This window comes from Anser cygnoides, chromosome 1 (assembly GCF_040182565.1).
Source record: "Anser cygnoides isolate HZ-2024a breed goose chromosome 1, Taihu_goose_T2T_genome, whole genome shotgun sequence".
NCBI lineage: Eukaryota > Metazoa > Chordata > Aves > Anseriformes > Anatidae > Anser > Anser cygnoides.
Window position 1 is genome coordinate 164515344 of NC_089873.1, and position 72089 is coordinate 164587432.

At 35.8% G+C, this 72089-nt stretch overlaps 1 long non-coding RNA gene across 1 annotated transcript; it reads right to left on the reverse strand.

Annotated features, from left to right (window-relative positions):
* Nucleotides 1-24841: 24841 nt before the first annotated feature.
* Nucleotides 24842-33658, reverse strand: LOC125180751 (uncharacterized). The gene is made up of 4 exons (XR_007159608.2): nt 33352-33658; nt 27119-27284; nt 25803-25885; nt 24842-25114 (listed from the first exon to the last, which is right to left on the reverse strand). It is a non-coding gene; the product is annotated as an uncharacterized lncRNA (long non-coding RNA).
* Between the last annotated feature and the right edge of the window lie 38431 nt (nt 33659-72089).

Sequence of the window (72089 nt, forward strand, 5' to 3'; positions counted from 1 at the left end):
TTAATCATAGGTGGCTAAAGCTCAAATTGGAACTGGAAATACAGTAACACGGAGGAGGCTTACAGAGCTGTATGACTGTCAGTAATTACAACCTGTTGGTCCACTCAGGACCCTGAATGCACATGAGTTACAATTAGAAAACTGCAATCCAGAAGCCTTTAAAAAGTCTAATTAGACTTCAACTGGAGTTTCACCCTTTTTTTTTTTTTTTAAACTCAAACTCTTTTTCCATTTCATTTTTCTGCTTGTATCTAACTAAGATTCTTTTTCTTTAGGGTACTACACCTTGAGCACTGAGTTACTGAGTTCAACTCTGGGACCCCCAACAATAAGGACATGAACCTGTTGAAGCAAGTCCAGAGGAGGGCCATGAGGATGATAAGAGGCCTGGAACACCTCTGCTATGAAGACAGGCTTAGAGAGCTGTATCTGTTCAGCCTAGAGACAAGAAGGCTACAGGAGACCTTATTGCACCTTTTCAGTACCTAAAGAGGTCTACAAAAAAGCAGGAGAGGGATTCCTTGTAAGGGAGTGTAGTAAGAGGACAAGGAGTAAGGGCTGGGGCACCTCTCCTACAAGGATAGGCTGAGGAATTTGGGATTGTTCAGCCTGTAGAGGGGAATATCTCTCCTCTTGGGAGACCTTATAGGAGCCTTCCAATACGTAAAGGGGGCCTACAGGAAAGTAGGAGAGGGACTCTTTATCAGGGAATGTATTGATAGGACACAGAGTAATGGTTTTAAACTAAAAAAGGGTAGGTTTAGATCAGATATAAGGAGGAAATTCTTTACTGTGAGAGTGGTGTAGCACTGCAACAGGTTGCCCAGAGAAGTTGTGGATGCCCCATCCCTGGAAGCATTCAAGGCCAGTTTGGATGGAAAACCTGGTCTAGTGGAAGGTGTCCCTACTCATGGCAGGGGGGTTGGAACCAGATGATCATTAAGGTTCCTTTAAGGTCCCCTTCCAATCTAAACCACCTAAACCATGAGTCTATAATACTTTTATGAGTCTATGATACTGCTGCTCCTCTTACTATTTTTTTCCTTAATGCCTGTCAAAGAGCTTGAATACCAAATCACTAAAAATAAATATTTTATAATTTGTGGATCAGCCTGTTACATGAGTATTCAGACTAAATTTTTATATTTAATAAGTGACAATATATGCTGCCAGGAACAAGAAATCATATATGAAATGAAGGTATTTTCAATTGCATCTGAAATGCATATATGGAGTTCATCTAAGACATAATTTTAATATTTTAGTATATTTCACCTGTCATTGGTCTGCCCTGCCAAGGTTATGTCGGTAGTCCAGACATCTAAGTAAAAAAGCAGGACAAATTATCTTCATTTTTTTCTAGGTATGATGGACAAAGCTGACAGTTTCAAGTAATTACTTAAAACTTCAGCTTCCATGTTGTAAACATGGCAGTGGATGTTGCAAACCTACCTTCCTTTCAAGGGTTGCACCCTTTCCTCCAAATTACCTGTATGTTTATTTTAACATCTTCTTAATTAGAATGATGTCTAGTAGATTATTTTTTTCTTACTATGCATATATGTTTACTTTAGCTGCTTCCAGTAAACATCAAGATAAATTTTGAATTAATTTTAAACAGTCAATTTTTCAGCAGTTTCAGGAATAAGGACTGCCACATAGAATCAGAGCAGAGCTCTATCAGGCTCATTATTAGCCTTCAGGAACAGGAATGTCAGCCTATATAATTTCTCATAGGGAATTAATTCATTATGTTTATTACACATTTCTTCTTCTCTGATTCTGGGATACCCTTTTTAAAGTGGGATGACTCTAACAGAAATCAAAATGTAGATGCATTTGCTATACTTTCTGTTTTGTTCTCAATTCTCTTCCAACTGTTTTCTAACACTTTTCCCTTCTAATAGCTATTGAGTTAGTTGTTTAATAATAATAATAATAATAATAAACCACACCAAAACCACTTTCTTGAATTACATTGGATCACTTGAAACTCAGCACTACTTAAATATAATGAAGGTTATTTTTCCATGTGTAAATTATCAAACATCACAAAATTGCACAGAATTTTCATCAGTTTTCTTTACCTGTCATTAACCATGAGTTTTCTGAAATTCTTGGCAGATATGGATTTAACTATATTGAATAAGTGTGAAACACTTGCTTTTTATTATTATTTTTATTTTATTGTTAATTTCTTTTCTAAATCTTAAGTAGATATGCTATCACCTTCCAACACAGGTCCTTCAGAGAGTTTGCTTGTGATACTGGGTGCATATATGGAAGTGTTGCATGAGAAGTGTAAATTCTTAGCAGTGCCTTACAACTGCATCTATATCATTCCATTGGTCTTATTAATAGCCTAGTTCCTGACTACCCTGAGAAAATTCACACATCCTGATGAGTCTATCCACTCGGTTTCTTCATAGAGTTTGTTTTTAATAATAACACTACAAAAATAACCCAGAATATGGCAGCTAACAAATATATTGCTTATGGCTTAAGGATTCTGCTATTAATATTCACTTCTTACCACAGACCAGAGGAAAAAAAGACCTATATCTGCTACATCAACTCTTTAAGAATCCGAACATTTCCCAGTATATAGCCCATGGCTGTTAAAATAAAACTTCCTTTTTCATCCCCTGTTCAGATCATGTAGGTCAGTTGTTAGCATTAGGTATTAATTTTTGTAAACAGCTACATAAATTGGACCTTTTTCAGAACTTTTTTGTTGTTGGTGGTGGTTGAACACTTGGAGAGATTAAGCACACATTATATTTCTGTTCTTATTATGAGAGTCAGAAATGCTATGAAAGCATTAGGATTAGTACATCTTGATAGATCCTTGATGTGGTGGTGACCTCTTCATTACAAGTCATTTCCTAAAATAATAATAATAACAAAAAAAATATTTTAGATGAATTTCCACAGAAGTTGATTAGATCAATCTTTATAATTTCACTTTTCATTTCTATGCTACCTGCTTCCTTGAGCTTCTAAATAATTTTATAATTTCATCAATATATGGTTAATGCCTTGTTTGCCATAAGATTACCACAAGATACTTAGATTTTTAAGCTTGCTTAAAAGTTGTTTTGTTTGTTTGTTTGTTTGTCTTTTACATGGAAATAACAATTTTGGTGATTTGCTTTTACCTATGATTTACATGTCAGAAAGCTCAGGTCCTTTTATAACTTTAAACTTTAATGGCTGTTACCTGCCACAAAATTGTGTAGAACAAAAAATGTCTAAAATGCTTCATTTTGCTCAGAGATTTTTAACAGCTGCACACAATACTAAAGATTCTTTAATTTTGTGTACATATTCTGCAACAGTATTTGGAAGATGGTTTGCTTCTAACATCTGTGCTTCAAGACATTTTTTAAATCTGCTGAAGTACTAAAACAAGTACTATAGCTACCTTTTACTAAAACTCATGTAATGCCTGCTGTGTAAATTCCTTTGCTCCCTATCACTGTCTTCAAAATTGCTCGATCAACATTTTTTTCCCAGCACTGAATGGCGTTTTTCAGCATCAAGAGTATAAAGACAGGTGTCTCTAGTACTTAAAAGACAGCTAATAGTTGACATTTATAACATATATAATAAATTGTTCCATAGGCCTTCCAGAATATATTCCTGTATTGGTTTCTGCTTTCTGAGAAAACAAACAAAAATTACCAAATCTATTAATTCTTTTCACAGTTAGATGTAGACCTTTGGTGACAAATTCTGTCACCAGGCTAACAGATTTTATTCCCCTGATGCATTTTCTTTTCCTTGTTTGTTTGTTTATTTGTTTTCTGCCAAAGAGCACATTTTGAATTCTTTTAATATATTTAATACTTATTTATTCAAAATTTGAGCTTAGAAATAACTAAAAAACTTTTTTTTTTCAGTTGTGTAACAGAAGTTTACAATGTTTTGCATTTATCTCACATTTACATTTGCCATAAAAATACTTTAACACAGATATAAATTTAGAAAAGTAGAATAATAAATGCAAAGTAAAGCTGTTACAAAAGGTATTTTCAGGTGTGATTATGAGTGATTTTTCATGTGAGTATACAAAATACGTGATTCTAAACTGCAAAAATAATTTCTATAACATGCTCCTACATATGCAATAAAATGCATTTTAAAACTTTTCACACATGGCTTTTTTTGTATAAAGGCAAACGAGAACAACATTTATCTTCCATATTTATTCTGAAATCAATGCATTATTTTTCAGACCTTCACCACTATATTCTAATCCTGCTATCTGTGAAGCAAACCTCTGCAAATGGAATGGAACGGAATGGAACGGAATGGAACGGAACGGAATGGAATGGAATGGAATGGAATAGAACAGAACAGAACAGAACAGAACAGAACAGAACAGAATAGAATAGAATAGAATAGAATAGAATAGTTCAATTGAAAGAGACCTACAAAGATCATCAAGTCCATCAGTGTCTGACCACTTCAGGGGCTTATCAAAAGTTAAAACATATTATTAAGGCTATTATCCAAATGCCTCTTGAACAGCTGTGAATTGACAGCTGTGGAGCATTCACCACCTCTCTAGGAATCCTGATCCAGTGTTTGACCATCTTCAGAGCAAAGAAATTTTTCTTTATATGTATGAGCTTCTCCTGAACCTCTGAAATATGTGGTTTGCCCTCTTGGCTACCAGTGCACACTGCTGACTCATTTTGAGCCTGCTTTCAATGAGCAGCTGTCAACCCCCACATCCCTTTCTGCTGATCTACTCTCTAGCCACTTGTCTCCCAGTAGGTGCCTGTGTCTGGCATTACTCCATCCCAAGTACAGAACCCTGCATACTCTCTTGTGGAATTTCATGCCAATGATTGGCATTGTGCTCCAATCTGTCTAGATACCTCTGCAAGTCCTCTCATCCCTCCAGAGAGTAAACAGGATCTCCCAGTTTACTATCATCAGCAAACGTGGCATAGTTAACTGATAACAGTTTCAAAAGAGTGTTTCATTCTCTTAAAAGGTGGTGGTGCACATTTGACATAATTTCTAATATGCTCCTGGCCCTGTGTGAAGATTAATAGGCTTTTTCTTTGCAGAAATTTTACATGGATGCTGTTAGTGAAAGCAAAGAAAAGAGCACACTTTAACATACCTACTGGTCCAAACAGCTTAATATTTTCTCTCTTTTTCTTTTTTTCTTACCCTTCATCATTAATATCTGCTGTGTTACGATTTATGATTTTTTTTCTCATTTTGTTTCTTATCAGATGTTTCATTTTTCTGGGGAACTTTGAGTAATCTAGTCATTCCATGAAGTTTATTCTTCTTATTAAAGAAATATATATATATTTAATTAATAATATTTTGCAGCTTTAGAAATAAAATAATGACACTATCTGCCTCTTTCATAACTTAACTGGCCCATCTTGACAGAAGTCTAAAGTGTGATCAGCTAAAAATACTTGGCTGCCCACATCTATACTGTTTTTGTAGGAATCTTGAAGTGGAGCTGTTTGCAACTTTCGGCTGCTTGAGAAGCGGGTGACATCAGTGACACTGTAGAAAAGACAGAGGAAATAGCTTGTCTGACCATATTCAGTTCATGATGTCTCACAAAACTAAGTGATTCTAATGGATATGACTAGGTCAGGCACAGAATATTGAAACATGTCTGCACTTTAAAATACAGATGGCAGTTCACCTGAATATAATCTGCTCAGCACTGAACTCCTCTAAAGCAATTACTAGCAGATTTGACCTTGAAGTAGATATTAAATGACAATGAAAGGCCAGTCAATATAAAGGTAAAAGTATATCTATGTGGATTTCAATTTCTGTTGTTGTTGCATGCACCTATAAATTTGTAGTCTATATTTTTGCTTTGCTTTGCTTTGGTTTATTCTCTCAGCAAAATATTGGGCCAGCTAGGTAATTTTCTAGCACTGGATTGCATAAGAAAGAAAGCACATTATATCACCATGGGATGTTTAGAGAGTTAAGCTCATGTGTCAAGCACTTCTCCCCATTTAGAAATGGCTGATTTAGCCATAACTTCATAACTTGCATTTAAAAAACCAAAGGCAGGCAAAACTGATTTGTGTGTGTGTGTGTTTTCCTTAATGAGTTTTTAAAAAACCAGCTGCACTTTTTAGATGTTTCAGACATCTGAGTTTTCATCTGGCCATGGGTCTCACTATGGAGACACATTTGAGCATCATCTCATTCTACATGCCTATACAGAGAGCTTTTAAAGAGAGTGATAGTCTTCTTGCAGTAAGGCAGACTTTTGAAACAGATCAGATGAATTTCACTCTAGATGTGCCTACTTCTTCTCTCCCTTGTGCATAAAGGGAGTCTGTGATAACGATTTCAAACACAGATATTTAAGTGAGAAAAATTCCAGATCTCAGAATTTTAAGTCTATTTAAGCCTATTTAAGTCTGGTTTTGTACATGTGCACAAATATCTAAATAACCCTTCTTCCACTTACAATCACAAAACTGCTAAATGGGAAGACACTGCATTGTATTTAATGATGTACTTGCTTTTGTGCTGTGATCAACTTTACATATATATATTTATGTTACGTATTATTCCAAAATTAAAACATATTCAAACAAAATTGAACAATTATGAAACAAGAACCCATTAAGGAATATGACTTGTGATATACGTAAAATATTTCTGACATTAATTGTACCTAGTAGCAACTTTCAAGATCAAGCATATATTGATATTCACAGAGCACATTCACTGCAGTCACAGAGCCTTCACAGAAGCTCATCGAGTAAGAAAAATAGAAATGGATAATAATGACTTTCCTGAATTAACAAGACAATATATATGGAACATCTTTCTTTCATACATCAACATACTGACACATCTTTAAATATAATCATCCATCTGACTCCCAGTGGTAGAAAAATTATAGAAATAATTGCTGTTTTTCCTCTTTGGAGGAGTTCAAATGCCAGGACAATAATATTCCCTGTATTAGTATATTGTTTTTTTTTTTTTTTTTTTCCATCTTTCAGAATTGAAATGTGCTTGATATTTTGGTTCTCTTGAGTATCTGAAAATGACTGAAACATCCTGGGAGTAAGGTATTTTTAAGCTGTAAGTCCATCCAGTAGAAAAAGTATATATTGCTAATATATTCCTTTAAATTCTTCTTTGTATAAATAATGAGAGTTGACAACGTTTTAAGTTTTTGAAGGCAAGGCACAATAGAAGTCTTCAGAAACTTTCTTGCTTATCTTTACCAGTGTTTTGAAACTGGGCAGAAAGAGCTCATGTTTATTTGGAACAAAATGTGCAGTAGATGTTTGAAAATTTCAGCCCAGTAACTAGGTAAAAAGAAGGTTGTAGTTAAAAAGGAAAAATCAGTAAGTTAATATACTGAATTTTGTTCCTGTTATATTTTATTGATCAAATTTATATTTAAGTAACTTCAATTTTAAACATTTTATTGACTTACTACATACTTTATCTTTTGATCTTAAGATAAATAGTTCAAGTCATTATTTCTCAAGGAAAAAAAATAAAAATGATAAAACCAAAACCTACTCTTCTAAATTAAAAGAAAATAAATGGCTTTTTAAATGAAAGCTATTTGATATGGTTGAAGTTACATTTTCAGAAATTTATTTTTTACCTTTATTTGTGAGTTATTTATATACTCATATTAAATATAAATATTGATATTGAAAGTTAAGATCTCAAAGGCTTAAAGGGAATAAAATCTAATTTTTTCATATTACATTGAGCTGATATAAAATATTTTTATATGGTATTTATAAATCTAGTATTTCCTAATGCTAAAAGTCAGCAAGGGGACAGAGATAGGCTCTTCACATTGGTGCATGGTGAGAAGATGAGATGTAACAGGCATAAACAGCAATAAAAACAATTTTAACTAGACCTACTTTACTTTGAATGCAGTCAAGTGATGAAGGAGGTTGCCAAGAGTAGTTGCAAAAACCCCTGCTTTAGGTAGGAGGTTGGCCTAGAAACCTCCTGAAGTATCTTCCCAGATGAATTGTTCTCTGAACTTACAGTATTAAGGAAAAGAGCTTGGACTAACTTTCTAACTCAAAGTTTGTTAGGGAAAGATATATTAAAGAGAATTTTTGGTTTGCTTTTCCTGTGTAATCACAATCAACGTGTCTGTACACCCAAGCAACATATGTGAAATTAATACATTTTCAAGGATTTTGTTGCCTAAAAACTCTCAAAATTCTGTTTTAAAGACTTGATGGGATAACGTTGTTCATGAACTTTCTCTTAGTTATCTCTTAGATTTTCATACTGAATATCAGTCTGCGCGTGTGTAAGATTTCCAACAATCAAAGCATGCATATACTGCTCAAAAAGTTTAATTTATTACAGAGAATTCTTCAGACTTTGAAGGAACGTCAGCCTCTTATTTTTATTTTATTTTTTTTTACAATATTGTCTGAAGAAATTGCTTACCTCTTCAAAAACTTATTTCAGCTGCATTTTTTATTTACTTTTTATTTGATTTGATTTACTTTTATTTTATTTTATTTTATTTTATTATTTTATTTTATTTTATTTTATTTTATTTTATTTTATTTATTTTATTTTATTTTATTTATTTATTTTATTTTTATTTATTTTATTCATTTTACTTTATTTATCTATCTTATTTTTTATTTTATTTTAATCTATCTTATATTTTATTTTATTTTAGAATTTGCTACTATTAGATATGAACTAGTGGATGGAGCTCAGAACTCCAGAGGTGGTAAACCTCTTAAAACAATAAGAATGCATTTTTGTTTGTTTGTTTGTTTGTTTGTGTTTCTTTTTGTTTTTGTTTTTGCTTGTTTTGTTTTGTTTGCTTGTTTCCTTGTTTTTGTTTTCAAAAAAAAAAAAAAAAACAGGCTTTTCCTGTACAGAACAGAACTGTCACATTATCGGTCTTTTTTTCAGCTTCATAAAAATTATTACAAGAAAGTGTTCTTAAAAGTTTTAAATAGTCTTTATTTTCAGAAGCCAAAATACAATAGGACATTATTTTTAATCATTACATTGCCATGTAATTTTTTTAACAGAATCTTGATCTTCTCAAAAGTACAATATTTATGTAATAAAAAAGGATATCTATATTTGCCTCCTTACTTTTCCCAATAAATATAACATTAATTACCTTGAAGCAAAGTGGTGTGTGTTTTCACAAGTGCTAGTGCTTGTCTACTTTTGGATGACGTTGGGGAAAAAAAATAAAAAAAAAAAAAGACAAAGCAACTTTCACAGGTTTTTATCTGAACCAGCAGTTATTTCATTACATTTTGACTTCCTTCTAAAAGGAGGATACATTCATAAGACCAGTCTGAAGCATTTAGATGGAACTAGGAATACATCTGAGCTGGAAATAAATACATGATAATGGAGATGTCACTTGAGTGTCTGTTTAGGTGAAAATTATGGAAGTACTAAATAGCTATATAATAAGTAACATATTAAGACTTGGAAAGGCTTAAAACTTTCATTCACAAGGAAGACAAAGTACAACAGACTGTGACTAAACAGCGGTTGACTTATTTGTTCTGATTGACTTTTCTAGATCTTAGATAAAACTATAATGTGATTAAGAATTCAAGTATAGATTTTGAAGACTGTCTTTTACATGGGTGGATAGACAAGAAGGAAAACTTTTAAACTAACGGAGAGTAGATTTAGATTAGATGTTAGGAGGAAATTTGTCACTCTGTGAGTGGTGAAGCACTGGAATGTGTTGCCAAGAGAAGTTGTGGATGCCCAGTCCCTGGAGGTGTTCAATGCCAGGTTGGGTAAGGTGGACCCTTAGCAATGTGATCTGGTGGGGCAGGTTGGATGGAACTACATGATCTTTTAGGTTCCTATCAAACCAAGCCATTTTATGATGATGTGGTTTTAAAAAGCATCAGATGGATTGATGTGGTTTCACACTGATGGCTAGCTAAAAACTACTACACCCGCTCTGTCACTCCCCTTCCTCAAAGGAAGAGAGGGAGAAAATACAATGAAAAAAGGCTCAAGGGCTGAGATAAGGTCAGGAGATCACTCCTCAATTACTGTCATGGGTAAAACAGACTTAAAGTAAGGGAGAGTAATATAATTTGTTGTCTACTGATAACAGACCAGAGCAGTGAGAAACTAAAAGCAAAATAAAAACATCTCCCCTCCCCTCGCCTCGCCTCCCCTCGTCTCGCCTCCCCTCGCCTCGCCTCCCCTCGCCTCGCCTCCCCTCCCCCCCTTCCATACACCTTATTCTACCTCCTCCCCCTCCACGGTGCAGGGGAACGGGGAACAGGGAATGGGGGCTGCGGTCAGTCCCTAACAGTTTGCCACTACTTCATGATCACTGTTTTCCCCTGCTCCAATTTGGGGTCGCACCTACAGGATGCAGTTCTTCCCAAACTGATCCTGCGTGTCTCATGGACGGCAGTTCATCAGAACCCAGTATGGTCCATAACACAGGGTCTGTCCTTCAGGAGTGGACTGCTCCAACATGGTCTGCTGCAAGGAACAGCTCACGACAGATCACCTGCTCCTGCATAATGTATGAACCTACCTCAATATCTTGAAATTTTTATGAGATATGAAATTTTATAGTAAGTTACTGAAGTAGGAGTGAAAATTTTAAGAGTAAATGTTACAGAGCAGAATACGTATGTAAGAATAAAAAAGAATATGACAAACTTAAAGCCAAATGTAAAACAAACAAAAAACAACAACAAAAAAAAACAGTTGTGTAACTATCATTAAACTAAAAATGGTGTGATGTAAAACAAATTTCCAAAGATAGCTGAGAGCTATCTCCTAATATCTCTCTATTCTTAGTAATCTGAGTAATTAAGCACTAGATCAGCAACATAAACTACATAACCAAAATAAAGGAATCACCATTATTCCCCTCATCCTCCCCTTCCTTCACAAAACCCTACTATGTAGCCTTGTTAATGTCATTAAACACCAGACTGCAAGAAGTACACACACTTTAAAGAGTAATGCCAATGACATATTAATATCTTATTAACTATAACATTATTTATCACATTATCACACTATTAGGTGTTATATGTATATGCTTTAGAATATTTGTTTGAGCAGTTAAGTATGTATTAACAGTAAAACATACTGGACTGAAAACACATTTGCCAGAGATATTGTTATATTATACTTCAACTTGTTAATGTTAAGAATTTTCCGATCTATTTCAAATCAATACAGAGAAAAAAAATAGAAAAGAAAAATCTACCTTTTTTTTTTTGTTGTTACTGAGGTGTCAGCTTGTTTGAATGGATCCAGTTCAATTTCTTGTAATCTGTTACAGTCTTCTCCTATTTTATTGTGGCTCTTCCTTTATCTGGTGTTGTAGCTCATAAGAAGTCTGACTGTGTTATCACAGTCTCAGGTGAACATGGCTGGCTGTTGTTTTGATAACATATTGATTTCTAAATTTTGCTACTCACTTTTGACTGTTTGAAGTCAAACAATAGCACTGAACAATAGATCTAATTTCACGTTATCAACCAGATCGTTCCCTCTGGTCTGCTTTCTAAAATCAATTGACTGCTGTTAAAACTAAGCTATCTACTTCTGATGGCAGATTTTAGTTTTAAATTTTTATTTTTGAACTCTGTGTTGCTACATCAGGAAAAGGTTGTTTCATAGATCCTGAAAACAATGCATCTTGCTCATGACTTTTATCTTTTCAAAGACTATTAAAAAAATAACCCTGAAATGTGCTATCATATGCGTGTTTATGCCTATGGTACACATTTATAAATATATAGAACATTCTTAAATCTGTTGGTGAAATATGTTGAAATAAAAATGTTATTTTAATTTGCTGTATCCATCGTGCTTATCACATAGTCTGTATTGTTATTTGGGCACATTTCTTTACTCTTTCAGTCTCTTCAGAAAGACTTGCACAATCTCTACCTGATTACTGAGATGGGGGAGCTTATACTCTAACCTCAAACAAACAAAGCACAAAAGATCATGCCTAACATTAACCCTGAGATTAGTTCAACACTGAGATAATTCAACCCGCTGCTACGTTACTGCTTATATTCTTGGACTCAATTCATCCTCCTCAACATGGCAGAACTACCACCATTTTTTCTTCCTAAGAAGCTAGCACTTTTCTCTCCATATCCACAACAAAACTTACCACATTGAATTATGTGTCATGGCACAGTCCCAAAGAGCTAAAAATATAAATATGAATTCTGAATATGAATTGCTGGAGGAGATTTAGAATAACAAAAATCCAAAATATGTTCTGCAAAGGGAAGCCCAGAGTCAGGAAACAGAAGAACTGTAGCTGCAATGAGGTTATAATCTATAACAATATAACATAAAAATTTTTGTTGGCAAATTAATCCAAAGTCAAATATTATTAAAAGGCATAAGTAAGAAAAATTTCCTTCAAATATATAGGAAATGAAAACAGCAAACTGAGGAATAAAACCTTCCATATTCAGCCTTGAGTGTATTTATCCATTTCAACGTACAAATAACTTTAATGACTAGCACCCCCAAGTCTTTTTCTGCTGGATAACTTTCCAGCCACTCTTCCCCAAGCCTGTAGTGCTGCCTAGGGTTGTTATGACCCAAGTGTAGGACCCAGCACTTGCCCATGTTGAATGTCATGTGACTGGACCCAGCCCATTGATCCAGCCTGGCCAGATCCCTCTGCAAAGCCTTCCTAACCCTCAAGTAGATGGACAGTCCCACCTAACTTGGTATCATCTTCAGACTTAATGAGGGTGCAGTCAAACTCCTCATCCAGACCACTGATAAAAATGTTAGACAAAACTGGACCTAGTACTAAGCCCTTGGGAACACTAGTGGTGGCTTGCTGCCAAACGGATTGGGCTCCATTCATTATGGCTTTGAGCCTGGCCATCCATCCAGTTCTTTACCCAGAGAACTGTACACTTGTCCAAGTCATGAGCAGCCAGTTCCTCTAGGATAATACTGTGGAGAATGGAGTCAAATTGTGCAGCACAAAGGAATACCAGACACTCCATCCAGTAAGTCTTCAGGGGCCAGTATGGGGACCCATCCTCTTTAATATCTTTATTGATTATTTGGATGAGGGAATCAACTCAGTAAGTTTGCAGATGACACCAAGCTGGGGGGAAGTGTTGATCTGCCAGAGGGTAGGAAGGCCCTGCAGAGGGACCTGGACAGGTTGGATTGAGGGGCAGAGGCCAATGGGATGAGGTTCAACATGGCCAAGTGCTGGGTCCTGCACTTTGGCCACAACAACCCCATGCAACGCTACAGGCTTGGGGTAGGGTGACTGGAAAGCTGTGCAGAGGAAAAGGATTTGGGGGTGCTGATTGATGCTTGCCTGAACATGAGCTGGCAGTGTGCAAAGGTGACCAAGAAGGCCAACAGCTTCTTGGCTTGTTTCAGGAACAGTGTAGCCATCAGGAACAGGGAGGTGATCGTCCCCCTGTACTCAGCTCTGATGAGGTTGCACCTCAAGTACTCTGTTCAGTTTTTGGGCCCCTCACTAAAAGAAGGACTTCGAGGCCCTGGAGCATGTCCAGAGAAGGGCTACAGAGCTGGTGAAGGGTCTGGGACAGAAGTCCTATGAGGAGCGTCTCAGGAAACTGGGGTTGTTTAGCCTGGGAAGAGGAGGCTCAGGGGAGACCTTCTTGCTCTCTACAGCTGCCTGAAAGGAATTTGTGGGGAGCTGAGGATGGTCCTCTTCTCACAGATAACTAGCAGTAGAACAAGAGGGAACGGCCTCAAGTGGTTAGGCAGTGGAATGGGTTGCCCAGGGAGGTGGTGGAGTCACCGTCCCTTGAGGGTTTTTAAGGAAAGGTTGAACGTGATACTTAGGGACGTGGTTTAGTGGGTGATATCGGTGGTAGGGAGATGGTTGTACCAGATAAACTTGGAGTTCTTTTCCAACCTTAATGACTATATGATTCTATGATTCTATATGCCAGTTTCATTATGGGCCCAACTTAAACACATCTACAGTAATGCATGTGACATGGGAAATAAGCAGGGGGAACTGGAATTTTTACCCAGTCTTGGGGCTATGAGAGAAAGTTCCAGGACTTGAAGATTAGCAAGGAAATGTCTACAAGACACCATTATGGAGAAATCCCCCAAACACTTTATAGGAACATGACACACTGGGGTTCCCCTAGGAAGTGCCTGCATACTAATACATGCAGCACAGGGAATATACAAGATGAGTTAGAGATGCATGCACTTACAAAATTATTATCCCCATCATGCAGATGTGCTGGAACGGCTCCTATGACTGGAGCACTGGAATGAAAGGATACAGGTTCCTTAGGAGGGACAGAGAGGGGAGATGAGAAGGGTGCTGTTGCCCTCTATGTCAGTGAGCAGTTGAAGTTCGTGGAGCTCTGTCTGGGGATGGATGAGGAGCCAACTGAGAGTTTATGGGATAGGATTAAAGGGATGACAGGTGTAGGAGACATTATAGTGGGAGTCTACTACAGGCCACCTGACCTGGAAGACCAAGTTGATGAGGCTCTCTACAGAGAGATAGGAGCAGCCTCACATTCACAAGCCCCGGTCTTCATGGACCCACCCTGATATCTGTTGGAGGGCAGAGGCAATCGAGAAGGTTCTCAGTATACATTGATGATAACTTCCTTTTCCAAGGGATAGAAAAGCCAATGAGGCAAGATGCTGTGCTGGACCCTTTTTTCACCATCAAGGAGGAGCTTCTGGGAAAGGTGAAGGTCAAAGGCAGCCTTAGCTGCAGCAACCATGAGATGATTGGTTTAGGATTCTGAGGGTAGGAAGTAGGGCATGCAGCAAGCTCACAACCCTGGGGTTCAGGAATGCAGACTTTGGCCTTTTCAAGAATCCACTCGGTAGAGTGCCATTGTACTAAGCCCTGGAGGGAAGAAGGGCCCAAGAAAGCTATTTAATATTTAAGGATCACCTCCAAACTCAGGAGCAATGCATCCCAAGAAAGAGGAAGTCAGGTGAAAATGTCAGGATGCATGCATAGATGAACAAGGAGTTCCTGGCCAAACTCAAACACAAAAAACGAAATCTACAGAGGGTAGAAGCAAGGACAGGTAACCTGAGAGGAATGCAGAGACATCATTCAAACAGCTGGGGATCAAGTTAGGAAAACTAAGGCCCTGACAGCATCATATCAGGTCAGGGATGTCAAGGGCAATGAGAAGAGATTCTGTAAGTACACTGGTGACAAAAGGAAGACTAGGGAAATTGTGGGCCCATTGCTGAGTGAGACACATTCAGGTTTGGATATACAGGAAAGGGAAAAGGATAAGGCACAGAATGCCTTCTTTTCCTCATTCTTTAATAGCAATACTTTTTGTCTTATCCAGCACCCCAAATACTTCACAGCAAGTTGGAATAAATCCAATAAAATATTTTACAGTTGTGGGTTTTTTTTGTTTTTCTTTTCCTATTGTTTGTTAAAAAAAGAAAAAAAAAAAAAAAGATAATGTGGAATGAGAGAAGGAAAGATACCAATATTTAAAATGGTGGAGCTCATGATAGATGACAGCCCTGTAGAGATGTAAAGTATTAGAACTGTCCAACTCTGAAAATATATTGCCATTAATATTTTTGTCTTCTGAACACAGACCTTCTACTTCCTTCTAATTAGACCAAATTATTCCAGATCACTCTGCCAAGTACTTTTTCATACAATTTTGTAATTAATAGAAAAATAATATATAATTTTTATATTTTTATATATTTTTTTATTATTGAATTTAGTTTCTTTCATAGTTCCATTACCTTTGAAATGCACAACCTGAAGCTTACATAGACTTTTTTTTTAAGTGTTTGTTATTGTAGACAAGCATTTACAATAAGAGGTCAGCCATATTCCCAAATGGAAATGCTCTTTGCTTTTGTGTTGCCAAAAAAAAAAAAAAAAAAAAAAAAAAAAAGCTTTCAAAATTACAGTAAAAATTAGATACTTTCTCACTTTTATTGTTTGTTTGTTTGCTTCATTGGTTTGGTTTGGTTTAGCTGGGTTTGGTTTGGTCATTTTTGTTTGTTTGTTTGTTTTTCACATGAAGAGCTCATTTGCTCTGCTTCTGAGACCTTGCTTTAGTCAAAAGCAAAAAATTTCTAATTTTAATGTTAACATCTGGGGTTTTTTTGCTTGTTTCTTTGTTTTTCTTCTTTCTTTGTCTGCTTATTCTTACTAGAAGGAGTGGTATTTTTCCATATTCGGAGTTATCTCTTAATTTTCATTTACTCTTAATAAACTGTATATATTCATACCCGTGAATTTTCCATTTTGGAATATCTATAGTGGGTGTAGAGACTAAAATAATACGATTATTTATTTTTGATAAGTAATTGAGATCTACTAAATGCACCATATCAGATACAGTGTTAGTTAGAATACTCAGAAATCCTGCCTTGAAAAACTTGCACTCCTTTTCATTTTTATGAACTCTAGATTTTTTATCTTTTTTTTCCTACTTTGGAGATTAAGTTTGCAGGTCATAGAAAGTGTAACTAATACTGAAAGGAAGCAGAACATTAAACAAGGAAGGAAACTACACAGGAGGGCAACTAAGATGGTAAAGGGTCTAGAGGGAAGACATATGAGGAACGGCTGAAGTCACTTGGATTGTTTAGCCTGGAGAAGAGGAGACTGAGGGGAGACCTCATCACAGTCTACAATTTCTTTGCAATGGGAGCTGAGAAGCAGGCACTGATCTATTCTCTCTGGTGATAACTGATAGGACCTGGGGGAATGGCTTGAAGCTCTGATGGGGGATGTTCATGCTGGATATCAGGACAAGGTTTTTCACCAAGAGGGTTTTTGGGCACTGGAACAGGCTCCCCAGGGCAGTGGTCATGGCACCAAGCTTGCTGAAGTCCAAGAAGCATTTGGACAACACTCTCAGATACATGATCTGATTTATTTATTTATTTATTTATGCGGTGGTCCTTTGGGGATGCATGAATTAGACTTGATGATCCTTGTGGGTCCCTTTCAACTCAGATATTCTACAAAAAGGAAGAATGTTAACAGCAGGTCAAGGGAGATGGTTGTGGAATAATTGCCTAAAGTGACTTGAAAATTAAACTGATAATCACATTTTAAAGAAAAGGTACAGCATTGAAGAAGCTTCCAGGATGGAGTGTAGTTGCACTACATAAAAGTTTCCTAGGCCTCTAACCTTAGATGTTAATCACACTGGGGGAACCTGGTGTGCTAACTCTAAGAGGAACAGTATGGAGTGTAGAGCAGAGTGGAGACACTGTGGCTAGGTTCTTTGACAAGATGGGAACTTGATCTTGTGCATGCCGAGACCAACAAGCTGCACATTTGCTACCGTGAACCAAAGACCTGTCATGATTTTGACAAAATGCTGTACTCTAATGAACTTTGATCATTATAATATTATTATAATACAAAAACACACCTCCATCCCAAAAGCTACCTGCCTCCAAAGTGTGACCACCCCTTACTGAGCAAGCACTCTGAATTTCTCGGAGCCGATTCAAATGAAAACAAGAAAACTTTGCACCAATTGTAACCAGTGACTCAACCAGAGTCACTCAAGCTCCACCTAAAAAAGACAAAATAATATAAATTGGCTTAAGAGAGAGGGGATGTGAGAGGAGAAACCATTGTGACTTCTGGGATCAGTTGATGTGCTAAGTCTCTCTTCCCTCTGCATTGGGATGCCTTTGGGTAAGATTGGAACACTTAGTTATGCCAAGTGCCACCCTGGGAAACTTAGAAATATCTATAGAGTCTTTGTGCCTTATAACACATTAATAGCCAGCCTGTGTTATTCGTACTTTTGGCATTTGAGTGTGCTTTGCAGACAGTGAATTTATCACCGTCAATCCAAAGTACCTGTGTATGTACCTATTTCTTGAAGAAATTGCACTACTCATTAATCTAGCCATGGTAGGTCTCATTGAACGTGACCAAACTCTTTAAGTGTGGCTGTGTTAGTTCATGGAATGCGACTAGGGTGAGGATGTGCTGCGTTATTTGTGAATCCATAATCGTGATAGTTCAGTACCCTGAACACGACTGGACTTATAATGGCTAATTGGCTACACCCTTTAATGAAACACTGGTTTCCTCAGCATTGGTCAGACAAATCTGGAGTGCTGGGTCAAGTTCTATGCTTGCAGTACAACAGAGATACGGGTATCTTAGAGCAATTCCAATATAAAAGTTTGGAACATCTAACATATAAGGAGAGGCTGAGAGATATGGAACTGTTCAGCCTGGAGAAGAGAAGGCTCAGAGGTACTTTATCCCTGTGTAGTGATAAGATGGGGATAGTCTTCTCAGCAGTATCCAGTGATAGGACAAGAGTCAACGGGCACAAGTTTAAATACAGAAGATTCCATGTAAGCGTAAGCAAATATGTTTTTACTGTGAAGGGGGCAAAACAGTTGAATGGGTTTCCTAGAGGGGTTGTGGAGTCTTCCTCCTTGGAGATATTCAAAACTCAGTAGCACACTTACCTGAGAAATCCGCTTTAACTGACCCTGCTAAATGGACTAGATAATCTCAGGAGGTCCCTTATGATTTCAGCTATCTTATAATTCTGTGAAAAAAACTTAAAGTTGGTATTCTGTTTCTATTGTTGATTTGAAACTATTATAAATTTCGTAATATAGGAAAAAAATGTTTTCAGTCGGGGCAATATTTTCCACTGTGAAATGTATTTCCAATATGAAATGTAATTTTCCTTAAAAAATCCATGCACAGATTTTTAAAGATGATTTCCTCATTTAGAAGAAAATAGATGTTCTTGAAGATTATTTTTATTTATTTATTTATTTATTTATTTTCCTGTAGAAACCAATTAAAATAAATATCCTGATTGGAATGGTAGCCATGTCAGAAATTCAACCAATTCATAAAGAAATCAATGAAGTAAACACATATGCAGGACTGAAAATCCCAAGTCTTTCCTAAGCTATACTTCTGCTAAAGTGGAGTGCATTTCCTTAGAAAAAGTATATTTATATATTTCTTTATAAAAACATATATATTAATTGCGATTTTATAATTATATAAATTTATCTATGATAGAAAATTATGGGAAATTCCTAACAAGATTCAAAAACATGAGCCGTAAAGGTTCAATGGGACTATCTTCATGCCCAGTAGTAAACACCACTGAACTAATACCTATATTCCTGTAACTAGATTTTTAATGACCTAACAGACAGCGCTTTTTTTTTTTTTCAGATCTATGAAAGGAAATAATTCTGATTTTTTTTTTCAAAAGTGATATATCATTCATTTTTATGAACTCATTCTCCTGAGACTTTCAGAATCCAGTACCAATAACTTACGAATTTGAATAAACATTTACATTTTCAGTGTATTTAAAGTAAAGAGGGTAATTCAGTCCTCCCTGTGGAGTTATCTTTTTGTTCCAGAAAGAAAGTCCAATTTTATTTATCCATTTATTTATTTTCAACAATGCTCTCCGTCTTTTTCTTACTACTATACAAGCAGCAAGATCCCATTTATCCAAGATTTATGGAGAAACTCATATCACTGAAATTTTTAAATTGAAATTTAAATACTAAATTATTCTTCAGCTTTTTATACTTTTTCCTATTTTATGCAGGAATTCATCAGCAGTACTCTTTGTCTTTTCATGTACATTGTCTATTCCATGCAAACTGCATAAAAGTTTCCTTGTGATACTAGTGGGTCTTTAAAGTTATACCATGACCTTAAAAATGTTATTATGCATTGTTTAATAAACATTGATGAAAATGACAGATGATTGAGGGAAATCTAGAAACACAATAATTGACAAGTCCTGAGTAGCTTCTTTGAATACTTCAATATATTCTTAAACACATATAATAATTGTCACACAGAGCTGCATATTACTTTATAAGAACTAACTGTAAACCGTAGATTATGTTGTTAATGATTTCCCTTTTTAATTTGGCTGAGCAACCAGGTTATATAAATAGTGACCTGTTCCAAAAGTAAATACCCTGTAACAAAAAAAAAGTTGTTCAGACTAAACAATATTTAGTGCATATTGTAGCAGTTTCATTCTAATAATTCTTTTGTTCTCATAATAGGAGCTTCTGAATTACTTCATCATTTTCTTACTTCTCCTGTTGTTCTAATTCTCTCTATAGGATTCTATGCACAGGATTATTAAGTAGATCACTTGTCATTTCCTATTGCGCTTTGTACAATTAAATAATGTAGATTGAATGAGCAGCCTGAGGTCTTGGATTTGAGTCTACTTTTTTTTTTTTTTTTTAAAAAAAAAAAAAAAAACTATTTGAAATCTGTGTTCCATTTGTTTTGTCAGCTGATATAATGCTGTCATTTTGTTGTCTGACACCTAGTCAATGCTACTTTTCTAAAACAAGGTGTGACTTTACTGGGTAATAAACTACATGCTGATTAGGACTTAGGACTATTTTCCAGTGTTTCAGTTGATTATCAGTTAAAATATTTTTTATTAATTTATTAATTTTTCCATACACATGTAATAAAATGTTTTCAATAAAAACAGCACATGATGGACTATAGGACAATTGCTACTTTATTTTCATAACTTTAAAATAAAAGAAACACACAGAAACATTTCTGAAGACCAGAAAACTATCACATGCAGTCCAGAAAAGAAACAGAATCAAGTGTTATAGAGGGTGGTTGTAGCCAATCAGCTAAAAGAAAATAATTCTTTAACAGTGTGGATATTAGTCACTGCATATTTTTGCCTAGAGGCAAAAGATCATTCTAGGTAATAGTAAATACTAAGTGCACACAACTTCAAACAGCCCATTTTCTATTACAAAACAAACTTCTGCCAGCTAGACATACCCATAGACGTTGCAAGGTTTTTCATATTGTTAAGACTGTGAAAAACACCACAGGGGAAAAAAAAAAGAAAAAAAGGAAAAAAAAAAAAAAACACATCCTGCGTAAACTAGTCTTTTTTTCATCCAGCTAAAATATTGGATAAGCAGTTAACCAAACATCACTGTAACATCAAGACAGAAGTGAATAACGGGGGTCCACGAATCTAAGGTAGTCACCGAAAGCAAACAGAAAAAGCAAAAAATAAGTAGATGCTTGAGAGCTATGTATAATACAGACCACATTTATCACTAACAGGAGACACAACATGTTCAAGTTAGAAGATGTGAAGTAGTCTATAGACTAAATATAAACATCTGTATCTAAAATATGTACAGAAGACAGATGTCACACTGTGAGATACTGGTTCTTGTGATAGCCACATATTCATGAATGGAAGCAGACAGTGAATCAATGATAAATAATAGGGCTAGGAAATGTAAACACAGCTGGAGGTTCAAAATAAATTGGGAAGCCTGAGCTGAAACAGGAAGAATAAATGTGTATACCTGGTAACCACTGTAAAAAGGAAAAAAAAAAAAAAAAAAAAAAGCAATAAGCAATAACATTTAAGTAAAAGTTATAAAAAGCTGTAAAATAAAGCATATGTAGACAGTTATACAGAAAACCTATGAAGAATTAAAAAGAAAAAAAACACCACCAACAACAACAAAACAACAACAAAAGTAAATGTTAGCATATCAAAATCCCAGCTATAAGAAAAAAGTAATATAATATAAATATTTGACTTAGGAATTGTAAATAGCAATCATACCTCATGAAGTTCCAGTTTAACTGAAAACTATTTCATGAATAAAAACTTAAAAAATAGTATAGATTTTTATGTTGTTTATCCTACTAGTAGGAATGAATTCCTTGTCTTGCTTTGCTCATACACACAGCTTTTGCTTTACCTAATAAACTGTCTTTAACTCAATCCATGAGTTCTTGTACTTTTACTTTCCTGGTTCTCTCCTCCATCCCACCTAGGAAGAGTGAGCAAGCAACTGCGTGGCACTTAGCTGCCTGCAGGGGCTAAACCACAACAAGCAGGTAACTCTCAATGTCTGCCTAAGTCTGGAGGCAGATAGATCTTAGATGGAAAATAAACAATACAAAAAATAATTAAAAAAAAGAGAGAGAGAGAGAGATTTAATTCCTTAGAAGTGTCCAAATCACAGTTTTTGCTTTGTTTTTGTTTGTTTGTTTTTTTTCTTGGTTGTATCTTTTTTGCTTGTCAATTTCTTTTTTAAGAGGTATATAATATAAACCAGAGACAATTCGCTGAAAAAGAGAAGTTCAAAACCTGTCTTGAAAAACGAAACAGAGAATACAGCTAAGATAGCCCATCCTCCTCCTAAAACAAAGATGGTATAGCATCTGTTAAGCTCAAGTTATTTATAAAAAAAAAAAAAAGTACAAAACAAAACAAAACAAAACAAAATTAAAACAAAAACAAACAAATAAAATAACACACCACTGCAAAAATATATTGCAATAAAGTAATATAAAATATGAAGTTCTGTGCAAAAGTCATCTTCTAACTGGACAGGTATTTTATCCTCTTGATAAGCAAGATAAGCACTATTTGCACTACAGCAAAACATAAATAGAAAGTCCACTGACAGCAGGCTTGTAAGGAAGCTAAAATAAAAATAATGAGGTGTGGTGATTTTACCCAGCTGGGCAGCTGAGCTCTGCCACAACCAGTCTCTCACTCCCCCTCCTCAAAGGAAAAGAGAGAAAATACAATGGAAAGGGCTCAAGGGTTGAGATAAGGACACAGAGATCACTCAACAATTATTGTCACTGACAAAACAGATTCAGCATAGGGAGATTAATACAGTTTATTGCCTATCACTAGCAGACTAGAACAGTGAGAAACTGAAAGCAAACAAAAAACACCTTCCCCTCACCCACCCTCTTCTACATCCTCCCCATGAGTGGTGCAGGGGTATGGGGAATGAGGTCTGTGGTCAATATGTAACTCTTTATTTCCACCACTTCTTCATGGTCACTCTCTTCCCCTGCTCCAAAAATGGTGTTCCTCCCAGAGGATGCCGTCCTTCCCAAACTCATCCCACATGGGATTCCCAGAGGCAGCAGCTCTTTAAGAACTGCTCCAAATATGGGTACGAGCAAACTGCTCCAACATGGGTCCCCCATGGTGTACTGGGTCTGGCTGGGATCTTAACTTTCCCTGCAGCAGCCCATACAGTGCTGTGCTCTGCACTTGTATCTAGAACAGCAGTAGTATCACACCAGTGTTGTGTCTGCTGCTGAGCAGTGCTGGCACAGCATCAGGACTCTCTTTAACCATTCTAGGGGGTGGGCAAAAATGTGAGAAAAGAAACATCACCAGGGCAGCTGACCTAAACCAACCAAAGGGATATTCCATACCATATGATGTCACACTCAGTAATAAAAGGTGGAAAAAAGAAGAAGAGGAGAGGGGTGGGCTCTCGTTGCAAAAACATCTGTCCTCCCGAACACCGGCTACATGAGTTGAGGCCCTGCTTCAAGGGCGTGGTCAAGCATTGCTCATTTGTGGGAAGTAGAAAGCAATTTTTTTTTTCTTCTGCACTTCCACATAGCCTTTGCTTGTTTTGTTTTGTTTGTTCTTTTCCCTTTCCCCCTCCCTTTTCCCCTTTTCCATTTTTCCCTTTAGTTAAATTGTTTAACTAATAATAATCTTTCCTTAATATTTTTTTTCCTTTAATTAAATTATCCTTATCTCAACCCATGAGTTGTTTTTTTTCCTTTACTTCTTCCCCTCGTCATCTAAGGAGGGGGAGTGACAGAGCTGTTGTGGTGTTCAGCTGCCTAGCACGGTAAAACCACCACACATGGGCAGCAGCTCCTGCCAGATGACCTGCTCCTATGTGGGCTCCTCTCCACTGGCTACAGGTCCAGCACAGGGCCTGCTCCTGCAGGGGGCTCTCCGTAGGAAGCAGCCTTCTCCAGGCCACATCCAGCTCCTCCATGGCCTGTGGTGTGGAAATCTGCTCCACCATGGTACACCATGGGCTGCAGGGGGACAGGCTGCTCCACCATGGGCCTCTCTGCAGGCTGCAGGGAAATTTCAGCTCCAGCAGCTGGAGGACCTTCTCCTCCTTCTTCACTGACCTTGGTGCCTGCATGGCTGTTTCCCAGTCTTCTCTCTCCCAGCCACTATTACACAGCAGTTTTTTTTGTTTGTTTGTTTGTTTGTCTGTTTTCCCTTTCTTAAGTCTGGTTTCCCAGAGGCACAACCACCGTAGCTCATTGGCTCAGCTCTGGGCAGCAGCGGATCCTTTTTTGAGGTGGTTGGAGACGGCTCTTATCTGACATGGAACAGCTTCTGGGCTCTTCTTATAGAGGCCACCCCTGCAGTCCCTTGCCACCATGCCCTTGTCACATAAACCCAGTACAGGAAGTGTGAGAGAGACAGTTATCTTTCAGAGTTTACGTTCAAATAAACCCAAAATTATTAGAGCAGATAGGTGAAATATGGCTTCAGGAATGTCTGCTTGGTTACTGTATCGCATCCAAGATGATTGACCAGAAATGCAACCACTTACTATGTTAAAATAACATATGATAAAATCTGTAGAGGCAATTGGAATTCAGAAGTTAAAAAAAAAACATGGATTTTGTGGACTGTTATCTTCAAAAGCTGTCCTCCCAGCAAACCAGGAAACAGGGGTTGTGTTTTTTGTTGGTGCTTTGTTGTTGGCAGTGGCATTTATTTTTCTTCTTTCCTTTTTTTTTTTTTTCTCTGTATAGACATTCACTTGTATGTGAAGATAGTTTGATAGTTTGAAGCATTTTGTGTGTGTGTTTTTACGTGTCTACTATTTAATTATTTTTTTAGCTTGAATGTAGCAATTTATGGAACTTACTACAAATTCAAAGATATTTCATCATGTTTTTCATAAATGTATATAAATATTTCAAGTGGAGCCCAAATTGACCTGGAATGTATTCATTCTAGAGAAGCAAAATAAAAGTCAAATTGTATAAACTATATGAGTATGTGCTAGGTTAAAACTGGCCAACAGTTAGTTTGTTTACTCACTCTCCCATGGAACATGGAGAAAAAAAAATAAAAAAAATAGAAGAAGGGCAGGAAAACTCATTCATTGAGATAAAGATGGTTTAATAGGTGAAACAAAAGCTGTGCAAGCAAAGAAAATAAGGTAACAAATTCATTGACTACTTCCTATCAGCAGTCGGATGTCCATCCATATCCTGGAAAGCAGATCAATAATAGAAAAACAAATATTATTATTAATGCCTCTTCTTTTGCCTGAGCTTTTGTTGCTGAGCACAGTCTGTTCATATAGTATTGTACATCCTATACACTATGGAATATAACCTGGGTCAATTTGGGCTGTCACTACTGTGTCCCCTCCCAGTTTCTGGTCTACACCCAGCTTAATCACTAATAAGGTGGAGGAACCAGAGTGAGGGGAAAAAACAAACAAACAAACAAAAAAAAAAAAAAAAAAACAGAGAAAACCTTGATGCTGTGCAAGCACTGCTCAGTAACAGGCAAAACATTGGTGTGTTATTGATACTGTTTAGTCACAAATATAAAACACAGCACCTTACAGACTTCTATGAAGAAAATTAACCCTATTCCAGCCAGACTCGGTACAGAGTATTTATCATTTCTTATTTTACTTATACAGAGTAAACTTCAAAAGCAGCTAATAATGAGTCTATCAACATTACTTATAATAACACATGAGGTTATCAGAGGTTATTGCTATTGAATTGTGCAAACACATAATGAGTAAGAGTACACAACAGTATGTCTATAGAATAACAGACCAATTTGTCTAACAAGATGACACAAAGCCAGTAATTCATATTTCCAGTGTCTTTTCAGTATACTATTAACTATTCATGACCACAATTATATAGTAAAGAATACCAGGTTCAAGCAACGTGAAGAATGAGTTTTTCTGTGCTGTTCACTGATTGTCTTCTGGATTAATAAAACATATAACAGAATTCCTGAAACAAACAAACAAACAAAAATGAATGAACAAACAAACAAACAAAAAATAGTAGCCTTGTTGAGAATGTTACATTTCCATGGCCAGATAAATATGAATTTCCTAATAACGGTTTAAAGCAAATCTCAGAATAGTAAAATCAGGGAATATTTCTGTGAAGCTGAGACAAGCACTTTGGATAAACTAAAGGAACACACAGTGTAAAAGGTTGGGAGAGGAGGCAGTGTAATAAATGTACATTTATCATAATCCATAAATAAAAGGATTTTGGACAACACAGCCTCTTGTGGTGAAAATGGTCTTAATCATTTGTAACGTTTGGAGATGTTGTAAGTGTCTTTTATTGCTTTGCATGGAAGTTCTTTAATAGTTTGAAATCACCAGAACAGGTTCTAAGTGACCCTAATAACACAGGGTTACTTCAGTTTAAAACAAGAATTGCAATTCAAGCCACCAAGAGAATGGGAGTTCTACTCTAAGAAAGAAACATATGAAAGAACTCTGAATGAGATCATGCTTATTAAGTTAGAGGTCAACATCACAGTGAGTCTAGAAACTGATATCGTATCTGACTTATAATTTTGGAAAATGTTGGAGTATAAGGGAGATGTTGACTTTTTAACCTTACCAAAGGAAGTGCCAGAACAGTGATGAGAACATAGATTACCTAATTTAAAACATTCTGCTCTAGCCATTAAACTGTTTTAAGAGCATTATTTCAACTAATGGAAAACCATTAACTTTTCAGCATGTCATTTAATATTAGAAGAGCTGATCACTACAGAACTATTGAATTCCTACAGCACATTTTTTATGGCTCTTAATTAGGGATATGTCCTCAAATAGTCATAAAACCTATGTCTCTCCTGCTTTAAGTTCCTTGGGTCACAGACTCTTAAAATGCTAACATATCTCTGCTACTTGATATTGCCTTCTGACTCCAAGTGAAATTTTCCTCTCAAGTGACCGTATTGTCTTTTTTTGTTCTGTATTAAGGGGAATTGTGTTACTTTACACTTTATCATCGCAAATACATTGACCTTCATGATGCTAAAGTTCATAGAGTTTCCAATGATCAAATATACTAGTATACAAAGTGCACTTCCAAATAAATAACTGAATGGCAGTATGTAGATTATTATTAATAATAATTAAGTACAATACTCCTTCTGTTTAAATGAAATAACTGCACATATTTTCACTTTCAGTAAACACACTTTTCAAGTATTACCTTTTGAACTGATCAGTTGGAACTGATGATCCTTGTGGGTGCCTTCCAACTCAGATTATTCTATGACTCCATGATTCCATGATCTATGGACTCAAAATTGTCACCATCCAATTCTTCAGTATCTAAAGATCTATATCTAAAGATTTTTAGAACTGAGCTCAGAATCCTGAAATTACAACAGTTTTAATGAATTAATAATAATAATAATAATAATAAATACTTCAAAATAACACTGTGTGCTTTTGATTTCTCAGTCTCTTTATCCAGATTTTAAGTGAACAGTACCCATATTCCACTCCCTTCAGGTTGTTGGTGACAATAAGTCATTTTAGAAAAAGTGTAATTTAAATTTCAGAAACGAACAAACAAACAAAAACACCCTTTGAGTCAATTTCTAGTTAACAAACCCATCACCGAACCCTAGGGAACAATATTTCCTTTTGAAGGAAGTTTTGACAAATTTGACAATTCTATTTCACAGTATCACAGTATTAAGAGTTGGAAAGGAACTACTAAGACATATAGTCTAACCTCCCTACCAAAGCAGGGTCAGCTACAGCAGGTTACCCAGGACTGTATCTAGTTGGGTTTTGAATATTTCCACAAATGGAGACTCCACAACGTCTGAACAATGTCTTCCACTGTTTGATCACTCTTACAGTACTCTTGCTCTTACTCAGATGGAATTTCATATTCTTTAATTTGTGTCCATTGCCTCTTTTCCTGTCAGTGGATACTACTGAGAAGAATCTGGCTCCTTCATCTTCACTATCTCCCATCAGATATTTATATATTGATGACATCCCCCTGAGCCTTCTCTGCTCTTGACTGAACAGTTCAAGCTCTCTTTTTCTTCATAAGAAAGGTGCTCCAATCCTTTCATCATCTTCACAGCCCTTAGATGGACTCACTCTAATAAATTCACATCTCTGTTGTACTGAGGAGCCCAGAACTCAATGAAGCACTGCAGATGTGACTTCAACAATGTTCATCCCTCTTTAACTGATGTCAGTGTTCTTCCTAACAAAGTCAAGGAGGCTGTTGGTTTTCTTTGCCATGAGGGGCTCCTCAGTGGCTTATGGTCAGCTTGTCCACTAAGATTCTAAGACAGAGTCATAAAACCTGACCAATTAACATTAACAAAGACAATAAACAGAAACAAGCCTGGTCAGTCATTTATTTATATAGAATTTAATTTATAAAAGAAAAAAAAAAAAAGAGATAGAGACTTGTTTTAGCAAGTAATTTGTCAATAATTTATCCAAATTTCTAGCTGAGCAAGGTAGGTATTTTTTTCTTTTTGAAAATAAATAAGAGAAAATAAATAATAAATAATAAAATACGGTATGTTCCTATAAGTCCTAGGGCTCTTTATTTGTCAATATTCTTATCCCAGTATTAAATATATATTAAAAATAAATATAATAAATATATATAATAAATATAAATATATATTACAAATAAATGTTTTCATCCAGATGCTTATTCCAGTCACTGATTTGACTTTTTTTAATATACAACTGTCACTAAAGCTCCTGCAGTTTATATTGTCAAATATCTTATTAGTAGGTTTTCAGCAATGTTTAACTGTGCAATCAGAAACAGAATACAAGACCTATTTCTTGTTAGTTTTCATTCATATATCTATCTGTGAGAAAGTCAAACATTTCATATAAGTCTAACCACACATCTCTGGTCACATGATTCTAATGAAGGAACCACTAAGCTCATTAAGATTTTATTTATTTATTTATTTAAATTAACTTTTATTAAGATTAAAACCATCCTTTAATGTAAGAATTATTTCAGGGAGTGATCATTATTGTTGAAGTTAATGTTTGATCATCAAAACTTTTATTTCATATTATTATCATTTTTTTTTCTCTTTCATACGTTTAGATTTCCACTGTTTTCATAGGTACTTTTGGGACATGATTCAATCTGACATGGATAGGCATGAGATGAATCACTGAAGGGAGTCTGGGCTACCTCAAGTTTATATATCCCTGTAAACAGCTATATTTGGTTAAATAAATCTCATCCATATGGCATGCTTAGTTTTGTTTCATTTTCCATTGGGACCACTTTAGATTACAGTAGCTGTTTAAACAGTTAAGATGCATTGGCTTAATGGGCACTTCAGGGAAAACACTGGAAGTAGATAAATGCGTTAGTATGTATCTAAACACAAGGAAGGCCTAAACTAGGGAGCAGAGTAAACAGAGAGAGGGAGAGGGGAAGCAAAAATAAATAAAGGAGAGAATGTTAGCAAGAAAATCAAAATGTGCAGCATTTTGTCTATAGTTCATTGTCACATACTCTTTCTCGAGGGAGTAGCAGATATTGATTTGGGAAAAGAACAAAACACTGTCATATTGAACATTCTATATGTTTTCAGATCTCTTGGACTGAATAATAGGGCCAGGCCTGTATAATGCTATCTTGTATTTTAAAACAGATGACTTAAAATAGTGAGAAAACCTCTTTTGGGACAGGGCAACCCTAGAACCTGCATGCTACAGATGTCATTATAACCCTGTGATTATGCTATTATTAAAAGCTATTAATCTAATCACTAGAATTCAGGGGAGAAAACATGAATTTATAGAGAGAATGTGGTGACAAATATATTAACTTCTCCATAGACTGAAAGTTTGATATGAAATCACTTCAGATTTCTGTCTGTCTACATTTTAACGGTGCTGAGAATATTTTCAGGGAATAGCAAAAATTCATCAATCCTGAATGACACCAACTGACTCAATAATGCAAACTGCCATAGGATCTTCTCTCTAAGCATGCTGATAGCCTGCAATTCCATTTTAGGTTTACTTACATTCCCTGGATCCAGAAATTACTTAACTATTTTGTCCCAGTCTGCACTTTGCTTCCTATTCCATCTTGACAGTACTGGATGTACTCAGCTTCTCAAGAAGCGTGTCTAATCCAACTTCCAACATATAAATTGTCTTTCTCATGAGACTTAAAGTAAAAAAAAATACAAACAAGCAAGAAAAAAAAAACACAGGGATTTATATCTGTAGCTATAAAACAAACAAAATCATAAATGGCAGAATCTATTTCTAAGCAAAGGAGATGAGAAACATTTCTTACGTGCACTGGAAGAAGATTTGAACAAATACTGATAGAACTATGTGTTGAGGACAATTCTGGCTTCGATATGTATTTTTATTATACCTCATAGTCTTACTGGATATCTTTACTTATTTCTCTTGTCATTTGACCAATATGGAATAACACTGAGAAACATACCAATACTAGGAAAGACAATGACCGCTTTGTGGGACTATGTAAGGCAAATTATTTACTTCTAATATTAGTAATTACTTCTAATATTAGACATACAACAGTAATCCCAATCTAATTGAATCATCATAGGCTTTCTTTATGCTCTGGAATGAGAAACATGCACTTCTGGAAATTGATTCTGTTAAGAGGAGTTAAGAGTGGGACTGTCTCTTCTAGCATCCTGAGCCCAGGACTGTTCCTACCTGACTGCTAGAGCCCAGTGCCTGATGCCTTGAGGTCTCTGATCATGTTGAGAGATGCAGCTGCCACTTTCCCATTTGCAGGTTCAACCAGTAGTGATGCTGGGGACCTATCCCAGAGACACTCAGACACACAGGACACTGCCACAAACTGCCACAGACCAGGTGCTGCCTTCAGCAGCACCCCCAACAGGCCTCACACAACATCATGAACATCCCAGTCCCAGGCTGGCACAGACAACAGCTCTGTGGTGCAGGTATGCACACACCCCTCCAGGCTCACCAGTACATACACACTTGTGGTTGCACTCAGTACTGGCACAGCCCCTGTGCCCTCCTGGAAACCCTGCCTGCAGCCTAGCCCATCTCACCCATCCCACAGGTCTCCTTCCTGCTCGCTTCTCCAGTGTGGGGTTTGCCAGCAAATGTGCACACACACACCCTATGCACACCCAGTCTGGGGCAGACACAGATGCTTCCCCTAGCAGCCAGCACCAAGCATATGGGCTGTAACCCATGGCCATGCTACGGCTGCTGGCATGGAGCCTTCACTCACCTCACTCAGCCCCAACCTCAAGCAGCTGGTTTGGATGCACATCCTGCTCCTGCTCCCCAGGGTCTGAAGGCTGAAGATTCCACACCTTCTCTAGTAGCTGACTCTGAGATCTCACTGGCTTCAGTAGATGGCACCAGGGGCACCTACACCTCTGGCCTGACTCCAGGAACAGGCACCAATTTCCCTTCAAACACACAGAGGTTTCATCAGTACCTGACACTTAGTTGCTGCAGCACACATACACTTGTAATAGAGCAAGAAAATGCAGAGAGATTAATAAGAAGATATAAGAAGATAGGACAGACTGTGGTGATCTGGTGCAGGGTGTAAGAATCAAAGACAAGCAGTCTGACCAGACCTTTTTTTTTTACATGCAACTGGCCCTCTTATACCCACTTCTGTCTATTCACACCACCAGCACCTTGTTGCTCCTAGTTTCCCTTTCTCCTGTACATTGTCTCATCAGTTAGCACGGTCTCACCAGCCCCTACTACGTCCTGGACCCCTAGGTTTGCATTCTTAGCAGTTGGAAAGTCCTGGTTTGCTTGCATGTACTTGGGAGTCCCTCAATTGGTATGACTGACCAGGTTTGTTTCTGCTTTTTGTCTCTGTTAATGTTAATTGGTCAGGTTTTATGACTCTTATGTGTTTGTCCCCCTCCCTTTCCTTTTTCTCCCAGCTGAAAAAAATAAACATTTTCACACTGCACATATGGCACCAACTAATGCCACTGACCAAGCTTATTCTTATAATTTGTCAATCACATTTGTCTTTGCATGTTCTGGTTTACGTCTCCTTTGACTGGGTACCCTTAAAGAAAACAGCTCCTTCCACACACCCTTACAGATTCATTTAATATAAGGCATTTTTCATAGGATATGATAAACTGCTCAGAGGGCTCTCTCACATAATATCTGAGTGCTCCAAAACCAGTAATGGACATGGAATGTGCTGCAAATTATTCACAAGTGGTAGAAGCAATTATATAAGGAATAACACTACTCTGCTACAGAACTGTCCTGGTGTTAAATACTTAAACAAAAGAGGCAGCTGAAGCACTGGAACCCTATGTGATTTTCTCACTCCCCACCTTTGTTTTGAACTGTTCCAAATAGAACTCTCTAGGACAAATTTGTGTCCAAATTTACTAAGGGGTTACTTCTAAATAGTGTGAATATATGCCAGTCTGTGCTACTTAGACTTGGAGACAGGATTTGGTTTCTGTCTCTCTGTCATTTAGTGCCAGAGATGTAAATACCATGTCCACGTAAATAGTGCTCTTTGCTGGACTGAAACTATTTGTAGGAGGTGAAAAGTCAGGTGCAGAGAAGGTCAGTACAGTTGCCTAGTTAAAAAGATAATCATAGAATCATTAAAAGGCTATATTTTACATTATTTATAAAAGTTAAGATGCAGCAAATAAATCAAAACTGTAGGATTTTAAAAGAAATGAAGCTATGACAGGTAAGATGATTAAGTGATTTGTGGACCATTGGGTATCAATTTTATGTGAAAAAACAAAATTGAGATTTGTCTTGCAGTTTTTACATGGTTAGTGTTTATGGCTATTATAATAAACTGTTTTTATAAACAAAGAGTCACTTTTTGGAAATAATTAATATGAGCTGTTTTAGAAAACCTTCAGTGTAGGATAAATTTGTGCCTATAATTAGGGAATGTTTATTTTTCTTCCTTGACTATAAAGGGACATTAAGATGATTGGTTTAGCTGTAAACCAATGAGTATCCTGCTAGGATATTAATGTACCAAAAAAAAAAAAAAAAAAAAAACAAGGAAAACACATAAGGGAGTGCTTATAGAGCTTTTATATTTTTATGAAAGCTTGTTCTTCATTTAGCTGTCTATCACCTCTGCAATATCATAAACATTTATAGTATGTCTATGAGCCACAGTATGTTTGTTTTGTTATTTCATCCTCTTGACTATTTTAACTGTCTTTCCATTTTCCCTAAGTCTTTTGTTTTCTTCTGGAAAAGAATGTAATGGTTTTGGCTGGGATAAACTTAATTTTCTTCTTAATAGCTGGTATGGTGCTGTGTTTTCCATTTAGGATTAAAATAATGTTGATAATACACTGATGTTGTATTTGTGCAGAGCAGTGCTTACACTAAGTCAAGGACTTTACATCTCTTTACATCTCATACTACCTTGCCAGTGAGGAGGCTGGGGGTGTGCAAGAATCTGGGAGGGGACACAGTCAGGACAGCTGACCTAAAAGTGACCAAAAGGATATTATGTACCATATGACATCATGAGGACCAATAAAACTGAGGGAGTAGGCAGGGGGAAGGGACAGCTGCTGTTTAGGCATTGGTCAGTGAACAATTGCACTGTGCATAACTTATTTTGTGAATTCTATTATTATTATTATTGTTATTATTGTCATTATTTGTTATTTTTATCGTTGTTATTATTTGCTGTCCTATTAGACTATTCTTACTCAACAAATGAGTGTTACTCTTTTTCTGATTCTCTCCCCCATCCCACTGTGTGGGGAAGGAGTGAACAAATGGTTGTGTTGTGCTTAGCCGCTTGTTGGGTTAAACCATAATGATAAGTTCAGAAGTGTGTATAATACTAAAAGTGTTAGGTGCACACCAGGCTTTATATAAGGCAAATTTACTCTGTCTTGTTCTTAATACGTGATATAAATACATATATCTAACTTAAGATCTTGTGTTTTTTAAGGATCTTTGTAAACCATTGAAGAGTGAGTAGCTCATCTGAATGTCTGCTCATAATAGATTAAATGAAGAGTTGAAGATAAACAATATCAATGATCCTTTATTCCTTTAAAGAGAAATATGAGTAGGTTATTGAAAAGCAATACAGCATACTTATCAAGGATTATCCCAGATATAAAATTATATTTAAATTAAATGCTCAAGGACTATTTAAGGCATCAGAAAAAAAAAATGTATATATGTGTGTAGAGGAAAAGGATCCTAAAACTAACAACAACAGAAAAAGTAAACAAGAAGAAATCCATCAAAATCAGATTAAACAAAACCACTACCAACAACAACAAAAAAAAAGCCATCCAGTACTGGTGAGGTTAAACCTGGAATACTGGGTCCAGTTCTGGCAAAGTTTCCAGAGAGGTTGTACAATCTCCATTCTTGGAGGTCTTCAAAAGCCATCTGCACATGGTTCTAGGCAAGTGGGTCTAGATATCCTTGCTTGAGCAAGGGTGTGGGACTAGATGACCTCCAGAAGTTACTTCTAATCTCAGCCATTCTATAGTTATGTAAATATTGCATTAATAATTCACAAGAAATATTGTTTCATTTTGTCTTATTGAAAAAAAAATACACTTTTACAGTTGACTATTTGTCCTTCACAGAATATTCTTTCATGATTATAAATGATACCTTTCAATAAAATAAAATAACCATTTCAAACTTTTTTTTTTTTTTCCCCTAAAAACAGTGTTAAAGTATTTGCTCAAATATGCATTAAAGTATTTGCTTAAATGTGTATTCTGATAGTCACAGTATGCGGAACTATTTGTATACTTAAGTGCAAGGTCTATGATACATAACAACAGTGTTTGTCAAGTTTTAGGAGAAGCAAATGAGTTTTAGCTAAACAATTGTATTATTTGTGCTTATTTATTATTAGAGTGCACACCGTTGTAATGAAATCCATATGCAATGTGTGGTTTACTTTAAAAAGCAAGCAAACAAATAAACTTTCTTTGATAGAAAAGAAAATGAACTGAAACTTAGAAAATGTTTTCTGTGTTCATTGCATGTAAGTTACAAATGAAACACTTTCTCGTTGTTTCTTGACTACAGTATGGTCATTAAAACACCAGAACATGTTGCGTTCTGAACAACGGAGTTCACAGCGTTTAAAACTATATTTTCAGAAGTGTAGGGAAGATTAAATAAATGAATTTATTCTTTAAAATTTCCATATAATACCATATACAATTATTAAGATAAAAGAGATTTCACATGAATATCATGTTTTCTGTGAGTGGACATTGATAGCTTTTCAGTGAAGGAACTGTGGTTCCTATGTATTCCATAGATTTTTTGACACTTGTTGTGGTTTAACCCGGCTGGCAGCTAAGCAACACGCAGCTGTCCGCTCACCCTCTCCCCTCCCTCTCTGGGATGGGGGAGAGAAACGGGAAAGTGAAGCCGCTGAGTTGAGATAAAGACAGTTTATTAAGACAGGAATATAATAATAACAATAATAATAATAGTGATAATGATAATAGTATTAATAATAATAATGTGTAAGAAACAAGTGATGCACAATGCAATTGCTCACCACCCGCTGACCGATGCCCAGCCTATCCCCGAGCAGCCGGCGTCCCCCCCCAGCTAGCCACCCCTGTATATTGTTTAGCATGACGTCAGATGGTGTGGAATACCCCTTTGGCCAGTTTGGGTCAGCTGTCCTGGGTCTGTCCCCTCCCAGCTCCTGCTGCACCCCTAGCCTGCTCGCTAGCAGGACAGAGCGAGAAGCCGAAAAGTCCTTGGCCTGGTGTAAACACTGCTCTGCAACAATTAAAACATCAGCATGTTATCAGCGCTCTTCTCATCCTAATCCAAAACATAGCACCCTACCAGCTACTAGGAGGAAAATTAACTCTGTCCTAACTGGAACCAGGACAACACTTAACAAGGATGTTTAAGTTACATGAAGATTTGTATTAAATTCTCCCTTTTGTTAATGGTCCAATAAAGAACATTCCAAAGGGTAAATAAAGTAACTGAGTATCCCAGTAGTTCACTGGAAATGCCTGTCTTTTGTCCAGTGAATAAAGAGAGATTCTGTGACCTGGGGTCCTGTGAACAAATAAACATCAGATTTAGGGCAGATTTTTCTTAAAACTATTAGCAGATTTATCTATCTATCTATCTATCTATCTATCTATCTATCTATCTATCTATCTATCTATTTATTTTAATTACTCTACCCCAAAACAGGGAGTAAGCTTACAGTTAAATTGAATGGATGGTCAGGTGTCAAATTCAAGATTTTATAGATGTACCCAGGAACTGCATCTATTCTAATAAATGAAACAAAACCATTCATGGCTTACTTTGTGCACTTGATGAGAAATAAAATGGCATAGCTTGTGCTTATACTTCTGAATGTTCTTCTCTATAATACAAATATGTGATTAACAGACAAGGAATGTTATATAAGTACTTTTGTAGTTGTTGTTGGTTGGTTGCTTGCTTGCTTTGGTTCATTGTTTTTTGTTGTTTTGGTGGTTTTGTTGTTGTTGTTGTGTTTTGTTTGTTTGTTTGTTTTCATTTCTGGAACAGGAAAAGCCAAGGCAAATGGTACACAGATTAAAGTGCCATGAAGATTGCTTATTTCTGCTTCCAAATGGATACTTTATTAGTGGAGATTATTGTCAAACAATAGTTTTACTTTTGATTTCCATGTGTGTGAGCAGAAGGAAAACAGAATAAATGAGTAAGGAACTCTATACAGCTGCACCTGAAGATTCTTTTTTGTTGCAATTTATTTTCAGTTGCATTTTCAAAATACTTTGAAGATCCCTTTGTGTATATATATATATATATATATATATATTTTTTTTCCACAAGAAGTTCTTAGGGGATTCAGACCTTCTGCTCTCAAATTTTCTAAAATTAATTTCAATTTAGTGTAGTGCAGTTATGTCAGATCATTTCTACACACCATATTGAAACTATTTGAATCAAATTGTGTTTTACAACATTGGAAAATTATTCATGATACTGTTAAGAAAAGAGGCCCTTGCTCATCTGTGCTGTAATTTAGGTTCTTTATTCTTCCATGCCTGATAATGAAAAACTTGTATTTTATTCAATAATCCTTTAAAGAAAAGATGAATTCCAGTGTCAGTAAATTATAATTTCAATAAATCATGCGAAGACTTATGCATATTACCAGTTCCTGAACTCTAGAATGTTCCCAGAAAGGATCTCACACTATTTAGTTTACACAGTTATAGAACATTTCCTTGTTATTAGCAATTGAGGCCTTCAATATTGCTATTAAAAATAAATAAATAAATAATAAATAAGTAAATAAATTCCCTTTGTCTCTCAAAAATTGAATGATATAGCATAATATAAACATTTGAAGAAACGCATTACCTTCATTCAATTTTAGACAGGCTTTATTTCTGAGTCAAAGAATTATTTTCAATACTTGGAAATTAAATGGTGTGTAAGAAGAATTTTAAAAGTAAATGCAACTTAGGTGCTTAAATATCTTTCCAAGACCATTGCCAGAGTGGAATATAGGTACCTGAATCTCATTCTAAAGTGCTGTCAAAGTAAGGTTGGTTTGATACCTAGAAGTGAGATCTAGAAAAAAGTGCATTGTATATAGCTATCATACTTCATTGATCAATCTGCAGAATGCATAAAAATCTGTTTCATCACATGTAGATTTTGGTAGTCACAGGTAGATATGGAGAAGATTTTGCAGTAATTTTTTCACTGATATATTGAAAATATACTCCTGTTTATGAATTACCTATTGACTCTTGTCTATTTCTCCTGTGGAAATATTAAACAAAAGAAGAGGAAGACAGAACAGACAGGACATAGAAAACAGTAAAACACTCATAACATTATAAAGCATTATAGACACACCGGAGGATCATTTCAGGTACAGAAATAAAGTGGAAAGTAAATGACTATTGTAAATCCTTGTGTTATTGGTGGTTACTCTTTTGGGAACTATTATAAATCCAGAGTTACTGGGTGCAAATACATATATATATATATATATATATTATTTTCACTTTCTGTTCCTTTACTTAAACATTTCTTATCTTGTCTTTACAATTTTTTCACTGAAGTTTTATCTATTGGAACTATTGCATTGCTGAAATATTACAGTCCCTGAAGTAGTAGCTGCTTCGTCTATTTTAATGTTGTTTTTTTTTTATTATCTTTGTTCCACAGCCCTTTATGTTGCTCAGTGAATCCCCACTCTCTGTGATGTGAGGGCATTATGCTTCTCTAATGTTACCCTAGGCATTGTTCTCTCTGGAATTATAATTGTGGAAAAAAAAAATGTCATATAAAATCATGTATCACTTTGTTATGTTAGATTTAAGTGAAGTCAATGGTGCTTAAAGCGGTCATTGTTATTGATGAAGTAATGGCAGTGATACTGTATATGCACTTTTAGTTCATATGTATCTATAGTTATATATAGTTTCCTTTCATAACGAGGGTTTCCTGTTATGAATTGTTTGAAAAAAGCAGGAGCAATAATCTTTGAGTCCAGATTTCAGATTTCTAAACATATTGCCAATTTCAATTTTGCTTCTGTTTTATATCAAGACATGATTTTAGCCTGCAGTTCCCAGGCTATTTTCTATTCTATTACCTATACATCTGAGATGCTTAAGGATATTTGGGATGACAGGGCTGGCAGAAATAACCTAGAACTTCTGGAAGTTGTGCTCTTTTTGAATGACAGACACAAAATAAACATTTTCCTTATGGGTATCTCAGATACTTAGTAGGTGCTTGTGCATTGAACTTCAAATGCTCTCTGAAGGGAATACACATTGAACAATTTTCTCCAAATTCAGAATACTAAAGTTAAGATTTTTATCTTTTTTTTTTTTTAATCACAATAATTTCATAATTTCACATGTAAGATATTGAACTAGAAATCAGAAGAACATCAGTGAGATATGTAGGCCCTGTTCATGAAAAAGCAGAACTGAAAGTTATCATCAGAAGTATCTGGAAAGCAGAACAAAGGTTTCTTGCAAATTCTTAAAGCAGAATTGCAACAAAGTTAAAAGATGTCTTTTACTGTATGGTTCTTTCTGTTGGCAACAGCAATGTTTTAGAGGTTATAGTGAAAAATGGCCTCACACTTTTTCAATAAATAAATAAATAAATAAATAAAAATTTTATAAGAATACTAAAAGAATAAATAAAGTTAATAATGAAACATGATTATGAAGGGTAAACGGGGGAATAGTATTACAGATGACAACTTCTACATTAGTCCTACAACTTGACCTAAGTCCCTGCACCTAAGTCATCAAGATATATTTCAGTAGTGGCTAATAATATAAAATTGTACCTTTCTTATTTCTCATGTTTGCTTCAGAATTGAGTTTATTGCTTGTATTTCAAGTAGTTCATCAAAGACTTAAAAAAATAAATAAATTAGTTTATTATTTCATTTCAGAACACTATATAATTTTGCTATGAGTTGACATTGCATTTCTCTGTCAAGTGAAAAAATAAATCAAGTTAAAGAAAAGATATAATTTTATTATTTGGCCGTGTATTTCTCTTTTCTCTGTTGCATATTGGTACAGACTGCTTCTGCTAGCATAATTCTTTATTTTCTTTCTGCCTTCAAAAAAAAACCTTTTACAAACAAAGCAGGAATGCTTTGGGTTTTATTTCTCTTAAATATTTAGAAAGGTGTTTGTTTTTACATGTATAACTGCTACATCAAAGAAATGTACAGAATAGTTACATATTAGAGATTTTTGTGTAGGTCCACAGATCAACTAAACAAATAAAATTAAATAGGAAACTCTTCAGAAATATTCCTTATACTTGTAAATTATCAATATCCTTCAATACAGCTGGTATTCACTTTCCCTTATTTAGTTACATTTAATTAAATACAGAAGATTTAGCTAGTTATTTAAGGATCGTTTCAATTGTACACAGGAAACAAACAGCATATCCAGGGACTTTTGTAGAGAAGTAGGATATCTCAGCCTTGCAGATGAAACAATCAAATATATGACAGAACTTATGGGAAACTTGTGCCCATCTGCAGTAAAGTTAAAGTCAATGGTGTAGGATAAAGACTCTGAAGGATTAACAAATATATTTGTATATACTTAAATATATATAAATATACTTTAATGTATATAAGTTTATGCATTAAGAACACATATTAAGTATAAATATTTAAGTATATATACTTATATATCTTAAATATACATAAATTAATATATATAACTGATTTGAGCTCCAAGGAAAGCTAGTCATACACTAACACTTAAGTCTTAGTTATACTTTATGCAACTGAAAGCATCCTTTCTGAATTTAACCTGCTATTTCAGTAAGTATGAGTCTCCCATAGATCATGTTTCAAGCATGTCCAGTTTAGATATGTTAAAAATACCCTAAGATATCTTAAATAACACTAAAGAGCTTATGTTTAGTCACCAGAGTCTCCCTAACAGATACCTCCAGAAGGTATTTTATATAAATATTGAGTATGAGCAACTCTTTTTTTCTGAAGTTTCCTGTATTCACTTAGAAAATCTACCTTGGTTGATTGGCTTAGATTTAGACATCTATGCACCACTAAAGATGTTGTGTAATGTCAAAAGACTGCCTTGAATTGAAAAGACAATATTGTCATTAAACTAAAGTATTTCTGCTGAAGTTAAAATAATTTGATACTTTCAGGACAGGAAATCCATAGCTCAATATTCACGCATAAATAAAAATACATGGTCTTATCAAATCCTGGTTTAATCATTAAGTCATTTTTCAGTAAATTCTCTGTCCTCATTTAGTAATTTATAAAGTACAACATTATACTACTAAGCCTGGGCTTCAGCAGAATAATATCAGATCTTGACATTTCATTGTGAGCACTCATCAACCTTTCAACCTCTGACATTTCAGTTCTATATATGCAGCCAAAGCAGGGAGATGTGACAACTACTCTTCAACCAGAAAACAGTTTCTATTAGCTTGCTTTAAAACCAAATATTAAATTATTAAAGATAATATTTAAAAAGTATAAGGAACAACAGTGTTCAATTGTTTTGGAAGTGTTGTTATTTAACCTGGCAGACAGCTAAACACCACACAGGTATTCATTCACTCATTTTTATAATACCTACATAAACAGAGTAGAATGCAAGTAGACTACTTCTTTTACTACTACCTTTACTACTACTTTTAGACTACTAAAATTTATAAATGAGTATATCTAGGGAGGTGAAACGCACGAGGTTCAGTTCAACAAGTCCAAGTGCAAGGTGCTGCACCTGGGCAATCCCAGAAAGGACTACAGAGCGGGAGAAGACCTCATTGAGAGCAGCACTGCAGGGAAGAACTTGGGAGTTCTGGTGGACAAAAGGCTCAACATGAGCCAGCAGTGTGTGCTTGCAGCCCAGAAGGTCAACTGCATCCTGGGCTGCATCAAAACAGGAGTAGCCAGAAGGTCAGGGGAGGTGATTGTCCCCCTCTACTCTGCCCTCATGAGGCCCCACTTGGAGTACTGCATCCAGGTCTGGAGCCCCCAGCACAAAAAGTATGTGGAACTGCTAAAGAGGTCCAGAGGCAGGCCACAAAGATGATGAGAGGGCTGGAGCATCTCTCCTATGAAGAAAGGCTGAGAGGGCTGGAGATATTCAGCCTGGAGAAGAGAAGGCTCTGGGGAGACCTCATTGTGACCTTTCAATACTTAAACAGGTCTCATAAAAAAGATGGGGAAGGACTCTTTACTTGGATAGATAATGATAGGACAAGGGGAAATGGTCTTAAAATAAAAGAGGATAGATTTAGACAAGATATTAGGAGGAAATTTTTCACTGTAAAGGTAGTGAGGCGCTGGAATATGTTGCCCAGAGAAGTTGTGGATACCCTGTCCCTGGAGGTGTTCAAGGCCAGGCTGGATGGGGCTTTGGCCCACCTGACCAAGTGGGTGGCATCCCCACCCATGTCAGGGGGGTTTGGAGTTGGATGATCTTCAAGGTCTCTTCCAACACAAGCCATTCTATGATTCTATGGTAGGTATAAGATAAAGAATTTTTGTGTGTGTGTGTCTCCTCAGACAGCGGATCTATTCACTACAGTAAAACGCCTGTAAATCTTGAATCTAAAATGATATATTTTTCACAAATTATTTATTTGATGAATTATTTTATGTGAAAGATGGGTATTTTTATTAATAATTATTATTTTTCAGCATTTAAATAACAGTATTCTTTGCTATTTGCAAGTCTTCTCCTTCTATCTACAACAAGTAAGAAAAAAAAAATATCTAGGGAATATTTACAAATCTACATTTAGCCTGAAAATTTATTCACAGTACAATGGATTTATGCATATGTAATTCCACTGAACTCAATAGACCCACTTAAGCTGTCAAAGAGGATACGTATATGTATATAGCGACTCATAGATTTAAGTGAGACTTCTCATATACTAAATCTCACTCCATAACATATAAACTTATAAACTTATATCCTTAGAATGAATGAATTCATCGTCCCACATATGTATATTAACAAATCCTTTCACTGATTGCAAATATTTTAGTTTAATCATTTACATTATTTGATCATAATATTTACTTAATTAAACATTTCCTGCATAAAATCAGGAAAAATGCTGTATGGCTAACACTATCTAATAGAAAAATAGCTCATAGATTTCTTTTTTTTATAATTGTTATATATTATAAAATCATTATTATATTATGTTATATACTATTATAATCAATCTTTTCCTCTAAGTAGCCTTTGCTATTACTATTACTATTACTATTACTATTACTATTACTATTACTATTACTATTACTATTACTATTACTATTACTATTACTATTAATTACTATTACTATTACTATTACTATTAAACTTTAATCCTTTTTTTTCTTTTGTGACAGAAGTCCCTAATATCAATGTATGAAGGTCTCTGAAATGCACAAAATATTTTATGGCAAAGTTTTCTAAAAGGTGTAAAAGATATCACTAACTTGGAATAGTGTATTATTTTCTTCATTAAGATGATTGATGTGCCATGTGAAATCCTTGTTAATTTTAACAACTTGGGTGACCTTCATAAGTTAACATATTTCAGTTAGATGAACCCATGCTGAATCATTTCTGTCTCTGTCTGAATTTGTCTGTTGCTTGCTAAGGTCTTTATAATTTTTTTTTTTTCTGAATTTTGGTATCTGTACAAAAAACAATTTTATTTATTTTATTTATTTTATGTTTTTATTTTATTTGATTTTATTTAGTTATTTATTTTATTTATTTTATTTTATTTTATTTTATTTAGTTTTATTTTATTTTACTTTACTTTTTGCATCCTTGGCTGTCAAAATCTCTGTATGTAGATGTATTTTTTTAAATGTAAGTGTTAGATTAACGCAAAGTAGTCAGTTCAAACACCCTTCTATTTTCAAATAGATTTAAAAGGCTTATTTTATGCTGCATTTTGAGTTCTAATATAATTCATAAGGCATTTGGACATGTGTATCTATATATATATATGTAAATTAACAACCATCAGAAAAAAAAAAAAAGAAAAAAAAAGAAGGATCTGCAGTGACTTTTTTTTTTTCTTTTCATTATATTGAATTTCACAAAGTTCTAAATTTATTGTGCTTCACAAATACCGCTACCTTTCTGACTGCAAAGTCAAGCTAACTTGGACAAACATCTGAAAGAGAGATTAACCATCTGAAAGAGAGATTAACCAGAAAGTGTCCCAGCCAGATATTGAGCTGAAACTAGTGTTCATCCTTGTCTGAAGACAGAGATAAATCAAATCAGTAAGTGAGCTTTATGAAGCAGATATCAAAGAACCATGTGTCATCAAGACACTTTTTCAGAGTACTATATATATTTCCATTCTGATAGGTTTGCCTATGCACAGTTTTGCCACACTAAAATGGCCTAATCAAAAGGAACTGAATATATATATATATTTATAAAAATATAAAAACATATACATGCATGAAAAAAATCACTTGAAATCTTTCTTTTGATGTGCATATTTCGGACATGCATAATATTTTGTTCATCTGTAGAGTTTATTTTTAATAATGGACTTATGTGAGTGACTGAATTGATATGATATTAATGAAAGAAGATGTAGCTCAAATGTGTTACAGTTGGAAGACAGAAAAAGCTATTATATTAGACCATAAATAAAATTACGAAGCAAAACCAGGAAGATGATCTAATAAAAGTTAGAGAATTATAAGAACCTTAGAAACTAAGGAACAGATCTCACAAGCACCAGCAGACTATTTCCTAAGACTATATTCTGGGATCTTATTACTTCAAACAATACAAATTTCCAGGACAGAACATATTCAAACTGATTAAGTATTTTAAAGAAATTACCCAGTTGTCACTAATTAATAATTCCAATACATCAATTCATAATTATTATTAGTTTAATTAATACTATTGCAAAATAAAATATTCCACTGCAAATGTGTAATAGCTTTAAATTAAAAATTGGTAACTTTAATTAAGTAGATACTAATCAGAGAATTTTAGGTGATATGGAGGGTGCTGAGTATGCACAATATATTTGGAGGATTTAGTGTGGTACGTCTTTATTTAAATAATAGCAATCAATATGAAAATTGAGCATATGTAACAGAATTAGAAAGGAAAAATAAAAGAAAAAATATAGTACCAACATAATATTAAAAATTCAAGCAACTATCACTGTTCCAGACATTGAAATTATGTCACCCTATCAGTGAATATTCATCACAGTACAAAAAAAGGTATAGGTAATTGAATAAATCCAGTGACCACTGGACTGATACCAATGAAGAAATCATTTAAGATTTTTTTTTTTTTGCATTTGTTTTCTTGATTAAAGTTGGTATAACAAAGCATTCACACAGTAGAAAAACATGATTTGTTGTTTCTTCTAAAACAAATATCCTTATTTCTGAGTTAGCATGTAGACTGACTTGCCTTTTGTCCCTCTGTAAATAGCCCACTCAAGGATAAATAGGTGTCATCAGTGTGAACAGGGTAGGCTATCAAATCTGTAAACATAACACTGAATACATTAGGGATACAAAATGGAATTCCTGACAGGCATTACTTGTACTAAGCTACCTTCACCAGCTCAACAATATTTTTTATTTCATGTTGGAAAGCAAAATAGTGAATTATAATTCATCTAGTTAGATAGACATCCTACTGTGAGTTCCGGTTGCCTTACAGAGATTACTCTCAGACTCAAAATGAAATCCTGAACAGATGCAGCTAATCATGGCTTAGCCACATATTGTTCTCTAAGCAAAACTAGTTACTCTTTGCTGATTGTAAACATAGCCAAATGGATTGAAAAACAACAAAATTACAAAACACTATAACAAAATTATATGTATTCGTTTTTGTTGTTGTTTTTGTTGTTTGTTTTAAACAACAAACAACAAAAAAGAAAGTATTTTTATACTATTGTAGTTTTTTTTTTTTTAATACAATAAAATAAAAAATCCATTTAAATGGGGTCTGCTTAACTTGGAAAACCTGTATGCTGCAATGCACTCTGGATATATGTACATTCAACAGTTCAGAAAAAAAAAAAAAAAGTTACTTCAGTTGAATTACAGTTAAAATTTATTTAATTAAATTGAAAAAAAATAAAAAGAACTAGTAAGGTTTACAGGTATTACATTATTATAGAACTTTGGAACTACAGTTACAGAATTATACTTTTCTGAGCACAAAAATACTGTATTTTAGAAAAATGATCTCATTTCATTTGATTTCTGGGAACCATTTTTAAAACTACAGATTTGAATTGTTAGAGTTGATTATATATATGGTTTCCTCTGTAAATTTCATATCATCATGAACAATGATAACATTATACTCCTTATCTTGACAATACCTAATGAGCCATTACAGCTGGACTACTTCCTGATTATTTCCTATTATTTGCATTTGATTTTTAAAATTAATGAACACGGAACTCTATTAATACTGTTATAAGTGTTTTATTTTCAAGTTTATAGATGCCCATATTTATGTTGAAATGACACTATATGCCATTTCTTTGGAAAATTTGTAGACATATCTACTTAAGAGCCTTCAAAAATTGAGGTTTAAAAAGATGGGAATATGAGACATCAAGTTTAACTCCAGACTTAAGCACATTTAAGACATTTATGTGACCATATTTTAATGTCTAAACCCAAGGTTATCAGAACTTAAATTTTAAGCAACCTTCCCTGAATTCAGCTCTGACCTACTTTGAGTTGGAACTTGGACTTCCAATTCTTTTCTAATTTGAATGATTTTAGTGAAGGGATATCAAAGGCTTCATTTAGGTGCCTAAGCAAGGACATCTAAAAATGAGATATTATAGCATCTTCTGACTTTTGTGATTTGTCTTTATTTTCTCTAGAAACAAAAATTTCAGCTTCAGATCTACTGATTATGCCAGATATAATACTGCTTGTGAAGAGTATGCAAGAAAATTAACTCTTTCATAAGAAAAACAAAAGTATAATCTGGCATGAAATATAGGTTTAAGTTTCTGTAATTATTCACTAGAAATACTAACTTTCTCTGTGAACAGTTCTAGTAATTTAGTGTTGGTCTTTGTATCTTGATTTTGAGATTGTATTTTGGTAAGTATATGGACATTATTAACATCTTACAACAAGTGGAAAATGTGAAGTACCACATAAATCTGTCATTTGCTACTGCAGTGTATTTCTGAAAGACCTGATATGTAGATTTTCTCTTGTGAAAAATGACAATTGACAGAAACAATTCTACTTGTCTGAAGATACCACAAGTATCTTCAATTGAAGATACTTGAAAAAGTTAGTATTGTCAATAGTGTAAGTGACATAAAATATTAGCAGCAAAATAAAGCAAACAAAAATTATGACTAAACAATCAAAAGTGGCAGGAGTCATGACTTAAATATTTTACTCAATATAAGCATTGCTGACCATTCAGTGTATTTCCCTATTTTTTTTTTTGTTTCTTTGTTTGTTTCTTTGTTTCTTTGTTTGTTTGTTTTGCTTAAATTACAAAATAGTTGCCACTTACGAGTATCATGCAATGGTGGAATTGTGAATAATACATACTGAGGATATAGTATTGTATTAGCGTGATAAACTTACTACAATTGTTGTGATCATATAATATTTTCTGCTGATAAAACATGTAATGAGTGTTCTAACTGAGGAATTACTTATAACATTAAAAAGTACATTTTCTGAAGGCAAAGCAGCTTTGTGGATTAAATCTCTTTCGTTATTTAGATAGATGAGACATCCCTTTTAAAGCTTGACTAGACGCCAAAAGCTTCTACAAAGCTTCTACATTTCTTGCTTGTACTTTTATTTTATTTATCTATTTATTTATTTTTTTTGTGTGTGTCCTATAATTCATTAATTCATGCCAAAAGGAATATGTAATAGGTACCACTTATCTGTTATAGCTCAGTTTCTTTTTTTTTTTTTTTTTTTTTTTCCTGAAGATGGCTGCATTAAAAGTAATCACAAATATTTTGCAAGGCAACCAGTAACTCCAGGGTCTATAGGCACCACATTTCTTATGCAATTGAAAAAAAATAAATCTGTTTAACAACATATTTTGAAAACTGTTTTGGTTGTTTGTTTGTTTGTTTGTTTGTTTCAGTTTCAATTAATTTAAGGAGTATAAATCAAATGTCCCTTTGTAGAGTTCTAAGGATTCTGTTTCTGTAAGCAGGCATCAAAAACAATGACAGCTTAAAAAAAAAAAAAAAAAGGTGTTTAACTGTGATCAAGACACACTTTCTCCATGGTGAATGACACAAAAGGAGGGAGTTTACAAACACAATCAGATAACATATAAGATGCATCTTTTCCACTTTTTCCTAAATTAGTGATAATGAACAGACTACTGCATGTAGATTATCACCACAAAGATGCTGGTAAGAAGAACATATTCTCCAAGTGCTATAGAGCTTCATTACTGTTTTAGAAGCAGATGGTCATCAGCCAATTAGCTACAGGCTAGTATTTCCTTTGCCCCCTTATTTCAATTTGCATCTGTTGTCTCTTTTCTAACTAGATATTTTGCTATTGATTGCAAGGCTTTGAGCCTGGCGACCCAGTTATTTTTTACCTACCTTTTGTCTACCTATGCAAACCATTTATTTTGAATTAGGCTACGAGGTATTATGGGAGACCAAAAACCTTCTTAATGTTAAGGTAAATGGTATTCATTCTTATGGATGTAGGTTACCGGTAAAGCCAATCATTTCATTACAGAAAGCCTCTAGGTCAGTTAGACACAATTTGTCTTTGCTGAATCTATGTTGGCTGCTCCTAATCATCATCTTGCCCCTCATATGCTCAGAAACAGCTTCCATGCTCAGCTTCCCAGAGACTGAATTGAGGCTGGCCACCAATCTGTAGCTCCCCATATACTCCCTGCCCTTCTTGAAGAATAGAATAACATTTTCCTTTTGTGAGGAGACCTGCCCAGGCATCATAATGTTTCAAAGGTCACTATAGTGATATTAGCCAGATCATGTCACTATAGTGATATTAGCCAGCTACGTCTTGGATGGTACCTCATCCAGTCCCACAGAATTGTATATGTACAACTCAGGATCTCTTCCAAGAATTTTGGGGTACCTATAACTTCTATAGAAGACTGTAACTGCTAACAAGTCTTAGCAGCTTCTGAATTCTTCTGAATGTTTGGACAATGTCACTGTATTCTTCCAGGTTATCTTTCTCTTCTACCATTGTCTGTATCAACCATATTTTTTGTTAGTGGTTAATCCAGAACTGTCTACTGTGCCGTATTGGCCTTCAGCCAAACCTGCTTTTTTTTTTTTTTTTCTTTCTTTCACAACAGAGCAGGCCATTCTTGCAATTTAAAGATCTTACTTTTGAAGATCAACCAGCAATCTACAAATAAGATCTCTAAATAAGATTAAATCCCTCCTAATACCTAGGTTCTAATTCTTCTGTTTTTCCTGCTCATTTTTCTCAGGATCTTAAACTTTTGACTGCTGCAACAAAGATGATTAACTTCATCTTCCCAAACCACTTCCTTATTCATGATTGTCTATGCCCTTTATCAATTACAGACATAAGCAGTATCTTTTAAAAGATCCAAATCAGAAATAATAATTCCCTTAATGATTTAGGACTGTATTCTACATGAAAATCAGTCTGTGTTATTATATAACGCTTTTAGGAGATGGAGGTGAGGATTTAGGTATTAGCAGAGGTTAAACATTGCATACAAGATTCTAATTTAGAACCTGTACATTTGTACAAAAACAATAGGCAAAGTAGTGTTTTGGGCATGTTTGACATTCTAAATTCCTAACTTTAACCAATTAAAAATGTGGTTAAAAAATCATACTTTTGTATCATGAAATAGCTGTAGTCATAAAATATCAAGAAAATTACATTTAAGACTCATAATAATGTCGCACATATTGGAAATGTGAATGGTAATACATTAACTATTTGTCTAATATTGTGATATACCCATCTCAGTGCATAAATATTTTAGGTTTTGCAGGTCAAAATTTCATCCAAGAATGTAAATCATGGATTCCTGTTCTAGAGTATGAAAGCAACTGTCTCCTGATGAACTGTGGTTTCCAATTCTAGGTAGACAGGAGCAGTCCAAATTGATTATGTATTTCCTGATAAGCTTATCATTAAAAAAAAAAAAAAAAAAAAAAAAAAGTGAAATGATCAAGCTATCAGTTTGGGAAACAACAGAAGCTCCAATTTTATTTAAAAACAAGTAAAATAAACAGAAATTCTGAGTTAATACGTTTGCAACTTGATGCATGCAGATGAGGCATTTTGGAGAGTACTTGTTCAGTATGATCTTGAATAAGAAATGAAAGGCCATTCTGAGAAAATCAGGACTCCAGTGTTTCAGGTTTTTTTGCAAGTGCGACGTGCAAGTTCCCAAGTTCCTTAATCAAATTGGTCAAAAAAAAAAAAAAAAAAAAAAAAAGTCTTAAATGTTTCATATAAAACTCTAATTCTCAAGCTTTCTATTGTATTAAAATTTGGCCTGGTTGACAGATGTTTCACATCTTCATGAGCCTTTGTTTTGCATTTTTGTGCTATTTGAACGTATAAGTAATATATTCTCAGAATCTACTATTCCTGAATTAAATTCTGTCCTAGGTCCAGCTTTTCTTTCTCTGCAACTAAATTAATTTAAAATATGAGAAGTATATCAGCTGATTGCAGATTTGCTTTTTACTTCTTTAATCAGCATTATTTACAATGCAAACTGTCATCTGGCTGAAGAGATAATGATTTGACTTCATTATGCTAAACACTACGAAAATTCTTCAGCTTAAAAATGTATTTGCTACAGTTATGTAGTCTTCAGCCTGCATTATCAATTAAAAAAAAAAAGTAATTATAATGAATTTGATTAATAGGAAAACAAAAGTCAAGAAAATATCTTAGTACTTTTCCTTTAATAGGCATTTCTGATATTAAATATTGTTATAATCACAATATACCCAACCTTAATTATCCTGACTGTGCAATATATTCACCTTAGGAAAGTAAAATAAAATTTTTCATAATGGATACAGCACATCTGAGATTCAGTCCCAGTACATATTAAAAGTAAATTAAACCCTGCAAAGCATGAATAGAAGTTAAATATGTATGTGTATATATATATACTGTGTGTATATGTGTGTATGTATGTATGTGTGTATATATATGTGTATATATATATATATATCATTGCAACCAAAACATCTCTAGAAATTTGAACTTTGCAACTTATAAACTCAAACTTAACTCTTTGGGTTAACATGACAAACGTACAGAGGAAAATTATTCTCCAGCAAGCCCACTGAACTAGCCGTTTATATGCAATATGTGCAGTATGTAATCAATTTTAAGAGTTATGCAGGGAAAAGTGATTTTGTTTTAGGAATAGCAATGTTTTGTTGTAAATCGTTCTCTTGTTTCACTGCATGGTCAAGTGCAGAGGTGAGAAAGAAGCTTATCAAGGAATTCAGACACGCTGAAAAATACAGCTGGGCCTTGAATTTCTGTGCAATTATTTTGCACAGAATAAACATTTCAGAATAAAAAAATATGCACCTTAGAAGTTTCAGTTTTGTTTTTAAACACAGCTATTGTATTTTTTTCTCTTTTGCTATTGTTGTCTGGTTAGTTTGGTTGATTTTTGTATTTTTAAATGTAATTTTTCTTAAAAAATAAATGGACTAACTTCCCAAGAAAGTGAATACTTAAAAATAGTACAGGAAACAGAAGAATTAGTTTCTAGTCTTCTAGTCTTCTGTAAGACATAAAACAGTCATCTAGTGATAGAGGACTGGACATACAGCTCTAAAACTATTTTTCCACCAGAAATTAACACTGAAGAAAAGTGGAGAAAAAATATTCTGAGGGCAGCTATGAAGTAAAGAGATTGACAAATGGGAACTCTGGCCATTATACAAGATCACGTATATTGTTTAATTCATCATGAAGGGGGGGGGGGGGGGGGGGGAAGGGAGGGGAAGGGAAACAACAGTTCTCTTTAGAGGGGCAGACAGCAGACTGAGGACCTGCAATAGTGACAACCAGTTGTTGAGCACCAGGGAAATCTGAATGGTTATCTGATCAAAATTAGGTATTCTTTACACCATCCTATAAATGACATGGTTCAGGGTCGTTAGCAGAGACATTTTGTAGAGACAACACGGCCCCAAAACCCCATTCAGCTGGGATTACTGTACTGACTTGCTTAGCTCCTAGTCAGTCCTGCATAACTCCTTAGGAATGGGGAGACCTTGTCTTTTGTTAACATTACAAGTCTGTGACTGAAAGTCTTTTAGTGAAAAAAGTCCATTCAGTTGTTGTAGTGTCATTTTTTTTTTAGATTCTATACATCTCCACATGCAGGAAATTAAGTAAAAGTGGCAGGAGACCTCTGCAGACAAACAAGATCCTAACTAAACTCAGACACAAAAAGGAAGCATAAAAGATGTTGAAGGAGGTTTTGGTGACCTGGAAGGAATATAGAGACACAATATAGCTGAGTATGAAGGAACGGCATTATAGAAGATGATGACCAGATGGATCTAAGGGATGTGAATAATAACAAAAATGACTCTGGTGGATACATCCATAGTAAAAAACAAATGAACACACACACGCAGAGATAAAAATTAAATGAAGCCTGCTGCTGAATCAGGCAGGGAATCTGATGACAAGAAACGTGATGAAAGCAAAGGTACCTAGTGTCATTTTTTTGTCTCAATCTTGACAAGTAAGATTATCTTCAGGAATGCCAGATCCCTGAGACCTGTGGGAAATTCTGGAAGGAGTAGGATTTCCCCATGGTAAGGGAGAAACATTAGAGGAGATTTAAACAGATATGATGTAACCAAGTCAATACTTCATAGAATGAGACCTGATGAAAGTGGTCAATATCACTGCAAGATCACTTTTAATTATTTCCAGACACATGAAGTCCCTGGTGACTGGAAAAAGGAAACATCACTCCTTTTTTTAAAAAAAAAAAAAGGTAAAAAGGAGGACCCGGGGAAGTACAGACTGGTGAGCCTCACCTATATGATTGACAACATCATGGAAAAGATACTCCTGGAAGCAATGTCAAGGCACATGCAAGACAAGGAGGTGATCTGAGACAGCCAGCATGGCTTCACCAAGAGTAAATCATGCCTGACCAATCTGGTGTCCTTCTATGATGGGGTTGACAAAGGAAGACCAACTGATGTCATCTACCTGGACTTCTGCAAGGTCTTTGACACGGTCCCACATGACATCCGGGTCTCCAAATTGGAGAGAGATGGATTTGATTAGTGGACTATTCAATGGATAAGAAATTGGCATGAAGGTCGCACCCAGAGAGTGGTGATCAATGGATCTAAGTCCAAGTGAAGGCTGGTGACAAGTGGTGTACTGCAGAGGTCTGTCCTCAGACCAGTACTGTTTAATATCTTCATCAAAGATATAGACAGTGGGATCGAGTGCAACCTCATCAAGTTTGCAGATGACACCAAGATGAGTGGTGCAGTTGGTACGATAGAAGGAAGGGATGCCATCCAAAGGGACCTGGACAGGCTTGAGATGTGGGCCCACATGAACCTAACAAGGTTCAACACGACTAAATGCAGGGTGCTGCACATGGGCCGGGGAAATCCCGGATGTGAGTACAGACTGGGAGAAGAACTCACTGAGAGCAGCTCTACAGAGAAGGACTTGGGGGTTCTGATGGATGAAAAGCTCAACATGAATCGTCAATATGAGCTTGCAGCCCAGAGGGCCAACTGCATCCTGGGCTGCATCAAAAGAGGAGTGGCCAGAAGGTCGAGGGAGGTGATTTTCCTCCTCTACTCAGCCCTCATGAGGGCTACTTGGAGTAGTGCATCCAGGTCTGGAACCCCCACCACAAGAAGGATGTGGAACTGCTAAAGCAGGTCAAGAGGAGGGCCACAAAGATGATGAGAGGGCTGGAACACCTCTCCTATGAAGAAAGGCTGAGAGAGCTGGGGCTGTACAGCCCACAGAAGAGAAGGCTCCAGGGTGACCTCATCACAACCTTTCAATACTTACATGGGTCATATAAAAAGGATGGAGAACTCTTTACTCGGGTAGATAATGACAGGACAAGGGGGAATGGTTTTAAACTAAAATGGGGAAATTTAGATAAGAGGTTAGAAGGAAATTTTTCACTCAGAGGGTGGTGAGGCACTGGAACATGTTGCCCAGAGAGCTTGTGGATGCCCCATCCCTGTAGGTGTTCAAGACCAGGTTAGATGAGGCCCTGAGCAACTTGATCTTGTGGATGGCATCTCTGTCTATGGCAGGGAGATTGGAACTAGATGATCCTTGAGGTCCCTTCCAACCCAGGCCATTCTGTGATTCTATATGATTCTATGGAGGATAAGGAGGTGACTGGGAGTTGTCAGCAAGGCTTTATGAAGGACAAATCATGCTTGACCAACATTATCTTCTAAAATAAGATGACTAATTTGGTAGATGAGAGGAGAGCAGTAGACATTATTTATCTTAACTTTACCAAGGCTTTCAATACTCTTTCCACCAATATCCTCATTGAAAAACTGAGCAAGTATGGACTGAATCAGTGGGCAATGAGGCAGTTTGCAAACTGGTTGTATTCTAGGGATCGATACTGAGGCCAATGTTACTTAACATCTTTACTAATGATCTAAACAATAGGACAGAGTACTTAGGCACCAGCTTAGCCAGGCAACTGAAACTGTAACACTAGGGATCGATACTGAGGCCAATGCTACTTAATGTCTTTACTAATGATCTGAATGATAGGACAGTGTACCTAGACACCAACTTAGCCAGACAACTGAGACTAGTGCCTGATACCCCACATGGGCATGCTACTGTTCAGAGGGTCTGTGATAGTCTGGAGAATAAGTTGAGAGGAATCTTATTAAGTACAGAAGGAAATGCAATGTCCTTTCCCCATGGAGTAACAAACCCATGTAACAGTATACATTAAGTGTAAATGAGATAGAAAAGAGCTTTGCAGAAAAGGACCTGTGGCTTCTTCTAGACACCAAGTTGACTGTGAGCTATTCATATCACTTTGTGACAAAGAAGACCAGAAGCTTCCTCAGTTACATTAAAAAGATATTTTAATTAGTTCTTTCTATTTCCTATATGGTCATTCCAAATAATATTATGGTTAAAGAAATAAAAAACTAAAATAAATAAATAAATAAATAAATAAATAAATAGCAACCCGCAATCCAAACAAATTCATGTACTAATGCATGTCATTGCTGTAATGGTATGAATGAACCATAAATAATATCAATCTAGCCCAGATAATTTTACTGGAACATTGTTAAACTGACAAAAATATAAGACTGCATCTACCAAAAAGCACATAGATGGCATTACATTTCTAGACTTAACTCAAAGCGTCTTTTTTTTCTCTGACACATTGTAAAACAGTAGAGTTTTGGCTTGCATCCCTATCACTTGTGATCACATTACCTTATGTTGCTGAGAGAAAGATTCAGTAAGAAAACAGAAAAAAATTGACATCAGAAGTTTAACTTTGAATTTGAAAACTTGAACTGGTTTTGCCAGTTTTCATTCTACTTTTTAAACTGTTTAAATATATCTGATTATATTTTATTTATAATATCAACTGATCAGACCAGTCCAGAGTAGTTCAGACCAGCAAATATATATCTAATACAGATAAGTGCCAAGTTTAAGGCAAAAGCGTATTGCATCTAGTTAACGTGGTAGAGGATGACCTTATGTAAAGGACAAGGTTTTGTTTTTGTAACAGATTGACAAAATAATTTGTCTTACAGGTGTATCCTAAATAGGCTAAAGACTGATAAGACCTGTGTGAAGTAATAGCTGATTCTTTGAAAAGAATATCTTTTAGTAAACTTTTGTATCTGAATGTATGGTATTCTTTATTTCTCTTATAACCTCTTATTTTCTGATGTTTTGAATAAGTCTGAGATGTACGAAGATTCAATAATACAGCAAAACTATAAAAAAATAAGATGAAATGCTTAACTAAAATACTACTTTAACTACCATATTTGATACAATTTGTTTCCTCTTCAATATAACAGCTTCTGAAGCGTACAAGGATTCTGTTGCCTTCAAAACACTGATCCTTAAAATGTAAGGTTTAAAGTTATTTTAAAACTTATGCAGCTTTTCTTACTGTTTGGTTCTGCTAGAATTATCATCTAAGATAATACCCATTTCATCTAAGCGAATAGTAATATCAGCAGTTTTAATCAGGTACATACTGCTGCTACAGTTAAAATCCTATAATGGACAAAAGGGACTTCTAATATGTGGAACTAAGAATTTATTGTTAGCCTAACTAAGCTTTTAATAGTCTAATCGAAATGCAATTACTATTGCAGTTAGAATGATACTAGCATGTAGAGTATATTATCTAATTAATACAGAAAAACATTGATACAAGTATCATTGTCAAACAGAGCATTGAATATCTACCTTTTGGGTGTTATAATTATGCTTTCACTGCTCCTCTGGAGATGAGACTAATGACCCCATTTTCTTTAAGAAAAAGGGAGAGAGGGTTTGTTACTGTAAACCAACAGCATCCCAAAATCTTCACCAGCTGATCCCGAGAGTGGACACTCCTTTCTCCAGTATAGGGTACAGCTGAGATTGCTATTGTTTCCTTATGAAACAATATGTTTCCCTATGATCCCTGATTCCCATGTGAAGTGTGGAAGTGCCACAACAGCCCCCTACCTGGTGATACAAAGAGCAATTGCTGTGACACAGGGGCTGCTGTGGTCTTGTGGGCCATTACTGTAGGTAGTATGGAAGGGGGAATAACTTGAAAGGCTGCAGGGAAGAGCTATCCTGTTCTGGACACAGCCCATTTGAGTCATTTTCAGCACCAATGTGAACACTCCACTGGGACCCAAAACTGAAAATGCATTCCTGGTACCCTTGCTTATACATGCTAAGGAAAAATAGAAGCCACAAGGGTCAGGAACATGAAAGATACATAGAAAATGAAATGGAAGAAGCAGAGGAGAATGTGGAAGTGGTCACTGGGTTTTCTTTATTTATTCTGTTAGCAGCATTGAACAATATTTCTTTCCCTTGTTTGAATCATGTATGAATACATAGATCAATGACACTCTTTCTGAGTTCTATCTTTTTCCTGAAATGTATCACTTACAACTGAAAGATCTCTCTTCTGTTTCCAGTTATACTTATTTTGGCTAGAATAGAGTTAATTTTCTTCATAGCAGCATATACTTCACCTACTTTTATATTTTGGATTTCTATTTTTTGGATTTCTATATTTTATATATATTTATATTCCTTTATATATAATTTATATATATTTCTATATTTTATATATATTTATATTCCTTTATATTTTGGATTTCTATATTTTTGGATTTCTATTATGATAGTATTTTCTGTTTGTTTATTTCTATTCTGCTGAGTATTTTCTGAACTTATACAGAATCAGAGGATGACTGAGGTTGGAAGGGACATCTGGAGGTCAACTTGTCAAACCCTCTTGCTCAATGAGGCCCAAATAGAGTCAATTGTCCAAGAATATTTTGAATATCTCCAAAGAGGGATACTCCACAAATTCTTTTAGTAACCTGTGCTCAGACTGTGCTAGTCCTCAGTCACCTCCACAATGAAATGTTCCTTCACCTTCAGAGAATCTCCTGTGCTCCCATTGCCTCTTGCTCTGTCACAGGGCATGACTGACAAGATCTTGGGTCTATCTTCGTTGAACCCTGCCTTCAGGTACTTAATATACATTGATAAGATCCTTCTCTGAGAAATCTCTTCTCTAGGCTAAACAGTCCCAGATCCCTTAGCCCTTCCGCGTATGTGAGTTGCTACATTTCTTTCCTCATCTTTGTGACCCTTTGTTGGATTTTCATCAGTATTTCCATGTCTTTCTTATTCTAGGGAGCCCAGAAATGGATGCAGTACTCCAGGTATAACCTTACCTGTGTTGAGCGGAATCACAGAATCACAGAATCATGTATCACAGAATGGCTGAGGTTGGAAGGGACCTCTGAAGATCATCTAGTCCAATTTACCTGCCAAGCAGGATCACCTAGAGCACATTGTGCAGGATGCCATCCAGGTGGGGTTTTGAGTATCTCCAGAGGAAAAAAAAAAAAAAAAAAAAAAAAAAAAAGGTAAAAAATGTAGGTTGGAAAAAGCCTTCAAGATCATCAAGTCTGACCATCAGCCTTATCTGCCAGGCCCCATTACTAAACCATGTCCCTTAAGTGAAACATCCACACCTATTTTAAATACCTCCAGGATGGAGACTCCATCACTTCCCTGCTCAACATGTTTTAGTAGAGTAAAGGGGACGGATCACTTTCCTTGACCTACTGGTAATATTTTGCCTAACACAGCCCAGGAGACCACTATCCTGATTTGCTTCAGGAGCACATTGATGGCTCATTCTGTTTATTCATAAACGTAAACATAAACATCAGTGTGAGAAAGACATGTGTTGAATAGAATAGAATAGAATAGAATAGAATAGAATAGGATAGGATAGGAAAGGATAGGATAGGATAGGATAGGATAGGATAGGATAGGATAGGATAGGATAGGATAGGATAGGATAGGATAGGATAGGATAGGATAGGATAGAATAGTTCCAGTTGGAAGGGACCTATAGAGATCACTGAGTCCAACTGACAGGCTGTTTTGAGGCTGAATCAAAGTTACAACATATCATTAAGAGCATTATCCAAATGCCTCTTAAACATGGACAGACATGGGACATTAACCATCTCTCTACGAAACACATTCCAGTGTCTACAGCCCTTGCAGTTAAGGGACCCCAGGTCATTTTTGACAGTCTGCTTTCCATCTGTGTGGCCCCAGCATGTGCAACTGCCTGGGGTTGTTCCTCTCCAAGTGCAGGACTTTACACTTCTCCTTGTTAAACTTAGTTTGCCATCAGTCCATTTGTCCAGCCTGTTGAGGACCTTCTGGGTGGTAGCACAAGCCATCCAGAGCACCAGCCACTCCTTACAATTTTCTGTCATCATCAAAATATATGCAGATAATCCATGTACCAGAAAAATATCTAATGGTTTAGATGTTATCCCTCTGTTTACAACCTATTGTGCAATGCCTTATAAATCATAAGGTTTGATATTTTCTTTAAACAACAACCTATTTTATTAAAAATCTTGCACTCCATCAGGACCTCCTGGTGACAAGCATTGATTGTAGCACTGGGGAATCCTCAGATGAACACAATTATTAAGTTTGTACAGATGGGTATTTGTGAATTCATATTGGCCCAGCAGGAGTGCAAGAGTCTGTGTATCCCACATTGTTTTCATCAGACTTTTGCTAACACTGATAGGAAGCTTGGGAACTTATTTTCTCCAGCTGTTCAGTATTTCATTTTATAAAGAATAACGCTGGAACTGTAAAAACTAGCAGCACATTTAAAAATCATAAGCAAATCTACTTCACAATACCTAATAAATATTCATTTTGAAAATCCCATTTAACAGTTTTGGAGTGAAACATTACTTTTCTTTGGACTATTCAGATTTGTCATACTAATGTTGTAATTTAATTATAACAAAACTTCTTGGGTTAAAGTAACATAATTTATGGCAAAGCCTGTAAAGAACTAGTGTTATCTATGTGAACCACACAGCTCAGATATTTCTTTTCAAAATTTTAAATTGCCAGCAGTATCCTGCAATACAATTCCTCCCTGATTAAAGCCTTCTTGGCTTATTAGAAGGATTCTACCCAGTATGTTTATATTACTATTCCCATCCCAATCATACAAGGGAGGAACTCTTGCTTTCTTATCATGCTGTTACTCCCTCTCTTCATTTCTGTGGCGGACATATGATATAAAAGCCAAACTCAACTGAAATCTGGATATTGAGTTAATAATATTTCATTTCACTCTGTGGCAATCTGTCAAAAAAAGATATATGTGCTATTATATGTACTTGTACATAGTGGATTAATGTAATAAACATTGCATTAAATGTTCTGACTTTTGCATGAAAGTCACAATTCAAGAATATAGAAAAAAATAACACTGAAACAATGATTTGTATCGTTTTAACTTTCCTTCTCTCATGAATGTCTTAATTGTACATTTGAATCATACTTATATTTTTATATAAAATTAAATTTTTAATTAGAGAATTTGATATCATAACAAGACTTTTGAAACTGAGCTTTAGGTAGAACATTTGTCATGTCAAGAGTTATGACAAATTTTCGAAGGTTTTCAACAGTGAAAGTGTTTTCAAATGCCAGTGATATTCTATCATTTTTACAGAGAAACATAAAAGGGAAAATAAAAAGTAGAGTAAGCACACATTTACAGAAAAAAAATACTTAAAGTAAATTAATTAGAAAAAAATAAATTAATTAGGAAAAACAAAACAAACAAACAAAAAAACATGTTGAATAAGACAGTAGTTCTTTTTTTTTCTATTTTTTCCTAATTTTAAATACATTAAATTAATATATTGTATCAACAGTTATAATGACTATAGCCAATGACTATATGTTAGGTAGTAAGCTATTCTCCCTTCATATTCAATACTAATAAAAAAAAAAAAAAAAAAAAAAAGATCTTCTAGGGCATTACCTCATCCTAAAGGTGATATTTGATAATACGCTATTTTTTTATTTTTTTTATTTTTTAATAAGCATGAAAAGACTAGTTCAGCTATAATGTCAATATTACAGGTACCTGAAGTTACCAAAGATAAGTCCCACACAATATTCTCTTTCCCTTAGTCAGGAATTTTTATTTCAGTTTTCTTTTTGCTGTCTCTCATTATTTATTATTTTTATTTTTGTTTATATTTACTTAAACTCTGACTCCTTATGTATGTATCCCTTTCAGGTGGGCATCTCCAGACGAAGCCATTTTATTTCAGATTTTTTTTCCTTTCCCTTTTTGTTATAGCTCTAGAAGTTTTCTTTTCCTTATTTGTTTTGATATTTATGTACCAGAACCCCCTTGAAATTTCTCGGCACTTTTTTTTCTCATTAAAAACTTTCAATAGAAATTACCACTTTATTTTCTTATAATTTGCCCTGCAAGAAACTCTATAATTCAATGGTAAATTACCTCATAGCAATCTTTCTGTACTGGAACACATTCATAAGTAGAACTTTTACTTCCTAAAAAAAAATTTCTAACCTGTACTTTGGAAGTAATGTTCTGTATAACAATGAATAAATGCCTCAAAGATTCCAAAAAAAATGTAATTTGAATAATTTTGTGCTATTTTTAGTGAACAATAACTCTTCCAAAACTTTGTGTTTGTTAACTGTTTCAGTTTAGAGGGAATTGTACCCATAGAGTGCAGTCAAATTTTTAAAACTGAAAACATTTTGTTCTATATATATTCAATGTCAAATGCTGACTTTTCGTGTTAATAATTGCAGTTTCTCAAAAAAAAAAAAAAAAAAAAAAAAAAAAGACCTTTGAAACATCAGGAATAACAGCAGGGAAAAAAAACTGAAAGCTATATTACTTGCAAGTGAAAGTCTGACAAGGAAAAACAAGAAACAGCTGTAGTTATGCTGACATTCAGCAGTAAGATTGCAAACAAACCAAAATTTTCCAGTGTGCACAAAGAACCTGAAGAAGTGAAATAACAGTGTTGTCAACGTTCATTAAAGACCGCATGTTGAAGGCAAATGTCTAAGAGAAAACAAATTTTAAAAAAAGAAAAAATAAATAAAAAGGGAATGAAAGGGCGGAGGGAGAAGGCTAAGAAAAAGAGAAAAGAGGAGAAAGATCACATTAGTGAAAACATACACATTATATTATGATTCCATTTAAAATTGATGAACAAGAAACAGCATTTTCTTATAACCTAAGAAAAAGATTCTTTACACTTAATTAAAAAAAAAAAAAAAGAAAAAAAAAAGAAAAACTAAACACATTAGTTTTTAGTATTTAACACTAAAAAAAAAAAAAGTAAAAAGGTTCTAAATTGTGATTGGGTACAGTTTTGTCAGTTGAATTGAAAAAAAAAAAGTGTTTACTTCAATAAGACTAGTTGCAGAACCTTATCAGGGTAGTACAGACTTAATGCAGTATTATTATTACAGAATCACAGAATCACAAAATCGTTTAGGTTGGAAGAGACCTCCAAGATCACCTAGTCCAACCTCTGACCTAACACTAACAAGTCCTCCACTAAACCATATCACTAAGCTCTACATCTAAACGTCTTTTAAAGACCTTCAGGGATGGTGACTCAACCACTTCCCTGGGCAGCCTATTCCAATGCCTAACAAACCTTTCAGTAAATAAGTTTTTCCTAATATCCAACGTAAACCTCCCCTGGTGCAACTTTAGCCCATTCCCCCTCATCCTGTCACCAGGCACGTGGGAGAATAGACCAATCCCCACCTCGCTACAGCAGCCTCCTTTAATGTACCTGTAGAGAGTGATAAGGTCACCCCTGAGCCTCCTCTCCTCCAGACTGAGCAATCCCAGCTCCCTCAGCCGCTCCTCGTAAGACTTCTTCTCCAGACCCCTCACCAGCTTTGTCGCCCTTCTCTGGACTCTCTCGAGCACCTCCATGTCCTTCTTGTAGCGAGGGGCCCAAAACTGAACACAGTACTCGAGGTGCGGCCTCACCAGAGCCGAGTACAGGGGGGCAATCACTTCCCTAGCCCTGCTGGTCACACTGCTTCTTATACAAGCCAGGATGCTGTTGGCCTTCTTGGCCACCTGAGCACACTGCTGGCTCATATTCAGCTGACTGTCAACCAGTATTCCCAGGTCCTTCTCTGCCAGGCAGCTTTCCAACCACTCATCTCCCAGCCTGTAGCGCTGCTTGGGGTTGTTGCGCCCCAGGTGCAGGATCCGGCACTTGGCCTTGTTGAATTTCATACAGTTGACCTCAGCCCATCGGTGCAGTCTATCCAGATCCTCCTGCAGAGCCTTCCTACCCTCGAGCAGATCGACACACGCACCTAACTTGGTGTCATCTGCAAATTTACTGAGGGCGCACTCAATCCCCTCATCCAGATCATCGATAAAGATATTAAAGAGGACTGGCCCCGGTACTGAGCCCTGGGGGATGCCACTAGTGACCAGCCTCCAACCAGATTTGACTCCATTCACCACAACTCTTTGGGCCCGGCTCCAGCCAGTTTTCAACCCAACGGAGCGTATGCCAATCCAAGCCATGAGCAGCCAGTTTCTTGAGGAGAATGTTGTGGGAAACGGTATCAAAAGCCTTACTGAAATCAAGGTAGATCACATCCACAGCCTTTCCCTCATCCACTAAGCGTGTCACTTTGTCATAGAAGGAGATCAGGTTCGTCAAGCAGGACCTGCCTTTCATAAACCCATGCTGACTGGGCCTGATCGCCTGGTTGCCCTGCGAGTGCCACATGATGACACTCAAGATAATCTGCTCCATGAGCTTCCCTGGCACTGAGGTCAAACTAACAGGCCTATAGTTTCCCGGGTCTACCCTCCGGCCCTTCTTGTAGATGGCGTCACGTTTGCTAGCCGCCAGTCGACTGGGACCTCCCCTGATAGTCAGGACTGCCGATAAATGATGGAAAGCGGCTTGGCCAGCTCCTCCACCAGTTCTCTCAGTACCCTCAGGTGGATCCCATCCGGCCCCATCGACTTGCATACATCCAAGTCATGTAGCAGGTCGCCATCCATTTCCTCGTGGATTATGAGAGCCACATCCTGTTCCCCATCCCCTTCCACCAGCTCAGGGTACTAGGTATCCAGAGAACAAGTGGTCTTGCCGCTAAAGACTGAGGCAAAGAAAGCATTGAGCACCTCAGCCTTTTCCTCATCTTTTGTAACTAAGTCTCCCCCCGCATCCAGTAAAGGATGGAGATTCTCCTTAGTCCTCCTTTTTGTGTTGATGTATTTGTAAAAACATTTTTTGTTATCTTTAACGGCAGTAGCCATATTGAGCTCCAGATGAGCTTTGCCCTTTCTAATTTTGTCCCTGCACAGCTTCGCAACATCCTTATAGTCCTCCTGAGTGGCCCGCCCTCTTTTCCAAAGATTATAAACCCTCCTTTTTCTCCTAAGCTTGAGCCACAACTCTCTGTTCAGCCAGGCTGGTCTTCTTCCGCGCTGGCTTGACTTTGGGCATGTGGGGACAGACTGCTCCTGAGCCATTAAGATTTCCTTCTTGAAGAGTGCCCAGCCTTCCTGGACTCCTCTGCCCTTCAGAACCTCCTCCCAAGGGACTCTGCTAACCAGTGTCCTGAACAGCTCAAAGTCAGCCCTCCGGAACTCCAAGACAGAGGTTTTACTGATCCCCTTCCTGACTTCGCCAAGAATAGAGAACTCTACCATTTTGTGGTCACTCTGCCCAAGACAGCTCCCAACCACCACATCTCCCACCAGTCCTTCTCTGTTTGTGAACAGAAGGTGTAGATTTTGTAGGTGTATATTTTGATCCTTTTCAATAAGTTCCTGCTTGTTCATATCTACAAGTCAGCTTTCTTCAGGTCTCGTATGAAAAGCTTGATATTATAGACACACCATTACAATTTACACAGGTTTACTTTTGCTCATCTCCGGCTTAACTGTAGAAAGTAAATTTGCTCCCCAAACCAGTCACTGATGACTTGCTGAAAACTGAAAAGGTCTGTGAGACAAAATTGCATACATTTAAAATATGTAGGTAAATACTTGAAATGTCCTATTGAGCCTCAGATTAAAAATAATAATAATAATAATAAATCTATTACATATGAGACACTCTATCTTAAATAGGAACAGAAAACTCATACCGGAATCCTGTGAGTTCTTTACCAAAATGGAAGAGGTAGACCCTATATAATAAAGCCCCAACCCTATATAAAAAAGCTCAACAATTCGAGTTTTTGAGTTCACTTTTGAGTTTATTTGTCTGTTTGTTTGGTTGGGTGGTTTGTTTGTTTGTTTCCATCTTTTTTCCCCTTTAGTGAAAAATATGTGAGTTCATCTTCTGATTTTGCCAATTTTTGGTTATCATGACAACGGAAGTAGACATTACACAATTCCAGCAGTCAAGCACATACTTGTTGATTTTCAAGACCTGAAATCTTCAGTAAATTCAACACTTGGTCATCCATACAACAGACACCACTCTCCAGAACTGAGATGCTCTCCTTTCATTACTCTAATTATGACATTCCTGTTCAAATGCTTAACATTGTTAACAGACTCAGAAAACTATAACCTTGCTAGGTGATTTACAAATGATCTGTCAGTTTGAAATGTAGCAGTTCTGATGCATATCCTACATTAGTTATCCCTACGAAAACGCTGGTTTTAGCACTTATGGTGTCATAATTATACTGAAGCATAATTATGACAGCTTAAAAGTCAAATAGCTTGTTCTTTCATAGCTGATCACTGAGCTTTAAATGGACATTTAATGTAACAGTGAATGCAATCAATATTTCTCTCCCCAGTTTCTTTTGACCACTTCATGCAATTGAAGTGTGGAAAATGGGTGAAAAATATAGTCTGTATATTCTAGCCATTTCACTGCACTACAATTCACTAGTTCTGCTTATCTTACCTGGACAAATTGTCTACTCCAGAAGAAAGAAGGCTAAGAGCCTCATTGATCTCTACAGCTTCCTGAGGAGGGGAATTGACGAGGGAGGTGCTAATCTCTTCTCCTTGGTAAGTGAAGACACGATGCCCAGGAATGGCACAGAGCTGGGGGAGGGGGGGGGGGGGGGGGGGGGGGGGGGGGGGGGGGGGGGGGGGGAGGTCAGATTAGATGTAAGTCTTTTGATTTTTTTGATTTTTTTTTTTTTTTTTTACCATGAGGGTAGTCTAACACTTCCATGTAAGATGGTAGATGCCTTCTGCCTATCAGCATTCAAGAGACATTTAGACAACGCCTTCATTAATATACTCTAAGTATTTGTTAGCTCTGAAGAGGTCAGGCAGTTGGACTCAATGTTTGAAGGTCCCTTCTGGATGGACTATTCTATCCTCTCCTCTCCCATCCCATCCCATCCCATCCCATCCCATCCCATCCCATCCCATCCCATCCCATCCCATCCCATCCCATCCCATCCCATCCCATCCCAACCCATCCTCTCCTCTCCTCTCCTCTCCTCTCCTCTCCTCTCCTCTCCTCTCCTCTCCTCTCCTCTCCTCTCCTCTCCTCTCCTCTCCTCTCCTCTCCTCTCCTCTCCTCTCCTCTCCTCTCCTCTCCTCTCCTCTCCTCTCCTCTCCTCTCCTCTCCTCTCCTCTCCTCTCCTCTCCTCTCCTCTCCTCTCCTCTCCTCTCCTCTCCTCTCCTCTCCCAAGGAATTTTAATTATAGCAAATCTAAGACACAGCTACTGTTCTTCACTATTTAAAGAAAGAAAAGAATTAGTAAAGATACATGCTCTGTACTGTATATTTATGTAATGGATACACTATTACGAAATAATTGCATTTTATTCATTTATGACTCTGCTGTAAACTAACTAACAACAACAACAAAAAATCCATTTTAAATATTGTTCAAACTTTCCTCAATAATTTCAGATCTGACCAGGTATGAAGTTTCATTTATATTTCTTAGTAAATAAACATCAGAAAATTTTAAGATGTTGACACATCTTAAAATTCTTTTTTTTTCTTCTTTCTAAAACAAAAGGCCTTTTTTTTTTGTTTTTTTTTTTTTCTTCGCTGAAGGCCACAACTATTGGTGGTTAGAGAGGTAAAAATGTTGGTTTAAAATTTTAATTTAGGTATACGTTTCTGAAACAAACTCATAGTATGGTATAAAGTAATTTGGATCAATTCCAGTACAGGATTGAGAATTTTTGTTCTTGAATCACAGAAAGGATGTCGTTAAATGTTCTGTGACTGACCATATTAAAGCAAAAAATACACAGAATTGGAACGGGTATTTTAGAAAGAATAAGTGATTTTAAGTTTGTAAACTAATAGGTGCCCTACATTGATGAGCTATCTCATAGACTTTCCCTCATTTACATATTTATATCAGAATCCAAGCACTAGAATAAGAAAACTTTCCAAAAAAGGAAATTTTTTTCTTTTATTCAGACCATTTCTATTTGTTCAATATCATGAGCTACAGGGCTACATATTGGGATATTATAAACAGATGTTTAAGCTTTACAATTTTTTTTTTTTTTACAGAGTACCATATCCCTACACATGTTCTTTAGGTCATAGTGCAATTACAGACATTAAAAATTCACCATGTATTTGCACTTACAATCAAAACTATGCTTCAAGAATTGAGCAGTAGAAAAGAGAAAAAATCTTTCTAATGTGTATTTGGATTCCCATGTTCTTCAACACTAATTTTTCTTGACATAATTTGAGGAAGTCAGCTGAGGCTTTTTCACAGATAACAATTTCTTTTTAGGCTCAGCATGCTTAAAAAATGAAATAAATTATTTGTTATTCTTCAGGGCAACAAATGTCCATTCAAAAAGGAAGTTGTAAAGGGCAAGTCTTTTTATAAACAACACTTTTAGGAATGTTATAATTTGCAAGTTTCAATGACTACCTAGACTGTATTTTTGAGTGTTATTTGTTATTTATAGAATCATAGAATCATAGAATCATAGAATATCCTGAGTTGGAAGGGACCCTTAAGGATCATCAAGTCCAACTCTTGATACCGCACAGGTCTACCGAAAAGTTCAGACCATGTGACTAAGTGCACAGTCCAATCTCTTCTTAAATTCAGACAGGCTCGGTGCAGTGACCACTTCCCTGGGAAGCCTGTTCCAGTGTGCAACCACCCTCTCTGTGAAGAACCCCCTCCTGATGTCGAGCCTAAATTTCCCCTGCCTCAGCTTAACCCCGTTCCCGCGGGTCCTGTCACTGGTGTTAATGGAGAAAAGGTCTCCTGCCTCTCGACACCCCCTTACGAGGAAGTTGTAGACTGTGATGAGGTCTCCCCTCAGCCTCCTCTTCTCCAGGCTGAACAGGCCCAGTGACCTCAGCCGTTCCTCGTACGTCTTCCCCTCCAGGCCTTTCACCATCTTTGTAGCCCTCCTCTGGACACTCTCCAACAGTTTCATGTCCTTTTTATACTGTGGTGCCCAGAACTGCACACAGTACTCGAGGTGAGGTCGCACCAGCGCAGAGTAGAGCGGGACAATCACCTCCCTTGACCTACAAGCGATGCCGTGCTTGATGCACCCCAGGACACGGTTGGCCCTCCTGGCCGCCAGGGCACACTGCTGGCTCATATTCAACTTGCTGTCAACCACGACCCCCAGATCCCTCTCTTCTAGGCTGCTCTCTAGCGTCTCATCGCCCAGTCTGTACGTGCAGCCAGGGTTTCCCCGTCCCAGGTGCAGGACCCGGCACTTGCTCTTATTGAACTTCATGCATGCATATAGATATTTGTTACTTCAAACATATTTCAATCTAACTATTCATGAATTGCACACTTGGGCATTTCCATTATTAAGTTTCTCTATTTTGAAAGATATAAATCACAACCAGTATTATAATACAGGAATCACAAATAATAGTATGGATAACATATTATTGATGGCCACTTGTACTGCTTAACAGGATACACAAAGATTTATCCAATTATTCAGAAACAAATACTTACAAAAAATCTGACATAACATGCGTTATTAAACTAGTTTGACAAATAAATACAAGAAATTCTCACAAAAGATAATTAAATACACCTTTCTTACTATAAGGATGATTGAACACTGGAACAGGTTGTCCAGAGGGAGACTCCATTCTCGGAGACATTCCAAACTTGACTGAGAACAGACCTGAGCAACCTGCTAAAAGTGACCCTGCTTTGAGCAATGGGTCCTCTCCAGAGGTTCTGAATTCAAGCATCTAATAATTATATCTATTTCACCTCTTCTGCTTCTCTAGAGCTTAGTTTCTCCACCTTAACAAGATGAGACATTAATGTTTTAAAGAGGTAATATTCTCCTTGTATGTGTACCTCCTGAAACACCATAAAGTTGGGCCACAGACCTGATCTATACACTGGGACCTCAGACGTTACAGTACTATGAGAATGGAAGTCCCCTAGCAGAATATAAATGGTAATCTATATCTGTCTATATCATGTATATCTATATATATATCTAATCATCTATATCTCCATCTATCTATATCTATATCTATCTATGTCTATGTACATACATATACATATAAGTATGTATATATACGTATACATATAAATGTGTATATATAAATCAAACACATTTGTGGCCCTTATTTTTCTCCATTTTTTTTCTTTAAAGTATGAATTTGCAAAAATGTCTTTCCTTTTGTTTATGATCTCAATGCAACGTCTAAAGTATACAAGGAGATACTATATTAATATTGAGGAACAGTACCTTCTAACCTTTTTGAATAATGTATTTCATTAATCTCAAAAGTAGTTGTGAAATTATTTCAAGTTTTGTAATTAAAATTCCCTACCAGTATTTATTGGAAGTACTATTAATAGGAGGAATCCAAAGTTTACACAACAGAGTGCTCCAGTGTGATTCAGATCACTTAAAACATGATGCATCATGTGAACATCTCTGTGTCTCCTCTAAGAGCTGGGACCTACATTTGAACGTCTAAGCATTGATATGCTAAAACCAGACATAAAGTGTTAAATTCCTGACGTAGAGTTAAAAATTTAAGTAGTATTAAAAGCTACATTAAATAGAGATTGAAATACATGATAGATTAACTTTGATCAGGTGCTAGAACCCCATCTAGACACTCTCTCACTCCCTCCCCTCAGCAAGACAGGGGAAGAAAATAAGATGAAAAGGATCACGGGTCAAGATAAAAACAAACAAACAAACAAACAAAAAACCTTCTCACCACCTACTGGTGACAAAACAGACTTGACATCTTGACATGGGCAAAATTAATTTATTAACAATTAAAATAGTTTTGGATAGTGAGAAACTGATGAAACTAAAAAACTTTCTGCTCTACACACACACATTCAACTCACTCGACTTCACTCTGTTATTCCCAACTCCTCTATCAATCTGCTGCCAAGAGACACAGAGGTAGGTGATGGGAATCTGGGGGTTGTGGTCAGTCCAGAGCTGTTTCCTCTTCCACTCCTTCCTGCTCACACTTTTCCCCTGTTCCAGTATGGGTCCTCTCCATGGGCTGCAGTTCTTCTAAATAAACTGTTCCAGAGTGGGTTCTCTGCAGGCTGCTGCATGTATATCTGTTCTTGTGTTGTCCCCTCTATGGACTACACGTGAATCTCTGCTCTGACACCTGGAGCACCTCTTCTCAGAAGGTCAGATCCCCAGTGTTTGCAGTGCTATTTCTCACATGCTTTACTTCACACCTCAGTCCTGTGCGATGGTTTAACCCTTTCTTAAATGTTTTCCCAGGTGCACCACCAGGGTGGTTGCTGGACTCAGACATGCCCTGCAACATGGCTATTGAATCTGGCTGGGACCAGCTGCATCCGTCACAGGGCAGCCCCAACCTTTCCTCAGACAGGCCATCCTGCAGCCTGAAGCTGCCCACACCTTGCTATGTATGCCTAATAATAAAATAGAATATTGTTTGAAGTTACAAACACAAACAAAAATGCCAAATATTTTGAAAAAATGAAAAAAAAATAGCAAAAAGCCACAGCATGATCAAATATTTTTCATTTGCAAAACTGTACTTAGAATACTGAGACAAGGTAAGTTAAGAAAAATACTAAGGAAGGGGAAACAATACGTCAAGAACTACAAACATTAGGGTGACTGTAAGTTGTAAGAAGGAAACACAGAACACTATTTTTGTGTAGTACATTTTTATTCAATATTAACCTCTTTTTATCTTGAAAAACTAACTAACTAACTAACTAACTAAACAAATCAGTTATGCCAGCAGAGTTATATGATTCCTGGGAAGCTAATGTAAAAAAAAAAAAAAAAAAAAACTTGAAAAATTAATGATCCTTTAGAATTTCAAACATTATCAACACAGTGTAAATATAAATTCCTTTTATATTTATATATGTATATATATGGGCAATGTGAACAAACACACAAACATATACCTAATGTAGATGGAGTTCAAGTTAGCCTGACTTAGGCACTTTATCTTTTCCTGGATGTCCATCCTTCTAAATAAGTTGCCTGTGTTCCATAGGATTCTAGTAAAGCACAGAAAACTTTCAAGAACCTCCATGGGGAAATCTCATTTGCCTAAGTTTAGACATTTAAAATCAATGGCTATAATTTTCTCAGGTGTGGGAGGGCAGTCTTCAAGCACAGTATTAGAAAACAAATCTCACAAAAAAAAAAAAAAAAACTTTTCAGTGTAATCAAAACAATATTATATAGGTACTAGGAGAATTGTACAAACGTTGTGGGGAAAAAAAATATATATATATATATGTATATGTATATGTCAGGCAAAGTGCAAGAAAGGTTGCTGAACTATTCAGTAACTTTCAAAATTTCTCTTATATTCCTGAGGGTGTTCTGTGGACAGGGAACCAACTTTAACCCTTGAATTGAACAAGAAGGAAACTTTTTTGAATACTTATCAGCTGGTAAGCAGCACATGTGGGAGGTCTCAATTTAGTTGCCTGAATCAACTAAAGCCTATTTATTTCAATTCAGAGATAAATTCTGTAACCAATAAGAAATTGTAGCATCATGTCATGCTACGGTCTCAAAACTGTAGTAACTGTGATTGATGAGAACACTGTTTATTAAACACAACTCACAAACTACATAAAAAGAAGTTTATCTTAAACACAAATGGCCTTAGTCAGAATATAGATGCCTAGATTGTTTGCTTAACCAACGCAACAGATGTCAAGGAAAATGATATTCCAAAAAAGATAATTCTTTTTTTTTTTTCTTTTTTAATGGCAGAAAAGAAGCAAATGAAAATATTTTTTGTGTCAAGAAGAAACTGGTGTAGACCAAAATATGATTATACTACTCATTGCTGGTCATGTATGAAGCTACTCCCTGTAAATGTGATCAGATTATTTAAATTTAACTTGTATGCAGCCTATGAATCTTATATTAGTTTAATTTTTATGAAGAGCAATCTTTCAGGACACTATTAACATTTTTCAAAACTACCAAATACTTTTTTTTTTTTCCTGTTACTTCACCTTGCATTGCTATTTCTTATGTAAAAGGGAAACAGTGCTTAGTATAAAAGTCAAGCATGTAGCCCAAAATGTTTTTTCTTCTTGAGATCTTTCATTTAACTAATAGAAGAATAGTTTCCAGTATAGATAACAAACATTCACAGAAAAGTTTTCGTTCAATTCATAAAGTAAAAATTTCCAAAAGAATGAATGGTCAACTAACTTTAAATAGTTGTTGCACTTGGGGATAGCAATATCCGCTTATGAACATGAAGATAGGAGAAAATAAGTGTAATTTACATAGACCATGAAATCAATCACTGTGAGTTAGAGTAAGAAAAACTTAATCCACACATTATACCTAGAGGTAGAAGTTTCTAAAGACAGTTTTTTTCTAAGCAAAATACTCCTGTATCAATAAGGATAAGATCATTTTCTAAGAAGCAGTAGTCTGTAGGAATACAAATATTATGAATAATTTCATCAGAAACTGATGAAGAAAAAT